The sequence below is a fragment of the Pyrus communis genome, chromosome 15, assembly GCF_041283825.1.
Source record: "Pyrus communis isolate YQ-2024b chromosome 15, ASM4128382v1, whole genome shotgun sequence".
Lineage (NCBI taxonomy): Eukaryota > Viridiplantae > Streptophyta > Magnoliopsida > Rosales > Rosaceae > Pyrus > Pyrus communis.
Window position 1 is genome coordinate 8,990,385 of NC_142579.1, and position 67,606 is coordinate 9,057,990.

General features: G+C 37.8%; 1 protein-coding gene and 2 pseudogenes across 1 annotated transcript in view; 1 reads left to right on the top strand and 2 right to left on the bottom strand.

The window, feature by feature from the left end:
* FLS1 (flavonol synthase 1) overlaps positions 1–1,242 on the bottom strand; it is a 6,842-nt gene extending 5,600 nt beyond the window's left edge. The window contains exon 1 of the mRNA XM_068454528.2: positions 433–1,242. Coding sequence (XP_068310629.2) covers positions 433–896 — 464 coding nt within the window. The 5' untranslated portion in view covers positions 897–1,242. The remainder of the gene's footprint in view (positions 1–432) is intronic.
* A 29,883-nt stretch (positions 1,243–31,125) lies between these two features.
* On the top strand, positions 31,126–57,891 carry LOC137726262 (flavonol synthase/flavanone 3-hydroxylase-like; annotated as a pseudogene).
* A 731-nt stretch (positions 57,892–58,622) lies between these two features.
* On the bottom strand, positions 58,623–59,463 carry LOC137726272 (uncharacterized; annotated as a pseudogene).
* Positions 59,464–67,606: the final 8,143 nt, after the last annotated feature.

The window sequence follows — 67,606 nt, forward strand, 5'->3', positions numbered from 1 at the left end:
TGTAATTTCTTACGCAAATTAAGTATTGTGTTGTATTATTTTACATATTACAAAGTAGAGAATGTAGATTATAATCATAATATTGTGGTGTAAATAGATCATTGTGTTAAAGAAAAACATATAGCTCACATGATGATGGTCACGAGGAGGCTGAAATGTCTCAGTGAGGCTTCTCAGTCCTATAAGGATGGACTATCGTGGCATATGCACCAACTAGTCCCTTTTTGAAAGAGAGAAGAAAAAAAAAAAAAAAATAGACGTGCAACATGTCACTTTATTTTTCTTTCTTTGTACTTACTCATATTTTTTTTTATGGGTAATTTCATCCTGCTCGTGGCCACATTCAAGCAAACTCACCAGCTCAAAGTTAGGAGAGGTTTGACAAGAGCTAGAATACCATATTACTGCTCAAAATAAAGTGAGTCGACTAACCTGTAAGAAGGAGGGTTTTTAGGCCAGAACTGGTAGTTAATGGCAGAAGGAGGCCAAACCCTATGAAATAAATGGTCCACCCACCCTTTCTTGCCTTCCAGTTCCTTCTGAAGCCGTGTCCCGTACCCTTCCACAGACTTGGAATCTGGAGGCTTAGCATAAAGCTCCTTTTCCTCTTGTGGAAGCTCAAAAAATGTCCTCCCCACCTCTTGCAACTTTTTTATGGCCTCATTGGGAATGTCATGGTTCACAATTTGGTACATGCCCCAGTCACGGCTTGCCTCGACAATTTGGTTGAGGATCTTTTCATCGTCCTGGATGCTAAAATCAATTGTAGGGCACTCCAGGGTTGTCCCATGTACGGTTGTGATTCCTGGTTGCTCATTCTCTGACCTAATGAACTCCGCCGGGATTTCGTCCTTGGATATTGAAGCAATGTTTTGCACTCTCTCATGCGCATGCATTTCGTATATGTCTTCTGGATATTTCGATGGATTGCCTGAGCAAAACAAATTTGAAAGATGCTGTGACGGTTTTTTTGCGGTGTTTTCTCGGGTCACAAAGTCATAAGCTTGCCATGAAGCACGTATTTATATTTGTGTGGCAACAAACCTTTCAAACAGAATTTCAGAAAGGTGGTAATGCATGACTGAAAATGTGGGAGGGGGGTGGACGTGGCTCATTGCTTTTCACTAGCTTAATTAGATAGTTTAACTACCCCCTCTCGCACGTTCAAATAAAAAATAAAAATAAAGCTATTTTTATAGCCCCTCTCTCTCCTACTATAACTCTCTTAAAAGGAAAGAAAATGAAATCTATCTTAATGAACATTCCTAATATAACCATAAACTCGAAACTACCCTAGATGTGTTTTTTTTTTTTTTTTTTTGTCTGTTAACTTTCAATGGCTATGGATGTAGGCACTGCCATAAAACCAATTGATACTATTAGGAGTAATCCAACTACAAGCCCATGCCAAGTTCCTTCTCTTCCCAATGTGAGTATAATACCCAACAAGCCCCCTCACTATGACAAATTTTCAAGTATAGTATGTTGACAACACAAATCGGATGACATGGAGCACGTGTGACCTTTGAGCTTCAAACATGGGACAACCTGCTTTGATATGATAAGAAAAGTTGAGGTTCCACCATAAAACCAATTGATAATATGAGAAGTACGCTAACTACTTATAAACCTCTACAAAAATCCCTTCTTTTTCCAATGTAAGATTAATACCCTCAACATTATAGAACCAATACCTTTTGGGGTGAACTTATAGAACCAATTTAAGTTCAAAGTTGAGTTTAACAATAGCGGCCAAAACTTCATGCCAACTTATAACAACTAAACCTAATCCATCACACGACTAACAACCCAAAAATTCATGTCCAAATCTCGTTAATGATCTAAAACAATAGCAACGAAATCTTACTTTCAATTTTTCAACAAATTCAAGCATGATAAGTCAGACATGTATAGGGTTGTTCTATGAAGGTATTTCCCATATAACTTTATCTGAGAGATATTTAATGTCGTTTGTTCTAAATTGTATTATTCACAAAATATGACACCACTAGAAATCTAATTGTAATAAAAATAAAATAAGCGAACATGTTATTGATAATAATAAAAGAACAATTAAAAGATTTTAGAACAGAATTATTATTTTTTCAGCGATACTATTTCCCTCTATTTGGATGACGATGAAGGAAGTAAGCTTGACATTCTGACAACAGCAAAAAGTGTCCCCAGTTTTCATGGGCCCAATTAGGCGGATTAAAAAAACGCGCGAATGGAAAAGCAATCACTAGCCAGGGTTGGGGACCTGGGGTTGATCTTGAAGCTAGCTCTGGTCACAACACAACCGGCGTACAAACTTTGATCTATGACAACTAGAACGAAAAGCCTTTAAAGCTTTGCCAAATTATATATATTGTTAATAATCTAAGGCATGTCAAAACCATGCATCAAAATTAGGGTTGAAAAAAAAATACCGAAAATCTCAAACTATACTGAAATCAAACCGAAAAAATATCGAATAAAAAATACCGAAAATTTTGGTACCAAAACTAAACCAATTCCGAATTGTTTGGTATGAGATTCGATGTGACACTTTGAAATAATTCGTTATCCCCAAACCAAACTTTACTAATATTATATATATATATATATATATATATATATTTGTATGTATGTATATGTATATGTGTGTGTGCGTGTGTTGGAATGTGTAATGACTACTATTATATTATTAAAATAATTAAAATATGGTGTGGTGTTGACAAAAATTGTATCAAGCACATGGGATGGATGGGTCTCTCAACAATCCATAAACCACCTAACCCTTTATCTCTCACTTATTTTCTAGAGTAATATTATTCATATTATGTTTTTATACCATATTTCTATACCACCTTAGGTGGCATCTGATGTGGATAGCCACATTATTTGAAAAATTTGCAAAACCTAAGGAAAGGAAGGAGAAAGACTTCTTGTATACCACAATTATCATTTAATTAACCATTTTTTTAATTATTAGTTTATTAAATAATGAACTAAATTAAAAAAACTGATTAATTCAAATGATGTGGTTGTCCACATCAAATGCCACATAAGGTGATATGAAAATGTAGTACAAAAATATGATATGAATATCATTACTCTATTTTCTATCTCATCTCTCTCGTATTCTCTCTCTCTCTCACCCTCTACAACCTAGAAACCACCCCTACTCACTCCAAAATCGAAACTACCTTTCCTTCCACTGAATCCAAAACCGAGTCGACACATCCCTTCTCACTCTCTCTCATTTCATTTTGCCTTTCTCATCTGCCTTCACTTAGCCTTAAACTCTCTCTTTTTCTCGGATTCAAAGCTCAGCAGCCACCCACCTTCTAACAATCTCACTCCAACGAACTGTCTCCACTCTGGCCGCCACCACACCTCACAGCTTCATCCCCACCTCCGATTCTCTCCAGTGATTCTCTGTGTGTATGGGATTTCGAATTAAGGTTAAGGTTTTGAATTGGGGGCTTGGGTCAGGAGGAGGACTTAGGTCTCTCTTTTCACTCTGTCTCTCTCTACCATAAATCTTCACTGATTCACTATCACTATGTCCTTGATTTCAATTTGGATTTTTAATGCAGGTTCGGATGATTTCAATTTCAATTTAGATGATTTGGATTCTGATACAGGTTTGGTTTCAGGAAATTCCGAAATACTGAAAATATTTCAAGAATCCCGAAATTTCGGTTCGAGAGCGGTCATGAGATTTTCGTCTTGAAAATTTTCGGTTCGGGATTTGATATGCCATTTTTGGTTCAGTATCCCATATCGAACCAGCCTTAATCAAAATAGAAGAATAAATCCACATCTGCTAAACTTGAATCGAACAAAATTATTGGATATATTGCTTGAAAAGATAAGATGGTTTACATTTTCCTTTAGAAAACAAAACTAAAATCAATAGATAGAATACTTAAAAAAAAAAAAAAAATGATCTTCGTTTCCAAACGGAAATAGAAGATAGAATAGTAGCAATTAGTACCTTTTCCAAAGGAGGACTGGTGAAAGACACGAGATTTAAGTATCAATGTTGAGAAGCCTTTTGCTGGCTATTCAGAAGTTTTTCCTTGAATGAATCATGCACGAATTGATGTAATTGACAGAGGGACCAGGATATGCACCGGAATCAAATTAAAGAGATTGAAAAATGTGTAACGATTTCTTAATACTCGTTTAAAAACTGATATGGCTTCTTAGTTAATTATGTCTCAACGTTATCAGTTAGTACTTACGTATTATTGTTTTAAAAGCTGAAATGGCTACTTAATTAAGAAGGTTAAAAATTTTAATACAATGTTGCTAGTATTAATCTAAAGCGATTTATGTCTTTTGTTAAATTAATATCTAGATAGTAATATTTTTTTTCATGCATGTATTATATGTGCTATATATCATTTTTGTCAAATTATGGTTATCTATTTTTTTTTTTTTAAAAGCAAAATATTCTACTTGGACGTGCAACTAGGTCACGTTTATCAACGGTTTCAAGAATAGAATTGATATTATTATTGAATGAAATCAACTAGGGTACATATCTTGGTAATACCTCTCTATTAACATTGAGGGTTCTTCAAACCAAACAAGTGAGTCACCACTAGATGAAGTCGACTTGACAAGGCGATGAGAAAATGTGAAATGATAATTAAATTGTTCCGGTATATTATGGGATAAACACAACTTCCATTTGAAAATGATATTGAGACTGCACTACTAGAAAACAGGCTAGACCACACCGTTCCCATTGGTTTCCATTGATTTCATTGCACGCCGTTTTCGGTGTCAAGACCTAGCAGTCTCCAATGCCACAATCGCCACCGTTTACAAGTTGGTGGTAGAAATTTTAAATTATTTAATAGAGTCAACTCCTAATTAATTTAATCTTGATGTGACTATGTCAGAAAAGATGCTCTTTGTCATCGGTGTCCAAAATCCAAATTACATTTTTTAAAATGGATGCCAACTTGAGCACCTAAATTCTGAGTTCAAATTTATAATTTATGTTTTTAGAGATTACAAATCTTGGATAATAATTTGAAACCTTGGTTAGTTTTAATTGTTTCCATCCAAGAAAATGAGTACTGCCACATAATTCATAATCAACACCGGCACCGCATAACAAAAACACAAAAAAAAAAAAAAAAATTGATTTCAGGACAAATTAAAATGGAAGATTAATACAATAAGTTCAGTAAAAGTAGAAATGGAAATTTATCTTAGTAATTTCATGTGATTTGAGAGAGAAAAAAAAAAATCCTTACAGAAAGTGTTTTGTTTCTACACTTTCTAGGCTTCTCCCAGTTTTTGTGAACCAATATCTTGTGGGACTTTGGACCTTTGGTTACTTCGCAAACTCTCTATACAAACAACAAAGAGAACAAGATTTAGTTGTTAAAAAAATTAGAGAGGGAGAGAACTAACTTAATGAATTAATTACCTGAGTTTGATTCACCATCATGCACATCTCATATAGACAACCAACCCCTTGTACAACTTCAACTTATCTACTGTCAACTTCTATGTAATCCAATAGAACAAAATTAAGATATAAGAAATCAGAAAAAGAGTCCACTCACCAAACCAATCTTCTAGTCTCAGACGCCCTAGTATGTTACACATCTACATGCACCAGCTTCCAAACTTCATCGCATGACACCAGCCTCCGAGCTGTGAACCTTCAGCACAAATAGAAATAGAAAGTTACACTACTTCATTTAACTATTTGCGCGACGAACAAAAGTTGGTCGTGCCAAGTGTCATACAGTTGCACAAAATTTATAGGAACGAATGTGTTCATCGCACAAAATACTTGGAGAAAAACATGGGACAACTAGTATTCGTCTCTCGAAACTTTGCATGACGAAAATTTACAATAGCGGGATGAAACCTTGTTAGTCGCTATAATATAATATTGCGAGATGAAGCTATTCGTTGCGCAAAAATAATTTTTTTTAAATTTCATTTTTTTATTTTGTAATAAAATTAAATTGCAATTAAAAAAATGTAATGAAGAGAAAAATAATTTTTTGACAAAAAAAAAAAAGAAGAGAAAAATAATTTATTTAAATAAATATAAATGTATGTACAAGGAAAATGTTTAAAAAGTAAAGGAGTACAAAACTAAGAAAATAATGCGGCATAATCAACATGGTCGTCATTCGGAGGCGGCTAGAAGGTCTCGAGGTTGGGGACGGGCTCAGAGGTTGAAGGGGGCAGAGTTGTGGGCATGCTTAGGTTGGAGGGGCTCGGATGTCGACGGCGGACGAAGATCCGGGAGACGAATGCCAAATTGACTGTGGGCCTATACAATCTATGACATTTGGCTCTTATACGAGGCCAGCTCAGTCCTAAGGTTGCCCACCTCTGTTGTCAAAGTTGTCACCTGACTCTTTGACTGCGAATATGAAGAGGCTCTAGGTTCCCGTCGTTGAGCATTCCTCATCCCTTACAATACGTCCCTAACCTCCATCCGAGATTCTGATCCAAGGTCTCTGTAACGACCTAAAACCCTGCATCCTCTGGGAGATTCACAGACTAGAGTGGAGTGTCAGGAGGAAGCTGGGAGGTGGACTCTTGAAGAACTAATTGCTTCTTCTCCATCATCGTCTCTTGTGTAAGATAACATGAAAATATTAATAATAACATTCAAATAATAATCATGATACTTGAATGCGTAAGATAGTAATTACAATTGAAGAATACTTACATGAAGTGACTCGGCCAACTCATCCTGAGGTCGAATATAAACGTCGCTAAAGACATCGTTGCCGGGAAATTTAAACCCCCCTGAATAGAACAAGATATGAAAATTGTTAGTACGAAAAAAAAAAATATTATTGACATATTGAAAATTTAATATGAAAAAATTTATTATTATCTGCCGCCGTGCCTCCATCCTATATGAGAAGGGCCTCAAACCGGAACGGTGAAGAAAAGTCTTCTTCTCCTGATTGCTCTTGTTGGCTTTCGCCTTCTTCTGTTATACAAAAGACAAACGTATTAGTTCTAATTTAAATGAAATATAAAAAAATCAATAAACATTAATAAGAAACGTATAATACTTTTAAACTTAATATAAAAAACGTACCACATAGCTGGGCTCCTGAAAATGACTGCAGAGCCATACCCAATTATCTTCTCGATCCTCAAACTCCTTTGGGTAACCCTCCTCAAGAGCGACCTGAGAATCATCAAATGTCTCAAAATATTGGTGCAGGTCGCTCTTCCACTGCTTGTACTGTTTAGCGAAAAGACTGTTGACATACTCCAACATATCGTCATTGATGTCGTCGAAATTGTAGTTTGTCTGCAATGTAACCACATACATTAAGTAATACAAATATATAAAATTTCAAGGAAAAACAATTAAAAGGTAGGATACTTACCGACAACTGTGTGCCCACCTTCATCCCCACCTTGTCCGACATCGCCTTCCAAGACTTCCATTGCATAGGGAAAAGGTCCAAACGACATGACCATTGTCGTGGGCCAATGCGCTATGTTGCTTCGTTGTTGGTGCAGCCCGATGCCGGTTGTTGTATCCGATCGTGATATGTCCGTCGGTCACCTGGGTAACCTTCGCCGTCTTCAACTGGCAACAAGGTCCCGGGTATTTTTCTTTGTTGCAAAAAAAAAAAAAAAAAAAATTCAAACAAACGTAACAAATAAAACTAAAATTCCAGCAAAACCTCCCCTAAAATTATAACAATTCCCAAACCCTGGACATTGTAATGAATAATATATGATATCCGACAACAATCACAACAGTTGAATAAGCCAAATTTGGACTAAACGCACAATTGCATTATGTAACAATTTTGATTGAAAGAAAGCCCGATCACTTAACCTTTATACTAGCACACTACCCTAATTAACAATGCATGTAAACAATCTAACAAATTCACGTGTCATATATAGTGTGACAAAAGAAACTTATCACACATACAGATAACGCATCATTTTTTTGTGGGATCTTAGTTGTTCTATTCTGAGATGTCATTTTGAACCTCAACTCATTACATACAGGGCATTTATCCAATGATTTATTCTCTTTGTAGAATAAAATACAATTATTTTTGCAAGCGTGAATTTTTCATAACCCAATCCAAGACCATTCAACACCTTTTGTCTTTCGGCAAACAATTGAAAACCCCCACAACCGAAACCTAATTCTTCAACCATAAACTACACGCCATAATAGAGTATTCCCAAACTGTCCAAATAATGGGGCAATCTAACTAATCCTCGAACGGGAAACTAAGTTTTACTAAAAATAAAAAACAAGTACGAAGTTAATTAACATCACAACACATATTTGTACGTCACGTACAAATTTAACAACATAATATAAATATATTTTCACAACACAATATAAACAAAACAAACTAAGTTCAACATAATTTAATTAATTTTATATTTTTTTTAAAATAAAACAAACAAAATACATTCTCAATCGTTCTCCACCAATTGCTAATCACACACAATATCCTTATAGACAACGAAATTAATGGCGTTAGTATGAATTTACATTAATACTTTTAACCTAATGACAAAAAACGTTTACCAGACACACCGAGATAGCTCAATCAACCTAGAAAAGCAGATTGAGAGAGTAATGATGATGAAATTGAGAGAAAATGGAAATGACAGATGCCGGATTGAGCAAAATCAGCAGGATTAGTGCAGAGGCACAATCTACAATTTTTTTTGCAATTTGTCTATGCACATAGTTGAATCCAGATTAAAAAGTTCACTTTTGGACGAATGATTTTGTGCGACGAACAAGATCTTCGTCGAGCAAATGTCCTTTATGTGACTAACATGGTTTTCGTTGCGCAAATGTTATTTGCACGACAAAAAAAGAAACATTCGTCGCGCAAGTTTACCATTTTTTTTAATTTTATTTCCTTTACTTTATAATTTATTCTTTTCAACAAATTGCGCAACGAAAACATGTCTCATCGGGCAATGCATATTTTAATTTTTTTTTTTTTTTTTTATGTTTTTCCGTTTTATTTGACACACACCGATCGAGATCAGGGCATGCTGGCCGTCACGTGGAAGTGACGTAACCATGTGCACAGTGCGGAAGCTAATAAAATAATAATAAAAATAGTACGAATAAATAAAAAGAACCATCTTTACACAAAGTAATAACAAACATGTGCAAGCGTAAGTGTAAACACAAAGTTCAGAGCACGACGACCTAATGCAGTCCGGGAGAAAACGACACACCAAAAGCACACCCGAAGGTGGTCCTACACTGGTGATAGTTTGTCAGATATGCCAGGGAAAAATCCTCAGGGAAGCCACCAAATGTGCTAGCCAATTAGAACCTGGAGGGGCGCAAAACAAAAAGTGTGAGTAGGCAAAAACAAAGCTTTTCAAAAACAATTTCATAAACAAGATTCTAACCCCTCGCCGTAAAACCTGTATACTTCCCAGAAAATATAATATACATATATATATAAATCATGGTCGGAAATATGCCAGGTCAAGTGTCTCTAAATAGAATGCAAGTGCTCAGGAATATCAAATCAATGCCATGTAATCTATCAACCGGAGTCACCTAACGTGACGTGTACGGCTGAATCTAGAGCTCAAATCTCCATCTCACTAGCTATACCTGCACACGAGTCGGAACCACCTAAAGTGGTTTGTACGACAGGACTGGGTGTAATATAAGTACGCTCAAGTGTTACGATCATGTGAAGGCTGGGCGAATAATCGCGGGTCACCTACGAGTCGGAACCACCTAAAGTGGTATGTACGACAGGACTGTCCACCTAACTTGGATCCAAGATGAGTGTGTGGTGCGGGAGGTAAACATCACATGAAGGACTGTGCCCAACTCTGGGCGGGAGCACTAACACCGGGGGTGCAGGTTATGAGCTCTCTATGCATCTCAAATCACTACTAAACGTAAACATAAATCATACCCACTTGGCACTTACCTGTGCGTCCGCCGCACCAAACATACACACATATATATATATATATATATATGCAACTAACAATGCATAAACAAACGGCAATATAATGCATGGCATATAAACGAATAAACGTTTCATATCACTTTCTGGGAAAAGTATAAGTATATAGGTATATATGGAAAACCAAAAGCTCACTCACTGGTATGTAGAAGGGTCGTAACCCCCTTGCCTCGAGTGACCACGCTTGTCCTCGGGATAGGTCTCACCTATATGCGAAACAACTATAAAAACGTTAATTTTAAAGCACATAACCAACCTTAAGAAATAACTTCTCATACAATGCTCAAATGGGGTGTATGGATACACCAATGTGATCTACTCAACCTCAAGAACATCCCCATATTTTTAGAAAAAAATTTCACCGTCGCACGTGCCTGGCACGCTGATGGCGTCAGTTAACGCCGTCATGAATATTTCGTTAACTTTAACGTATTCCGTTAACGCCGTTAGAAATATTCCGTCCAAACTGACCGAATATTCCGTCGTCTTCTCCGGCGAGGCTCCGGCACCGTCGCCAGCGCCGAAAAATCGGGAAAACTTCAAATCGTCCTATCTTCTTCGTTTTTCAACCAAATTTCGCAAACTTGGTACCAAATTGAAGCTTACAACAAGAGGAACAAGTTCATACCACTTTCAAGTGCTAAAATCCATAAAATCTCGCCAGGAAAACACCACCAACTCCGGCCAACCTCGAAACTCACGATCCCGACGTCCAAAACCTTCAAACGAACCACCCCGAGCCTCCTAAGGACCTCACCAAGTTTCCTACAAGCCTAAAATTCCCAAAAACATAAGAATTTACATGTACATGAACATTGACAAAAATCGGGTATCCCGAGTTCGACGTGAAAACGAAGGTATCCTTACCTGAAATGGGTATGGTTGAACTTCTACGGACCTCACGAGCATGAATATGTACTTTGTTTCTTCGATCTATGAAGATTACAAGAGTTTTGGGGTATGTCCGTACAAATGGGATAGAAAATGGGAAGGGAAATGGCACGGGACAGGGTGCAGGGACAGGGAAGGGTGAAGGAAAAGTGTAGGGAAATGCGTGTGGTCCACAACCAGCCACACCAAGCTCAAAACAACAACACAACCTAAAAATCACACTAGGGGCAAAATCCTCTTTTCACGCGTACGTTTTAAAAATTTTCGGAACGGGTTGTCACAACCTACGCACCTTATAAGAATTTCGTCCCGAAATTCAAAACAATCATACAACAAACCCCTAGTGATCAAAGAACAACCGAGGATACAAATCTCTCATCCGATCTTCAGTTTCCCAAGTAGCCTCCTCCACAGAATGATTCCTCCATAAAACTTTCACCAAGTTCACTGTCTTGTTCCTTAGAACCTTTTCCTTCCAATCTAGAATCGTCATTGGTTCCTCATCATAAGTTAAATCCGGATTGATTTCCAAAGGTTGATGAGGTATCACATGAGACGGATCAGCAACATAATGTTGAAGCTTGGACACGTGAAAAACGTTATGTACTCTAGCCAACTCCGGAGGCAACTCCAGTCTGTAAGCTACCTCACCAACTCGCTCAGTGACCGTATGGTCTGATACACTTGGGACTCAATTTACCTTTCTTTCCAAACCGTACAACGCCTCTCCATGGTGAAAGCTTCAGAAATACCCAATCGCCAACCTCATACACTTTGTCAGTAGCATGTCGATTTGCTAAACTCTTCTGCCTATCCTGGGCTGCCTTCAGATTAAACTTAATTACTTAAATATTTTGAGTAGTCTCCTCAACAATCTCCGAGCCCACCAAAACTCTTTCTTCGACCTCTAACCAACACAACGGTGTGCGACAAGATCTGCCATACAATGCCTCAAATGGTGCCATGTCGATACTCGAATGAAAGCTGTTGTTGTAGGCAAATTCCATTAAATCCAACCGCTTGTGCCAAACATCACCAAACTGTAACACCGAAGCTCGCAACATATCCTCCAAAGTCTGAATGGTTCTTTCTGACTGTCCGTCCGTCTGAGGATGATACGCCGTACTATAAAGTAGCCTTATACCCAAAGCTTCTTGAAACGCCACCCAAAATTTAGATGTAAATCTTGGATCACGATCTGAGACAATACTCACAGGGACACCATGGTACTTCACGATCTTTGAAATGAACAACTCCGCTAATCGGCCCAAAGAATACTTCTCCCACACTGGAATAAAATGTGCTGACTTAGTAAGCCGATCAACAATCACCCAAATGCCGTCAAAACCATTATGTGTACGCGGAAGCTTGTACACAAAATCCATAGTAATGTTTTCCCATTTCCACTCTGGAACGGGAAGTGACTGCAATAACCCAAACGGTTTCTTCCTTTCTGCCTTAACTTGCTAACAAACGGCACACCTACTCACATACTCAACTATCTCCCTTTTCATACCCGGCCAATAATAAAATGGTCGAATGGTATGATACATTTTAGTAGCTCATGAATGCATAGCATAAGCCAAGATATGTGCTTCATCGAGAATTGCTTTCTTTAATTCCAAATTATTAAGCACAAACATCCTACCCTCCTGCATTAACATGCCATCCGAATCATGAACTCTGAGGTCTTTTCTCCTCCCTCGATCTCAAGCTTGAATCAATTCTTGAGTTTCTCTATCAGTTACCTGAGCTTCAAGCACCCGATCAACTAAAATTGGTCTAACTTGAAAATTAGCAAGTAAAGCCACCTCTCGATCTTCCGCCTCTAACTTCACTCCCGTAGATCGTAAGTCTGCCAGGAGAGGAATACGACTAGCGTACAACGCATTAATACGGCCCTGAGACTTCATGCTAAATGCATTAGCCACAACGTTTGCACGACCAGGGTGATAATCAATCGTGCAGTCATAATTACTGAGCATCTCCATCCACCTCCGCTGACGAAGATTAAGATCTTTCTGCGTAAAAAGATACTGAAGACTCTTATGATCTATAAAGATCTTACATTTCTATCCATAAAGGTAGTGTCTCCACAACTTCAATGCAAAAATAATGGCGGCTAACTCCAAATCTTGTGTAGGGTAATTCAATTCATGAGGTTTCAGTTGTCACGAAGCATAAGCAATCACCCCACCATGCTGCATCAACACACATCCCAGACCATTCAAAGAAGCATCATTATAGACCTCAAAATCACCACTATTGTCCAGGAGTGCCAAAACAGGTGCATGAGTGAGACAATACTTCAACTGCTGGAAACTCTGCTCACACTTATCATCCCACTCAAATTTAACGTCTTTCCTCGTTAACCTTGTCAGTGGTAAAGCAATCACAGAAAAATCCTTAACAAACCGTCGATAATACCCTGCTAAACCAAGGAAGCTCCTCACCTCAGTGACGGTTCGCGGTTGTTCCCATTTCTCCACAGCTGCCACCTTTTGAGGATCCACCAGGATACCTTGAGCTAAAATGACGTGGCCTAAAAACGCGACTTGGTCTAACCAAAACTTAGCATACAATTGGTGATCCCTCAACCTTTTCAACACTAAAGTAAGATGTTGAACATGTTCCGCTTTAGATTTAGAATACACCAGAATGTCGTCGATGAAAACAATAAAAAACCTATCCACATACGGCTGGAACACCCGGTTCATCAAATCCATAAATGCAGCTGGTGCGTTCGTCAATCCGAATGGCATAACCAGAAACTCGTAATGACCATGACGAGTTCTGAATGCCGTCTTAGGAACGTCATCCCTACTAATCTTCACCTGATAATATCCAGACCTCAAGTCAATCTTGGAGAATACATAAGCACCTCGAAGTTGATCAAACAAATCATCAATACGCGGCAATGGATAACGGTTTTTAATCGTTACCCGATTCAATTGCCTATAATCAATACATAGCCTCAAAGTTCCGTCTTTCTTTCTCACAAACAACACTGGAGCTCCCCAAGGTGAAGTACTAGGCTGAATAAAACCCTTATCCACTAATTTTTGCAGCTGAACTTTCAATTCCCTTAACTCAGCGGGAGCCATACGATAAGGAGTCAAGGAATAGGATTAGTACTTGGAAGCAACTCAATGGTGAACTCCATGTCTCGGTCTGGCGGCAAACCAGGTAAATCCTCAGGGAAAACATCAGGAAAATGTCTGACTACCCTTACATCCTCTACTCTACTAGGAGCAGCCTCATCCAACACCACATGAGCTAAGTACCCCTGGCAACCTTTAGATAACAACCTTTTTGCCCGTACGGCCGAAATAACGTCATGTCTCACCCCACTCTGCTCACCCACAAAAGTAACCACAGGTAATCTAGGACGATGGAATGTAACTATTTTCCCGTAACAATCAATATTGGCACGATTGAAATGCAACCAATCTGTGCCCAGAATCACATCAAAGTCAACAATATCCAACGGGATAAGATCAGCTGGCATAACAACATCCTCCACTATCACTAGACATCCTGGGTACACATGATCTACAATACATCTCTCCCCTCTAGGCATAGCAAACTCTAAATCATACCCTAGAGGTGTGGGGCGAGGTTGCGTCACTTGAGCAAAAGTATGAGAAATCACAGAATGTGTAGCACCACAATCAATTAATACTCTAGCAAAATAACCAAGGATATTTAACGTACCCATGATCAAATCTGGATTGTTTTGAGCGTCCTGCAGCGAAATGTTATGAATACGCCCCTAGGTCTGCTGTCATCCACCTCGACCTCTGCTCGTCTGGCCAACATGACTCTGAGTGCCACGCCCCTGACTGGGCTGACTAGACTGCCTCGAAGACCCCGCACTACTCATATCAATCTCTCCCTGCTGAATCTGTCTTCCCTGAAACCACTGAGACCCACCTGCTCGGACTGGAGGATATGGCATATAAGCACTAGAATACTAGGGATAACCACCTTGAGAATATGGGTCCTGGGGATATTGATACTGTCCCGGGGCATGAGGAACAGCATCGCCCTGATAGTAATAGGCACCACCTCGACCTGTCTGCCCATAACTACTTGGGCCAAGAATCTGCTGAATCGGTACAGGTGGTGGAAAGAAAGTCTGCTGAGGCTTCTGCTGCTGACTCTGGGGACAATTTGCAGCACGATGTCCCATCTGCCCACAAGTAAAGCAACCACTGCTGCTTCGCCTACACTCACCAAAATGTCGATTATTGCACCTGCGGCAAACTGGGGCTCTACCTCTACTAGCATCACCCTGTCTTTGGCCTCTAGCACCACCAGCAAACCTACCACCACGTCCTTGACTAGTGGCGCTAAAACCACCGCTAGAAGAGCTAGAACTAGTGCCACCCCTCTTGAAGTTCTGTGTCCTACGAGGTTCGAGCGACGCCTGACCTTTACCCTTATCATCCTTCCTCTGATTACCGTCTTTCTCTTCTTCCTCGCTCTAGCTTGGCATATTTTCTGAATCCTCAATTCTCAGCAGAATCTCATAAAACTCCTGGTAGGTATCACAATGGGTAGTGGTCACCATCGAACACCACTTCTTCTTAGTGCCTAAACGGAAACGACGAAGCATCTTCGCTGGATTGCCAGCAACATCTGGATGATAGCGAGACAAATCTGTGAACCTCCGGTAGTACTCATTTGCTGTCAACTTCCCCTGTCTCAACTCAGTGAATTCCTGCTTCTTTCGGTCAATATACTCATGAGGCACAAACCTTCTCCTGAACAACTCTCGGAATACATCCCAATCAGTCTTCTCAATTGGAGTCAAACGACGAAGTTCCTTCTCCCACCAGGATGCAGAATCTTTACCCAAAAACCACGATGTCGTCTCTACCTACTTCTCGATAGGGAGATTCCCCTGATTATGCAAAACACGAAAAATCTTCTCAATATGCTCTAGCCACCGCTCCGCGCCCTTATAACCCTCGTTACCCTCGAACTTATCCAACTTCAAATTATACATAGTCTCCAGAGGAGTCCTCTAGGGAGGGCGGATCGTCGAATGAATAGTTGTAGCAATAGCTTCCCCCAGCTAAGCTATATCGGGGAAACTAGGCTCAGCAAAGCGACGTGGTTCCCGACGAGGTGGCATAATTTTGACAGAAGACACCAAAATCATTAGAATACTCACAAAAGTACAGGGCTGCCAAACCTAGGCTCTGATACCAAACTGACACACCCCGATAGAGATCAGGGCATACTGGCCGTCACATGGAAGTGACGTAACTATGTGCACAGTGCGGAAGCTAATAAAATAATAATAAAAATAGTACGAATAAATAAAAAGAACCATCTTTACACAAAGTAATAACAAACATGTGCAAGCGTAAGTGTAAACACAAAATTCAGAGCACGACGACCTAATGCAGTCCGGGAGAAAACGACACAACAAAAGCACACCCGAAGGTGGTCCTACACTGGTGATAGTCTGTCAGATATGCCGGGGAAAAATCCTTAGGGAAGCCACCAAACGTGCTAGCCAACTAGAACCTGGAGGGGCGCAAAACAAAAAGTGTGAGCGGGCAAAAACAAAGCTTTTCAAAAACCATTTCATAAACAAGATTTTAACCCCTCGTCGTAAAACCTGTATACTTCCTAGAAAATATAATATACATATATATAAATCATGTTCAGAAATATGCCATGTCAAATGTCTCTAAATAGAATGCAAGTGCTCAGGAATATCAAATCAATGCCATGTAATCTGTCAACCGGAGTCACCTAACGTGACGTGTACGGCTGAATCTAGAGCTCAAATCTCCATCTCACTAGCTATACCTTCACACGAGTCGGAACCACCTAAAGTGGTCTGTATGACAAGACTGTGCGTAATATAAGTACGCTCAAGTGCTACGATCATGTGAAGGCTGGGCGAATAATCGCGGGTCACCTACGAGTCGGAACCACCTAAAGTGGTCTGTACGGCAGGACTGTGTACCTAACTTGGATCCAAGATGAACGTGTGGTGCGAGAGGTGAACATCACATGAAAGACTGTGCCCAACTCTGGGCGGGTGCACTAACACCGGGGGTGCAGGTTATGAGCTCTCTATGCATCTCAAATCACTACTAAACGTAAACATAAATCATACTCACCTGACACTGACTTGTGTGTCCGCCGTACCAAACATACATATATATATATATATATATATGCAACTAACAATGCATAAACAAACGGCAATATAATGCATGACATATAAACGAATAAACGTTTCATATCACTTTCTGGGAAAAGTATAAGTATCTAGGTATATACGGAAAACCAAAAGCCCACTCACTGGTATGTAGAAGGGTCGTAACCCCCTTGCCTCGAGTGACCACGCTCGTCCTCGGGATAGGTCTCACCTATATGCGAAACAACTATAAAAACGTTAATTTTAAAGCACATAACCAACCTTAAGAAATAACTTCTCATACAATGCTCAAATGGGGTGTATGAATACACCAACGCGATCTACTCAACCTGAGGAACATCCCAATATTTTTAGAAAAAAATTTCATCGTCGTACGCGCCCCCACGCGCAGGCATGTGCCTGGCACGCTGACGGCGTCAGTTAACGCCGTCATGAATATTTCGTTAACTTTAACGGATTCCGTTAACGCAGTTAGGAATATTTCGTCCAAACTGACGGAATATTCCGTTGTCTTCTCCGGCGAGGCTCCGGCGCCGTCGCCCGTGCCGGAAAATCGGGAAAACTTCAAATCGTCCTATCTTCTTTGTTTTTCAACCAAATTTCACAAAATTGGTACCAAATTGAAGCTTACAACGAGAGGAACAAGTTCATACCACTTTCAAGTGCTAAAATCCACAAAATCGCGTCGGGAAAACACCACCAACTCCGGCCAACCTCGAAACTCACGATCCCGACGTCTAAAACCTTCAAACGAACCACCCCGAGCCTCCTAAGGACCTCACCAAGCTTCCTACAAGCTTGAAATTCCCAAAAACATAAGAATTTATGTGTGCATGAACAGTGAAAAAAATCAGGTATCCCAAGTTCGACGTGAAAACGAAGGTATCCTTACCTGAAATGGGTATGGTTGAACTTTTACGGACCTCACGAGCATGAATATGTACTTTGTTTCTTCGATCTGTGAAGATTACAAGGGTTTTGGGGTATGTCCGTACAAATGGGATAGAAAATGGGAAGGGAAATGGCACGGGACAGGGTGCAAGGACAGGGAAGGGTGAAGGACAAGTGTAGGGAAATGTGTGTCGCCCACAACCAGCCACACCAAGCTCAAAACAACCACACAACGTAAAAATCACACTAGGGGCAAAATCATCTTTTCACACGTACGTTTTAAAAATTTTCGGAACGGGCTGTCACATTATTTTTATGTAATGTACATTTTTATTTTATTATAAATAAAAAAGTCAAACCTAGTTAAACATTAAATTAATTAACAAAACTAATTTACTATACCAAATAGATATTATAATTAATGCAAATATTAATCATCTAAATAACATAAATTTATTAATTAAATTAAATATAAAGTCCACAAATTCTTTTTTTTTTTTTTTTTAAATAAAAGCAACCCTTCTCAACTTCAATCCTCCCTCGCCTACAACACATCAGACTTCCATTGCCAAAAACTCTACTTGAAAAGCCCATCTACATAAGTCTGTTGCTTCTCATCGGTTTCATCAACATCTTAATGAACCTACAGTAATGCCGATAACAATAAATTAATAATTACAAAAATATTACGTTTTAACAAAAATAATTGTTCATTATTTTACTACAAACTTATCGATAACTCCCTCAGCATAGACTTCTTCAACTCCTCAGGGACCTTTTTCCAAGACTCAAACTCGGTATAACAATCCTTCCGCACCAAATTCCCAATGTCATACCTAAATTCGTAGTACGCCTCAGCCATATTTTTGCCTTCAAAGTATGGCACTTGCTTCCATCGATGCTTCTCTAATCGCATGACGAGTTTCTTTTTCCTAGAACCTTCTCCAGAATCAATCATTCTTTCCAAACAATTTTTTTTTTTTTAAAAACTAGGGTTCTGAAACTGTGTTTATATAGCACAAGGATCCCTTTCTGCGACGAAGATATTCTTCGCGCAAATTGCATGTTCGTCATGCAAAACGCTACATAAATATGCAATAAATATTCATTCTCTGTCTTACGCGATCGAGTAGCGTCGCGCAATATATTATGCAACGAGTGGAATGATTATAATTATAAAGTTTACATAAGCATAGATGTAAACTTTATAATTACAAACAAATATTCAGTTAAATACTTTTTCTAAAAATATTTAATACTTTAAATATTTATTCTATGAATAATTAATGCATTAATCCATACAATTATTTTGAGCATAAGTACGAAGATTTAAAACACATACAAACCGAGAATAGGGTGTTTACATTAGGCCTCAATAAAAAAACAAACAGGGATTAAAACCTAATTAAGTCCAAATACATAACTTATAAAAATAAAAAAAAATATAAAAATAAAAAAAATAAAAACCTTAAATTTAAATATTATCATACAAAACATAAATTTAAAAGTACTATTTTGATGGTCCTGGTACATTCCGCAAGACTTCATACGCCACCGATTGTAGCCTCCCTCCAACGTATCCTTCACTAACTTCATCAACTGTTCGTTCGTATCATCATCAAGAGTATACTTATACTGTTACACATATATGCAAATAATTAATTCCAACATGTGATAAAAAATTTCACAAAATTACTTATTGATCCATCAACAATATATGTACTAATAATTCTTCCATCACCGCCTTCTTTGCATTTTCGGGCACATCTTTCCAAGAATGCCACTCAGCAGTAGGACAATTGCTCTGATCCTTGTTTTTATCCTCATGTGCGAACTGAAAATGCTGCCTCAAATCATTTGGGTCAGCGTCGGTCATGATCTGATCCTTGTTTTTATCCTCCATCTCACCACAAACAAAATTAGAATGGAAATGTGAAGAATAAGAACAACAGAAGCGCATATTTTTAGGAAGGTTAAGGCCTTTGCAAATAAGTACGGTATTGATTCCTCTGATTCACATGCAGTGAATGGTCAAAACTAATAGGAACTTGCGCAACGAATACTTGGTCGAGCAAATGTCCCATTTTCGTCACGCAAATGGTTCGCGCCAAAAAAAATTACCCCGCGTTTTCTTTCTGACTTTACGAGACAACAACAAATATTTGTAACGAAATTTTTTTTTTCCTATCCTGTCCATTTTGCGCGACGAAACATGGTTTCCGTTGCGCAAGTACGTCTTATGTTAATAATTTAGAAAAATATATATAATGGAGATTGTATCTCAACTAGTTCATCTCCTAGTCCTAACAACTCCTAATCCCCAACAAATCGGATCCAAAACGACAAGTTCTAATGTTTGATTAAGAGAAGGAACGGTGGTGGGGAAGAAAATGGGAAAGGGAAGTAGATGTAGAAAGTTGATGGGAATATGGAAAGTATGGGGTTGAAAGAAAGGAGCTTCAAGGTTGAGATTGAAAGCAAAATCGGATCTGAAAAAGAGGAATGGGAAAGAGCTCTCGGAAAGAGAGAGAGAGAGAGAGAAAGAGAAAAGCTCCCACAAAAGGAGAGAAGAGCTCTCACAAACGAAGAGAAAAACTCTCACCAACTCTTATGTAATCCAAAATAAAACAAAAAGGGGGGGGGGGGGGGGTGGGGAGTGAGAGTCTTGAGGAAAAACACAAGAAGAAGAGGAAAAAAAAGGAAGAGAGATATCGATGGTGAAAACAAAGTGAGAAAGAGGAAAGTAAGAGAGAGAGAGATAGTGTGTGTCGGAAAAAACAAAGGAGAAAAAGGAAAATGAAGAGAGAGAGTTAGTTGATTGGCTTTTGGCACAATATAATGACAATTAAAAAACTTAATAATTATTATTTTGACATTAAAAGAAGGAAAGTATTATTGTCACTCCAAAAATCTTATTCTACACTCCTCACAAGTGTATTTTTCTTTCTAAATATAGAAAGTTTGGAGTGTAGAATGAGAAATTTGGAGCGCCAATAACAATTCCCTAAAAGAAAGGAAAACTAATAAAAATGGTTTAAAAACTTTGAGTTTTAACGATAAGGACAAAATAAAAGGTAAAGTGAATAGTACCATGATTGACTTTTTATTGTAAAAATGTGGTTTTTCATTAAAGTAAATAGTACCGGGAGCTTTTCGTTAAAGTTCTCAAAATAATTATTATTTTGCATTAAAAAGCAAAATAATGAATACAAATTTGAAGAATGACACTATACATCGGTGTCGGAAAGCTTAAAGGACACCAAATATACACAACGGTACAATCCTGGTTTCAAAAGACATTGATAACGAATGGTGTCTCCAAAACAATGTCATGTTGCCTGTTTTCTAGTAGTGGTGTATATCTGCTAGAAAACAAATGATATGTAAAAGTAAGAATACACATACTTTTAAGTAAGATTTATACGCTTCAACTACCATGATGAAAAAAGAACTACCATGATGAAGACGGACAGAAAATTTCTATAATTTAAAAAGAGTTTTACCACTTAATACTATAGTCTAGTGGTATTCCTTTTCAGTCTTCACTTGTAAGTGAGAGGTCTTAGATTCGATTATCGCTACATGCAAATCTTAACAACATTATTCCTAGCTTATTGAGAGGTTTAGCCAACTCTCCTAACTTTTAATGTAGATAATATCGTTTACAAAAAAAAAAAAAAAAAAAAAAAAAAACAAAAAAAACAAAAAAAAAGGGACACTTTGGATGCGGTCCCTAACTATCAATGTTCTTTGACTAAAACCTTTGTGATTTTTAGTTTTTGATCGAAGTCCCTAACATTAATGTAATAATGTATTTATTTTATTTTTAAACTAAAAATGAAATTTGTAACTATTTATATTAATGAGATTTTAAATAAAACCCATAATTTATGGGATTAAAAATATTAAAGATAAATTATATTCTCCAATATATTATGTGTATACATGGGTACGTTCATAAAAACCTAACCAAAAAATTATTTTACCAATACATGGGTACATTTTTCAAAAACACAAAAAAAAAAAAAAAAAAGAAAAGATATTAGGCTTAATTGTGACATCCCACATCGCCCAGGGGAGTGATCTTTATATGTATATTCCCATCCCTACCTAGCACGAGGCCTTTTGGGAGCTCACTGGCTTCGGGTTCCATGGGAACTCCGAAGTTAAGCGAGTAGCGCGCGAGAGCATTCCCAGGATGGGTGACCCATCGGGAAGTTCTCGTGTGAGTTCCCAGAAACAAAACCGTGAGGGCGTGGTTGGGGCCCAAAGCGGACAATATCGTGCTACGATGGTGGAGCGGGCCCGGGAAGTGGTCCGCCCAGGGCCGGGATGTGACAATTTGGTATCAGTGCCTAACCCTGGCCGTGGTGTGCCGACGAGGACGTCGGGCCCCTAAGGGGGGTGGATTGTGACATCCCACATCGCCCAGGGGAGTGATCCTTATATGTATATTTCCATCCCTACCTAGCACGAGGCCTTTTGGGAGCTCACTGGCTTCGGGTTCCATGGGAACTCCGAAGTTAAGCGAGTAGCGCGCGAGAGCATTCCCAGGATAGGTGACCCATCGGGAAGTTCTCGTGTGAGTTCCCAGAAACAAAACCGTGAGGGCGTGTTTGGGGCCCAAAGCGGACAATATCGTGCTACGGTGGTGGAGCGAGCCCGGGAAGTGGTCCGCCCAGGGCCGGGATGTGACATTAATAATTATTAAGCATTTCATATAAAAAAAATAGAATATATATAAAAAAAAGGGATAATTTGATATAGATCCAATTTTGTGAGTCATTACTATAATTAGTCCACTGCATTGAAATAGGTCCAATAATTGATATTTCACGTAAGCTTATTTATAATTTGTACCATATTTATCCCTTAGACTTATAAATTGTAGTAAATATTCAAAATTTCTTAATTATATGATTATATGTGGTTTATCTAATCCCTTAATTGTAGGATTAGTTATAGCAATAAAATCTCAACCCCCAGTCTGTTTTATCCCTCCTTTTTTTTCCTTCTTCTAAACAATTCCCTTTGTTAGATCATGGAATCAATCATCCTCTTTCTTCTCTCATCTTTCATGGGTGATATTTTGTGTTCCTCCCTCCAAATTCCTTCATGACAATTTCAGTTTTTACATAGCTTTCATAATTTTTTTACATATTCGTTCGGCAATACAGTATCAATTGCAAGCAATAATACAGTATCATGCATTTATATTTGCTCTATTATATTTTTGTGCGTATCATAAGGGTAAACTGAAACTTAGTATTTGTTCCTTTTTTTTTGTTTAGTATTTGTTCCTTTAATGGAGGTATATTATATCATATTTCTATTCTAATGTTCTGCCATGAAGGTTCAGCATTTTTCTTCCTATACAATAGGTAGTTTATTTTTATTTTGTTGGTAGATAATATCTATTTTGTAGGTATAAAGCATTTTTCTTCCTATACAATAGGTAGTTTATTTTTGTTTTGCAGTAGATTACATATGTTTTGTTGGTATAAAGTATTTTTCTTCCTATACAATAGGTAGATACTAAATTATATCGGTTTTGTAGGTAAACATCATTAGGTGGTTACTAGATAATATTTTAGTTAGTATTTAAATATTCAAAATTAAAAACTGAATAAATGATACAAAAATTAAAGAATTTAAATATTTTTATCTAAAAGGGCAGAATTGGTATAAAAATATGTAATTGGATAACTAGACTTAGTTAAAAAACTACCTATGTTTTTGGACTTAGATTGAAAAGCCCCAAAAAACAAAGGGTACATTTTATATTTAAAAAATGGTACATTTTCATATAAAAAAAATAGTATATTTAAGAATGGGTACATATCATTTTTATATAAAAATTTAATGGGTACAAACTTATTCTAATTTTAATTTTTATATTTTGAAAATGTTTGAATTGAAATTAATTAGGAGTTTAATAAGAGTGTGAGTATTAAAACTCTAAATCAATTACTAATTTTTACTATAAAAATTATGTAACTTACATGTAATTCATTAATATATTAATGCTAAGGACTTTGATCAAGATCTAAAAACTAATAAGATCTTAGTCAATAAACATTAGAAACTAGGGACCGGATACTAAATTTTTCTAAAAGTATTATATGAAAAAAATAAAACACTTATCGAGAGTTCTTCTATTAGTTTGTGCTTCGCATTGCGGGGGATGTAGTTCCATTTGTGGATAGACATACGACAATTAGTAGGAATGAGTACACCTATCAAGGATTCAACAATGCCTGAACTTAAGGGGGTGCCAGACGCCCACGTAGTTTGTCATATTCAATCCTTACTCGTGGATTAGAATGAGTGTTATGCCTAGGCATCTATTTGAAAAAAAGAAAAAAAAAGTTGGACTTTTATAGATATACCTCCTATGTTTAGAACACAACAAATTATAATATAGCAAAAGTTATAATATTATAACAGCAATTTTTCGTCAACCCTTAAAAACGTTCCCCTCTTGGTACCCAAACCCGTCCCCCTCCGCCTCCCCACCTTACCCTTCCCCAAACTCGACCCCGTCCCCATCTCCCTTCCCACCCACCCACTCCTAGTTGTACCGAACCAAACCCAAACCCATCCCCCTCTCCTTCCCCGTTCTTACCGAGGAAAGTGAGAGTGAAGTTTGTAATGAATTGCGGAAATGGAGGGCTCTCAGTGATATAGAGGAAGCAGGGTTTACCCAACGGAGCTTCCATCAGATAAACACTTATATGTGTTTACACGTGTCTGTTTGTGTCTCCGTCGGGTAAATAAAAGCATTAAAAACCGGGAAGTGAAATGTTTTGGCATGAAAATAAACTTGATTGAGGGAAAAGATCAATAGCGTCGGGCAAATCAAATTTTGGAGGGACGTTTGATTTTCTGGAAAACAAAAGGGAGGAATTTTGAAGTTTTGCCCGATGGAAAAAATGGGGTTAGAGGACGGAAGAAGTAAAGTTCGTCCTATGGATTTCTGTTCCGTTGCCTAATTAAATTAATAATTTTAAGTAAAAAACTCAAATTTTGTATCCATTATTGTAATAGTTAATCAATAATCGATGTTTAAGATCAGGTACATTGAACGTGTGTTTCAACCCTCAAATAGCATATTTTGTAAAAACAACCGAAAGGAGTAATTTAGTCATTTGATCTTGACGCTAAGTTTGTAACAGTCCAACATTTTGAACTGATCTCTAGTCCATTTAAGTTTATTTGTCATGATTTTCGACGTATACGATCTCTTTCTTTGTTCAAACAAGTTTGGCAGTCGAATCACCGAAAACATGTTCGTGGAGTTTGACTCCCCACAATTCAATTGATTCAACCAACAATTAGTGTTGTCATCATTGACACTATTAGGTGTATTGTATCATTTTGTTCTAATCCCTATCGTAAGTATTTTTATTTCATGATCGGGTCCGTTTGTTTTTGGAATCATTGAATAATTTTGTCATGTTACCTAATGTCGAAATATATTTTTTGTCCAATTTTTGGCTTATACAATCTCATTGTTTATGTGAACAATATTGACGATTTGATTGTCACAATTAATTTTCGGAGACAAAAAATCAAATATGAATTTGGAAATGTTAAATAAGGCTGTGTACTTCAACGACGGAATCTCCGTCAGGCAAGTTATACGAATACGTACTCAAAAAATACCCTAAACCCTAATAGTAATGGGATTATTCCGGCGAATATTTTGCCGAGTAAAATCTTCTTAACAGACGAAACATGTTCCGCTGCATAAACATATTTTTTATCTAAATATTTACATTAAGTTTATTATAGAAATTAATGATAAACTCTTAATCACTGTCGATATACTCATGTGCTTCCTTTGTGTCCTTCTCAATGTCGCTTTCACTGCTTGAGTCATCATTGCTTTCTTCTACCAAGGAATTCTGCTACATGTACAATTTCTTGCTATGTTCATCGCAAACCCTAAACACATACTAGTGCACTCTCGAACTATCCGATTTTATTATACAAATCTAATCAACACAATTAACTTCATATAAACGGTTCTGAAATTTTAAGATATTTCACACCACAAATTCCTACACTCATGCTGGACAAATTAAATTCCCCTAATCTACATACACTAGTAGGAAAAACTATTTGCATAACAGATGTTTGGGCAACAAAGCAATATTTGTCGCTCAATAGTGTTTGCATGACGCACAAATTTGTTGTGTAATAGTGTTTGCATGATGGAAAAAAGATATTCATTGCGCAAAGTTAGTAAGAAAACTGCGGGTAATTTTTTTTTTGTGCGAAAAGATCGTGCGACAAAGTTTTGCCCCGGAAACTGTTTGTGACACAGGCTTCGTCACGCAAAGGCCGTGCTGATGTTTGCATGACAAAGGTTGCATCGCGCAAAGCTCCTAATCTTCCTATAAATATGCGCTTCTGCTCTCTTTAATTTTCGCAATTCATTTCAGAAATGCAAAGAAGCCAGAATTCTTTTCACTGAATTATTATTCCAATTTTTGTTTGATTTTTTGTACGCAATGGTAGACTCTGTTGGTCATTCTTCTACTAATAGTCGCTACCGAATCTGTAATGCACAATTAGTAGGATATGGTGAACAAGGTTAGAGGCAACGTCGTGGTATTGGTGTGCGACAAATGCGGAGTGAATTGGGAGTCTTGGAGAGACGTCCCGAGGACATAAAAACAGTCATGATCGATGCATTAGCAGTACGTGTAAATTATTAATTTGTTAAATAATAATTTAGTTCCTTAGATAAAATATAATAGTGATGTGTATAATTTATTTATTTTTGCATATCAATCTGATTGGGACATTGACAAAAGTAACGCAAATCTAATGAAGTGCATTGACGTTGTGTTCAAGTATCGTTTTCGAGAGTTGAAGTTTAATGTTCAACGTGACGCAGAGCGACACGAAGTGGCTGGACCAGAGGAAGATTAGAATAGTTTTTTTTATTAGTCTATTTATGGTTAATTAAATAATGACACTGAATTATTAATAATTTGGAAGAATAAATTTATATGGACTGTATTTATTTTGTTTTGTCTCGAGAATAGATTTTCAAAATACTATAATATTGACATTAGTATTTTGAGGAACTATTTTTGAGATGGAATAACATAAATAATTTCAATTGTTGCGCAAGATTTTACTCAACAAAACTTTTGTCACAGAAACCATTGATGGACGACATTTCGTTGCGCAAAACACTGTAAAAATGTCCGTTAGTGTTTAATTTTTGGGTTAGAGCATTTAGTGCATGGTAATCCACAAAACACTTGCACAACCAATGCTTTGTCGCACAAAGTCCAGTCAATTTTTGTTCCAGAGCATTCAGTGCATGTGAATAAAAGGAATCGGTACTGTATTTAGTGCAGAGGTTTGTGCGACAAAGGCTTCGTCGCGTAAATTGCCTAACATTCCTATAAATATGCGCTTCAACTCTCCTTATTCTTCACAATTCTCTTCATGCTCGAATGGAGGATAAAAATAAGGAGTATAGCATGCCCCCGGGGCCTAATATGTGGAGTTTGCATATGTGATTAATGCAGCAATGCGAGCTAATTGTCCTACTGCTGAGTGGCGGTCTTAGAAATATGTGCCCGAGAATGCAAAAAAGGCGGTGATGGATCAATTATTAGTAAGTGTGACAAAAGTAGAAAATATATAGTTTTGTTAAATTTTTTGTTATATATTGGAATTAATTATTTGCATATATGTGTAACAGTGTAACTATACTTTTGACGAAATGGACAAAGAGTTAATGAAGTTGATGGAGGAGGCGTTGAAAGGGGGTTATAAGCGATGGTGTTATGCCATCGAGCAGAATGGATGACCATTGAAACAATAGTTTTAAATTTATGTTTTTTAGGACAATATTTAATTTTAAGGTCTTTTTATTGGTTATGTATTGGACTTAATTAGGGTTTAATTCATGTTTTGTTGTTTAAATAATTGCATGGAATATTAATTCAATTTACTTAAGTTTTAAATTATTTTTAGAATAAATATTATAACTGAATATTTGTTTGTAATTATGAAGTTTACGTAAATATAGATACTAAAGATCTATGTTTACATAAACTTCATAATTAGAATCCATAAAGTTCGTTGCGCAAAATTTTTAGCGACAATAGTTTCGTCGCGCAAAGGGCGAAATAAACGCAGATAACCTTACTGCCGTATTTCGAATCTATATGTTTTGCACGACGAAGGTAAAACCTTGCGCGACAAAGCCTTTGTCGTGCAAAGGTCGTTCAGTTTTTAGGTTAGAGCATTCAGTACATGTGAATCAAATGAATCAAAACCGTATTTACTGCAGATGTTTGTGCGACAAAGCTTCGTCGCACAAAGCCTTTGACCTTCCTATAAATATGCACTTTTGCTCTCCTTCTTCTTCAGAATGTATTTTGGAGACGCTTTACAATTTTGCAGATTATAATCAATTTGTTTTTTGATTGTTGGTGGGATGGCCGACGGTGGTGCACGTTCGTCAAAGACAATAGATGGCAAAGGTTCCGAAAAAGGTTTATGTTTTAAATTTGCATTTTGTATAAAGTTTCTATTTAGCTTTAATATTATGAATATATATTTTGTTGATGTCCGACACACTTATGGTGGGAGCCGTTACCGTGACGAATTAATAGGGGTGGCGAAGTCAAATAAGCGCGATAGCTTTTGGTCCGGTGTTGGAGCATTAGTTCGTGTCGAATGTGTTGTGGATTGGGAGTCTTGGAGAGCCATCCCCGAGGAGCTGAAGATGCACATGATTGATGAGTTAGTTGTATGTGTTAAGTTATTAGTTAAATAATAATTATGTTTGTTAAATTTAATATAATAGGGAGATTTTAATTTATATTTTACGCATGACAGCCTAATTGGGACATTGCCAAAAGTAACCCAAACGTGATGAAGGCAATCAACAACATGTTCAAGTCTCATTTCCGGGAGTGAAAGTTTGATAATCAACGTGCGACAGAACTATAGCGAGAACCAGAACTACCAACGGAAGAGTAGAATAGTGTTTTTTATTCTAAATTTAGTGCTTATTTAATAATGAGATATGAATTAGAAGTATTTTATTTTGAACAGTTTACTTAAACATGTACTTAATGTTTTTTTAAATAAATTTAATGCATTTTAATAAATATTTATATTATTTAATTATGCACAAATGGTTTAATGAAATAAGTTTTTGATTTATTAAGTATTTATGTGGTTTGAAAAAAAATTGGAGACTGAATGGAAAAATTCAATTTTTTTTTAAAACAAATTATTATTATTTAAAAAAAAAAAAAAAAACTGGTAATGCGTGACGAACAATGGTCCGTCGCGCAAAGTGGTATAAAAGACACGACAAATAGTGGTTGGATGGCACCAAATGTGGAAGCAGCATGTTTTGCGTGACAGTGTTTTCATCTCGCATAGTCTTATAACAAACGCAGGAAATAGTGGTTGGATGGCACCAAAAGTGGTAGCAACATGTTTTGCTCGACGGTGCTTTTGTCACGCAAAGTCTTTTCACTTTACTGATTTTAACCATAATGCAGGATGGCAGAAGCTGCAAAACAATTGCAGCAGCTGTCTTCATGCTGGAATTTCCAACAACATTCAATGCGTTGTTGCCGTTAATCTTGGAGGTTATTTTCTTAACTAACTTATTTAATTTCCAATCATTTAAATTGTGTTGTATGTAGTGTATACTTGTTGTGAGTTTATGAATTTGTATGCAATCATTTTTGTTTGAATGTACAAAAAAATGATTTGCAATGTTCATATAAGCTTAGTTTCTCGTTTGAGAATTGGTTAGATTTTGCGAATGGATGCGAAAGTATGACAGTTGTCCAATTAATTCTTAAATTGTCCCAAAATTTTTGGACAGTTTGAGAATGCATAGTTACATATTGTAGTTTGCGGTTCACGCATTAGAGTTTGAACGTGGGAAGTTTGGTAGAATCTCTTTGCGTTCTTCGGGTGCATCATAATTTTTTGTATCTACGTTGTGCACTTGAAGAACTATAGGGATATGTTGTCGTAAGTTTCCCACATTCGAACTCTAATGCTTTGGAACCGTAAATTATAGCAGATAACTATGCATTCTCGAATGAGATAGGACCCATACCGAAGACATAAGGTGGCATGTCATAAATGAAGTTGTTGTAACCCTTGTAAATTTTTTATGTTTGCAGGTGATATGGACAAACAGTGGATACATAATCCTAACAGATGTGTTAATGATTATTTGGATGAAATAAATTAGTTCATTGATTTTGCAATTGCAAACAACTGGGGTTCAACTCAAATTCGATGTCCTTGTAGAAAGTGTAACAACTCAATGACTGAATATTTTGAAACTGTTCGATACCATTTAGTCAAAAATGGGATGATCGAGGCTTATACTACGTGGAATCATCATGGAGCACAAATACAACATGCTTCATTGTCACACAGTACCCGCGCAATGGAGACAGTTGAATATGTTGTGGACCTAAATGAACAAATTGTGGACATTATCAATGATGTTTTTCCAAATGCTAGTTCAAATATGAATGAGGAAGTAGAAGTCGATGTCCCCCCACCATGAACAGTGAAGCATTTGAAAAATATGAAAAAATATTAAAAAGTGCCAAGCAAGAGTTATACCCTGGTTGCGAAGGATTTTTAGTGCTCATGTCCATTGTTGAGTTGATGCATGGCAAAATAAAGTTTTGTATGTCGAACTAGTGTTTTGATTACTTTTTGGGGGTTTTCAAGATGATGCTTCCAAAGGATAATTACTTGCCTACAGATCATAAAAGTGCGAAGAAGGTGCTAAGTGGTCTTGGATTAGGATATGAAAAAATTCACGCGTGTAAAAATAATTGCATTTTACTTTACAAAAAGAATAAAGTGTTGGATAAATGCCCTGTATGTAATGAGTCGCAGTGTAAAATGACCTCTCAGAATAGAACAACGAAGACAGCTTTCTTCAACAGCACAAAGCTTCGGCCAAGACCCAGAGAATGATCCAAAGATGAAATTTTGGCTCAGATGAATCGTTTGGATTTTGCTTCGTGGGGCAAATATGTAAATAGGACAAGACCAGACACGCATCTGAACTAGACACACAAGACGAGGTTGTTCAAGCTCCCGTACTGGTCCAAATTAAAATTGAGACACAACATTGATGTAATGCATGTTGAGAAAAATGTGTTTGATACATTGATTGGAACTCTACTGGACATCACGGAAAAAACAAAGGACACAATAAAAGCTCAGATCAATCTGGAAAAAATGGGCATTAAGCCAAGTTTATGGATGACGAGGGACGGAGACATAGCTAGAAAGAATCTTGCATCATTTTCGGTGAAACCTGATAAGAGGAAAGAGTTTTTGGAGTTTCTATCTTCTATACAGATTCCGGATGGGTATGCTTCAAACATCGGCCGTTGCACAAACGTAGATGGAGGCAAATTTTCAGGCCTCAAGAGTCATGATTGTCATGTAATACTTCAATGCCTTCTCCTAGTGGGAATTTGACACCTCTTGCCTGAAGATGTGGTGAAGCCGATTATGGTCTTGGCAAGATATTTTTCTCAATTAATTGCAAGATCTTTGTGCAAGTTTGATGTTAAACAGTTATGCGACGATATTATTGAAGCTATGCAAGTTTGAACAAATATTTCCTCCAACTTTCTTCACAAGCATGATCTATGTCATGATTCACTTGTCAGATGTGGCACTTCTAGTCGGACTCGTCAACTATCAATGGATGTATATGATAGAAAGGTATACAATTGCCATAATTTCTTTAGTTCGTGATGTATTTACAATTTGACAAATTTCACACGTTATTTTGTTTATTAATGAAGATTACTGGGTGAATTAAAAAATAGTATACAGTACAGGGCAAAATACCATGCAATAGTTGAAAATTTTGAGTTCAATTATCTAATGGGGACATTTTTATTTTTTTAGTATAGGACATTAGAGTAATATGACAGGAACACAACACACTATCACTTTAATTTATAATTTTTTAGTACAGAACATTAAAGTAATACGACAAGAACACAACACACTTATCACTTTAATTTATAATTTTTTAGTACAGAACATTAAAGTAATACGACAAGAACACAACACACTATCACTTTCATTTTTTAATTTTTTGTGATTACTTAACATACCATTATCATCGACAGAAAAAAAATGCCAAACCATTATCATCGACAGAAAAAAAATGCCAAACACACTATCACTTTCATTTTTATTTTTTTAGTACAGGACATTAAAGTAATACAATAGGAACACAACACACTATCACTTTAATTTATAATTTTTTAGTATAGAACATTAAAGTAATACGACAAGAACACAACACACTATCACTTTTATTTTTTAATTTTTTGTGATTACTTAACATACCATTATCATCGACAGAAAAAAAATGCCAAATCATTATCAACGACAGGTGCACAGAGGCTTTTGCTTCCAAGCCTGGCTTTATGAAAAGGAAAATGATCATTTTCGGATCTCTTCCATCAAATCTTTCCTATTAATCAATCATTTTTAACGGTTAAAATTATTATAACTTTTAAAGAGATTTCTTATTTTTAGCTGTTGGATCAGATTTTAATGGTCCAAATTGATTGATAGAGAGGATTTGGTTGAAGGAATCTGAAAAGAATCCCTTTTCCTTTGAAAAAAAAATAATATTAGCAAAAATATGAAGATGTCATTTTCACTATACTAAAAAAATATCATCTTGTACTCCTTAGTACTGTTAAAGTGAAGATAAAAAAGTTAAACTAATTTTTAGAGTAGGCGGTGGATTCCTATGATGAGTAACAATTTAAAAGTAATTTTTTTCCTAAGGAAAAAAAAAAACAAATGAGTAAAATGAAAAAATATTCTTTTATTCTAATGGGCCACTCTTATTCCTTCGTTTATCACATAGATGTAACATTGCTAACACCTCTCCTTTTTACAATATTGGAGTGAATGCGAAAGTGATTAAACATTAACTATTTTCAATTTGATGGGGTACAGGGAAGCTAACGAGGAGTATGCTAAGCACAAGGTGGTGGACAAGTTGTTCTAGATGCTATCTTTAGGGTTGGGGCTTGAAGGACAGGAGTTAAAGAAGGCTGCGGGTGGTGATAACTTGGAGTACCTTCTCAAAATTAACTACTACCCACCATGTCCTCGCCCGGATTTTGCCCTTGGAGTGGTGGCTCATACCGACATGTCAACTGTCACCATTCTCGTCCCCAACGATGTTCAAGGCCTCCAAGCCTGCAGAGATGGCCAGTGGCACGACATTAAGTACATCCCTAATGACCTTGTCATTCACATTCGTTATCAGATGAAGGTACGTTTATATAAACTATTTAATAGGAACCCACGTAATTATAACATCCCTAATGCTCTTCAGTCCATCAACTAATCTCATGGTCTAGTGGTATTCTTTCATTTATAAGTGAGAAGTTTTAAACTCACGGTCTAGTGGTATTGCTAGCTTATTATGAGTCTAAGTTTATCATTTCCCCCTTAGTGTAAATAATATTGTTTGCTAAAAAAAAAAAAACAAACAAACAAGCAAACTCTTAACAAGTTTTAGACTTTTATAACGGTTGTTATTTACCCTTCAAAAATCTCAAATTATAAACTCTAAATTTATAAAAACCCAAATAAAATTTGTATTTTTACACAGCAATGCATATACATGAATTGTTGGAACCAAATCTACTCACCTCCGTGAGCGGTGGTGGGGCACAAATCCTTGTAAAACTGAGCAACCTGAAAAACAGTAAAACAACCGTGAGCAAGCCTTAGGCTAGGGGGAGGGGGTGTGCCGGCCAAAGGCTCTCTAATGGTCCAATTAGTGAATGATTTTAGACTCAAGCAGTGGGTAAGAGAATTCAAGTCTATAGATTGCGTTACCGTAGGTGAACCTTAGATAGGTGTATTTAAACTGTGGGAGATAGACTTTTTTAGGATGCAATCCTTGTTTTAAGCCAGGAGAATCCTAGAGGATATCTAGTAAGTAGATATTGCATTCTCTTAGACTCCTCCTAGTGTCCATATTTGGATTGTACGGACTCTAAATCGTAAGGACCCTAAGACTTACAGGATGTGATTGTGTCCATATCTGGATCAGGCCATGTGTCTTGCTGAACAAGTACGGTCATCCGGCGGAGTCGCAAAGACTCCGCCTAGTGTCTTGCAGTAAAGTGATGGTGGCACCCTTCTCCGTCTAATACAGCTCCACTTAGAGTTGGTGAGTCCATGACCGGACTTATGAGGTAACAGTATGCTGATCAACCTTACTTCGGCCCTGGAAAATCATGGTCCCATAATTTCCCCTAACTATCCGTTTGAGAGGAAACCCATTCCCCTTGACGATGGATTGTTACCAGAGACCATACCTTTTGGAGTAAGCTAGAATACGTACTGTTTAGTCTTCATGAATGTGAGGTGACCTCTAACACTGATGTGGCATCATTTTGAATTCAGACATGTACGTTCGTGTAACATGCCATAAAGTTCGTAATGATGAAATGTCACGTTTGTGCTTGTGCACGAGAAACAAGAAATGTTCTCTGATATTCTTTGTTTATCCCCTAGCTATCAGATCTATTGATCCCAAGACAAGTTGATCTGAATTCAATGGTTAGATGATTCCACCAAATGATGCCTATATATCCTCAAATCTTACTTTTCCACTCCACTACAAACTTTCCTTGTCAAAAAAAAAAAAAAAAAAAAAAAAAAAAAAAAAAAAAAAACTCCAACTTTTTATATGTACTTATTTCAAAATTTTTCCTTTCTTTTGAATCTTTTCTCATGTGTTTTTAAAGCAAGAAGTCCAAACCAATTAAGCTCTCCCCCTATAATCTTCATTTGACAAGAGTTCATAATCGAGAAGAAGGTGAGTCTTTCATTGAAGAGCACCTTGATATTTTGGACGACTGTAACGCCTGGTGAAAACCTAGTCATGATATCTACGCTGATCTGCACCATCGTTTGATCCTCGAGATTGACAAGTTGATCAAAGTAGGCTTTATTTGAGAGGTGTAATATCCTAAATGGATTTCCAACATCGTCATTTTTCCTTAAGAAATCTTGACAAATACGTGTTTGCGTAGATTTCTATGACCTCAACGATGCTTGCTTGAATGACGACTTTCCCTTGCTATTCATCAAAATCTTGGTGGACGCAACCACTGGCTATAAGGCGCTATCATTCATGGACAACTCCTCTAGGTACAATCAAATCCGCATGGCTCCCGAAGATGAGGAATTAATAGCCTTCTGCACTCCAGTAGGTATTTACTGTTACAAGGTAATGCCCTTTGGCTTGAAGAACGCCGGAGCTACATATCAATGCACAATGCAAAGGATCTTCAATGACATGTTGCACAAAAATGTAGCATGTTACATAGACGATGCAGTTGTCAAGACCAAGAAGAGATCCAATCACTTGAAGGATTTACGAATGGTGTTCGACAAACTACAACACTACAACCTCAAAATGAACCTGTTGAAGTATACATTTGCCATCACTTCTAGGAAGTTACTTGGCTTCATTGACAAACACCATGGCATTGAAGTAGACCAATCAAATATTAAAGCTATTCAAAGCATGTCTGAGCTAAAAAATCTACATGAGCTAAAATGTCTACAATGACGGCTAGCCTTCATTAAGTGCTTCATCTCTAACCTTGCTGGACGCTGTCAACCCTTCAGTCGACATGGGATGATACATGTCGAAAGACGCTTCATCCATATGGGATGATACATGCCGCAAGGCATTTGAAAACATAAAAAGATACCTGGCAAGCCTATCTGTCTTAGGAGCTCCTATGCCTGGAAAACCTCTCATCTTATACGTTGCTGCACAAAATGGTTCATTGGAGCACTCTTAGCACAAGAAAATGAAGACCAAAAGGAAAGAGCACTCCACTACCTAGGTAAAACCCTCACTAATGCCGAGCTCAACTACTCACCAATCGAGAAGATGTGCTTTGCCTTAGTCTTTGCTGTTCAAAAGCTTAAACATTACATGCATGCTTACACCATCCACCTAATTGCCAAAGCTGACCCGGTCAAATACATCATGTCCAAGCCAGTTTTGACAGGGCGACTAGCAAAATGGACGTTGCTTATTAATCAATACTAGATTATCTACGTTCCAGCTAAAGCTGTCAAGGGACAAGTGCTAGCAGACTTTTTTTTATCAATCATCCAATCCTAGCCGATTGGAAAATCTCAGACGATTTGCCTGAAGAAGAGGTGTTCCACGTCGACATCTTCCCGACATAGACAATGTTCTTCAACGGATCCGCACGAGCAGATGGAGCTGGGGCAGGAATAGTATTCATGTCACCACAAAGATAAATACTACCTTATTCTTTCCGACTAAGCGAGCTGTGCTCCAACAACGTTGCTGAGTACCAAGTGCTAATTATTGGACTCCAAATGACGATTAACATGGAAATCACAACGCTAGAAGTGTATAGCGACTCCAAGCTCATAATCAATCAACTCTTAACTGAATATGAAGTGAGGAAAGATGATCTTATCCCGTACTTCCGGCTAGCAACTCAACAACTACTAAAGTTTGAGGCTGTGACGCTAGAACATATGCCAAGAAAATCAAATCAAATAGCAGACACTCTCACTAACTTAGCCTCAAGTATGGCGCTAGGAGAAGAAGAAGTTGCAGACGTGCCAGTTTGCCAAAGATGGGTGATCCTGCTCATCACTGAAATGCTACTAGATGATACAAACGTCACCTCAGTACTTCCAGTTGACACTGAAGAGTGGAGATAGCCGTTGATTGACTACGTGGAGCATGAAAAGCTTCTAGACGATCCTAGACACCGCTCTGAAATACGTTGATGAGTGCCCTGCTTCCTCTACTACAAAGAAACACTCTACCGACGCTCTTTTGAAGGAGTACTTCTAAGATGCTTAGGTAAGGAATAGGCCAATCAAGCCATGGAAGAAGCACACTCAGGCGTATGCGGAGCACATCAATCTAGACTAAAGCTACACTTCTAGCTCAAAAGAATGGGCTATTATTGGCTAAGCATGGTAAAGGATTGCCTAGAGCACGCCAAAAGGTACCAAGCCTGCCAAATCCACGCTAATTGCATACATCAACCGCCCAAGCCATTACACCCTACGGTTGCTTTATGGCCATTTATGGATGGCAACGGCTCGGTTTGGGGACGGAAATGCCATGTCTAATAGCCATGTCTAATTGCTTTATGGCCATCTTCATAAAAAATTATATTCATCCAATTGGCGAACAATAATTTAGTGAATATTAATTTTGTCATTAAATAGCCATGTCTAATAATATTAAAATAAAAAACATAACAATAAATAAATTTTGTAGGGTATAAATATAAGAACATTGAATAAAACATTGATGATGTGATCTGTTGATATCTCCCATAAGCATTATGTTTGATGCATAATGAATATAGTATAGCGTTTGACGTATAAAGAATATAGTATAGGGTTCATTGAATACTATTATATTTTTTGAGTGAAATACTATTATATTATACATTATGCGGTGAATAATGAATATGGTAATGATGGTATAACTTCACTCAAATACAATATATATATATATATATATATATATATATATGTTACAAAAACTATTATATTATATATTATATATTATGCAGTTCGGATTTAGGGACGGATACGGATTGGTGACCTTTATAACCATATCCAAAACCATAACTGATTAAAGTTCACGGTTTTCCCCATATCCATAATATGACCAAATTTTCATATCCAAATCCGCTCCATTCGGGTGGTTATCCACAATTATTGGGTTTAACGGTTTGAATTGCCATCTCTATGGCCATTTAATGCATGGGGATTGGACGTTGTGGGACCAATCGCACCAAAATCATCTGTCGGAGAGGCCTACATCCTAGCCGCAATGGTTTACTTCTGCAAGTAAGCTGAAGTCGTACCTCTAAGGGAAGTCAAGAAGGAAACTGTCGTCCGCTTCATCAAGGAGCATATCATCTACCAATATAGTGTGCCTCGCTACATCATCACTGACAATGGAAAACAATTATCCAACCGACACGTGGATGACCTTTGCGACAAATACAAGTTCAAGCAGCACAAGTCTTCTATGTATCATGCTTCGACCAACGGTCATGCAGAAGCATTCAACAAAACGCTGTCAACAACATTTGGAATGCTACCAAATCCCCACATTAAAGAGGCTCGAAGCTCAACAACATTTGGAATGCTACCAAGCACAGCTATCCAAGGCATTCAACAATTAGGTCCACCCAAGGTCTTTCCAAACTAGAGATCTTGTCTTAGCATTACGAAGGCCCATCATCACAACTCACAAGACAAAAAGCAAGTTCACATCAAAGTGGGATGGACCTTACATAATATAAGAAGTCTACATCAATGGCGCCTACTCAATCGTGGCAGAAAACGACTTGAAGATTGGCCCCATCAACGGTAGATTCTTGAAGCGCTTCTACTTCTAAGCGACACAATGCTCCTTGCCTGCACAAGCCAAAACTGCAAATGACACAACGCTCATCACTTGCATGAGTCTAAATTGCAAACGACACCAATTGACACACAACGCTCCTTGTTTACACAAGCTTAAAAGGTGACACCCAACGCTCCTGGCCCTCAAGAGCATAAACTATGTAAGACAAAACACAAAAAAAAATAAAAAAATAAAAAAGAAATCACCATCATAAATCACCATTAAAATTGCCAACATCCATCACTCATTTGAACTACGTCATGACTTTATCCCTCTTGAACCAAGGGTACGTAGGCAACTTGAAACGTCAAAACTTCAAGTACAGTTACATCAACAACAAAACACAAACACTTTGAAGAATAAAGAGCAAATTCAAATATGAATACATTATTTCTTTAAAGAAAAAAAAAATTTGCTACAAAGCCTTATTACAAAAATAAGCAAAAGCAAAGAAGGCTTAAAGCATAAAAATGGAAGACATTCTTGAAAGCTATGTCTCTAAAACTATGGCGACGATTTTCAAGCAAACCTTCCAAAGTCTTCAAAGTCTTTACATTAGTAAAAGACAGGATTGGCACTTCCATAACCGCACCCTTCTCTTGCTCTAGGCGTAAAATCTCCTCTTGATGCTGGGAAAGTGTAGCTTCTTGCTCCGAGAGAACACCTTGAAGTCGAGACGCTTTGGTTTCCAACTGCTCTCGCTCACGTGCCAATGCTTCTAGCCATCCCTAGATAGAAGCCAAAGAAGTCCCTATGACTTGATAACCTTTTGTAGTAACTTGCTGAAAAGACCGAACTTAGGCAATTGATAAGTCTATTGCCGTAAGTTGTTGAGCTCTAATCTCTGGACTCAATTTTTGCAAGGAAATAGCATGCAAGGAAGAATACTCAGTTGATGTAGCCATAAGTACGGCAATCTTGACTCTCAAGAGTGAGGAATCAACGTTAAGATTGTCAATCGCATAAACAAGCTTTGACAAGACCTCTTCGAGCAAAGCAAGGTCCTCTAATGGGCACTTGAAAATCCTCTTCTCAATATGGCTTTTAAGATCCATGGCCATGCGAAGTTTGATGCGATGGATAAAATGCTCAGTGCCATTAAAGTTCGGTCTTCTCAGAAAGATCTCAGAGTTAGCTGGCAAAGGAGTTGGACACATGACAGGCTTCTGCGTCCCTTCACTTACACACGGCAAGGTTGGGCAATTTGGCAGATTCCAAGCAAGCTCTACATTGGGTGGGTCCTCAATCTCCTAATTTATAGGTGGACTGCTTCCAAACAACATCTCCGTAAAGTAATGAGCGCCCATATTCGCCAAGTCAAATTGAGGAAGACTACACACTTTCTTCTTCTTATGATGAAAATTGGCATGATTGTCGTCCAAAGCACCTTTACACGGTCGCTTGTTCAAAACTTGTTGACGCTGCTCCAGAACAAGTTCATCTTTGTGCGAATCAACTTCGTCACCCACCTTTTCAGAAGCATCCAATTGTTGAGAAGGCAAGCACGGACGTTGATGAGCTAAAACCCTAGGTCCATCTTGAAAATACGCTACACTCGCAAAATCAAGAGGTGCCAGCTACACAGAAACCGAAGAACGACCCTATCTTGGCGTATTATTGCGTGAATGAGAAGAATTGGTACCATTTACTGTACCCAAGTCATCACAGTCCATTTTTGACCACTGACCTACGTAGGCACGGGTCATTGGATTGCTCTTAAACTCATCTTTGGCAAGCAAAGTAATAGAAGCATTTGTACATGCACGGGTACAAGACTCCTAATGCATATGCACAACTTGCAAGGATTTCGGCTGCATATTTTCCTTCAGCTTGCCTAGCACATGTTAGACAAAACCAAATTACCTGCTGAAACGATAAGGGCTATATGGCTGAATGATGCATCAGTCTCCTTACCATAAAGAAAAATACCCAGAGCAAAGACTCGTAAGATAAGACAAGTCAGAGGAACAAAGCTACGAGTCATCTACAAGACCTTGCAGCCCCAAGCCAACTCTCACTAGGTGGTCCATCCTCAAGCCATCATAACTTCTAAACAGCGTTTGCGCTTGTGAATCATCAAGACTCTTCGCGGAAAAACGCCAGAATACTTCGTCATCAAAGGCCCTGGCTTAACTGAAGTTGGTAAGAATGCCTTGGCTTGTCTAAAGTCAATGAAGAAAAATGAATGCCAAAGTACTTACCCAACCAACCCTACATATAGTGGTAAGGAAGTACCGCGACATGATCTTTGATGCTTGCCGAGTTCGAAACAACACTCAGGCCATTGTAAATATTGGCTAAAACTGGAATAGCAAGGCCAAAAGATTCGCCTACAGCCATCTTGCTAGCAACTTTGAAGACTCCATAATGGATAAAGTTGACGTCGTATTTGGGGAAAACAAACTTACAAAGCCAATAAGCTAAGAAAACGGCTAGGTAAGATTCTCTCAAATGCTCTAACGCTATGCCAAGATCCTCAAATGCTCTCATCTTAGCAATGATACGGCATCTAGCTGGACCAATGGCACCTGACTAATCCAAGTCTTCCTTTAGCTTAGTTGTCTTGTTGCGGCCATTTTTCTTCGAATGCCTTTTGTACTTTATAGCATCCCAGTGCCAAAATCGGTTCCATGAAAAAATCTTCACGCTTGACTTACCCTTAGCCTTCTAGGAAAGCTTATGGTACGCCCAAAACAAATAGCGGCAACTCACAAGCAATCCTTGGTTGTTGCGATGAGAAAACTCCTCCACACTAGGACCAACCTCTTCATAAAATTTCCCCTGGATCAACAAACCTCTTATCTTGTAAAGATCCTAAAGTGAAATCGACATCTCCCCTTGAGCTGTGCGAAGTGTGTTGGTTACTGAACACGAATTCTTGAAGAACGCATGAATGACGGAAGGATGACAATTGTAGCTAAACAAATATGCGTACACAGTGTGATAAAGGCCCACGTTGGTAAGCATATCTTTGGATAAGCTCAAGACATCTTTAGGCCACTCTCATTAAAACTCAACATAGGTGGCTTCTCCAGTAGTTGACAAGGCGCCACTTCAAGTCATAGCTCCGCTACGGATACGATCACCAAGAATCCTTGATGTACACACATTTTTCTTCGGAGTTGGTTGACCAAAATCCGTAACCTCCTAAGACACTTCAGAAGACCACGACTTGATGTGCATCAGGTTATCTTTAGTAGGAAGAACAAGCGCCTTAGGGCCAGTTAACATAATGCAAAGCTTCAATGTAGTTCCTCTGTCTTGCGGATTGCCTTCCTTCGCAAGAATAGTGATGGTATTGTTCTTAAAGTACTTGAAAGATACCATGGTTGCAACGAAAACAAATAAGGCAACATAAGCATAGGGGCACGGCAAGAAAAAAATGTTTTTTTATTTCGCCAAAACAAAAGTCATGCAAGACGAACCATGTGAACGTTGAAGGATAATGATAATGAAGTCACGATGATAAAAGAAAATTAGCCACAAGCTTGATCAATCACAGCAAAGACGACAATTACAAGATGTTCTTTCACAGCACACTATAGTGGCAAAGAAAACCAAAACGCTACGTAATCGCACCACGCAACCCTGCAATGATTATGCAAGCAGTTTCTTGCACTACACGACGAAGAAGGCAACTACAAGTTGGTCCTTTGAAGTGTGCTATAGTAGCAAAGAAAACCAAAATGCTACGCAATTGCACTATGCAACCCGCAGCGATTACGCAAGCAATTTCTTGCACTGTACGACAACGTCACTACCGAGGAAAGTTGTGACCAAAAAGCACTACACAACGTAAAAATGTTGTAGTCTTTTGTACAAACCCACATAGTTAAAGTGACGCACTGCAACAAGTTCCAAGCAGTGGTAAGAAGCACGACAACGTCACCACCAAGGAAAGTTGTGACCAAAAGGCACTACACAGCATAAACTTGCTGCAGTCTTTTGCAGAACCCCACATACTAAAAGTGACGCATTGCAACAAGCTCCAAGCTGCAAAAAGGGCACGGCAGTAGCAAACCCACGACAAAAGCTTCAAGGTAGCCCATGACAAGCAATTGTGTGTGAAAAAAATGCACACCCAATTGTCCTATAAATAGGGATATATTGCTTCCTAATGCTATGAGGGAAATATTTACCCAAATAGAAAAGGGAAAGTCAAAACAAGGAAGCACATTCCCACCAAAATAAGGAATCAATTTCCAAGCAAAAAAGAAAAAAAAAGGGCAAGTTTCAGCCAATCTGCACAGGCAGGACATTTTTGGTAATAATTTAACTTTCCGGAAAAGTTTTGATGCAGGGCTAATTGCATAAGGAAGCTAAGTGGCTGAGGATCATTGTGTCCAAATTTCATAATTTTCCCTAAAGCCAAACTTTCTAGTTTTCAAAATCATTCCCGCAGAAGTTGCTTTCCCATCCAGATTACGCAGCTATAGGACAATGCAAAGTTGAAGGCCTTCCCGATTTTTTCTAGTGGCATGTGGTATATGCCTGAAAATATAAGGGATAAAGCTATGTTTCTCCTATTTTTACAGAATTTTTCTAAAGAGAAATCAACCTCAAACTAGGCGTGCAAGTTAGATGACATGTTTCCCAAAACAAAACAAAAACGGAAAGGAGAAATACCTCTTTGCCATGGGGAATCAAAAGGGGTAAGAAAAATGCTCCTCCTTGCTGTAAGAAATCAAAAAAAGGAAAGGAAAAAAAAAATCCTTTCTTGCCATGGAAATCAAAATAAGAAACACAAAAAAAAAAAAAAAAAAAAAAGGGGAAGAAAAATTTTCCCCTTGCCGTGGGGATCAAAAAAGAAAGGAAGAAAAATTGTCCTCCTTGCCACAGGGAAGAAAAGAAAAAAGGGAAAGTGAAAAATGCACATCCTACACACCCAAGGATAAGCATTACATATTTCCAAAACCTTGAAGGAAATCACAAAAGCTTTCCAACACTTTGAAGGAAGTCACATTCGTTACCAAAATTGAAGGGGATTCTTATTGAAGGAAGAAAAACATTTTTTCCTGCAACCACAGAAAAAAAATTCAAAATGTGCCGCATGTATTTTGTCACAATTATGCAAAGTCAATACACACATGAAGTAGGTGCCGATTTATCCATTTTCAAAAATTTCTTTCAAGATCAAGCCTCTACGGCCCTTGAAGAAACAATGTCATTTCGTTCAGGAAATACGCCTCAACGGCCCTTGACAAAATTCATCACCTCTATTTAAGACCAACCCTCAACGGCCCTTCAAGAAATGTTTCGTTCAAGAAATACACCTCAACGGCCCTTGACGAAATTCATTATTGCAATTCAAGAAATATGCCTCTACGGCCCTTGAAGAAGCAAGCTAATTCAAGATCAAGTCCACCCTTGAGTTAGAACATTCACATGGCAGGACTTCAAAACACATTTTCTAAATGTGACAAGCACATTCCTACAACGCGCCTTGAAGTGGGTGTTGGAAATATGCCCTAAAGCCAATCATATGATGATACTTTACGGACATTTCACATGTTAAACTAATCTAGTTTAATATAAAGGGCAAAGATTATTGTTTAAAGTTGTCCTGTATAAATGTTATATGCTTAAACGATAAGTCCAAGAAATATGTAATTGGGAGAATCTGATCTAAAGAACTTAGATTCATGAGACCATTCTCTTTCGTATACATATCCTAAATGTTCCTGATTATAGGATTGCCAATTGAGTGTTGACAGTCCGTTAAGATCAGTACGTGCTATGTCTTCTCTTAGAGAGAGTGATTAGTCTCAAGTCATTGTGTATCTGACACCAAGATAAACATGCAGGTGCTCAACAAAGAATGAGTCCATTGAACGTGATCAACAAGGAGTTCTCATACTCATGTCACATGAAAACTCATGGTTGGGATAATGCAAAGTAATCTTTTGACCTGAGGCATCATAATTATCTTATGGTTAGGTCCTTGATATTTGACTATGTCAAAGTCACTCTGCCAAAGTGTGTCCACGACATACTTGGGGTTAAGCCACTTAGCCATGGAGGCAAGTTAATGCACAACAAGGGATCTCTAACCTTCAAACCGTTTGATGGAGAATTCTCTATGATATGATTAAGAATCTCTGGCCAGAGTATGAATGAGATTTAGGAAGTCGTTCCAAATCATGTTCAAGGTAATCTTATAAATAAGAGAATCACATTGGATAGTACACATGAATAAACTATCAAACCAAACAATGTGGTCAAGAGTATTGTATTAGAGAAAGATCGTATTGCATTGTAATCCTAAATTGAATAGGTTCTCCACCTTTTCTGATTAGCTTGGGTAGCCATCACATACTACTAGGTGTCACTTATGGTTTATGGAAGCCCTAAAGGTGTATAATCACTAAAGGGAGAATTGAAAGTAAAATCGTTTGATGTGTATAACACAATTGAAATAAGTTTCAAGAGAGATAGTGGGAGTTTAAGGGACCATGGCTATTGTAGTCAATGGAGAAGTCAAATGAAGAAGGCGAAATAACTCCAAGGGAACAAACTTTCTTTAAGAAAGGATGGACTTTGGAAGGGGTATTTACAAGAAATGTCTTGCAAGTATCAAGAACACACCTTTCAAAGGTGTTGTAAATTGTTCTTGAATAGTTCAAAATAGTTGGTTCTTCTACTTGAATGCTTGATTCCGTATTTGTAACTATGTTTTACAATCATTGTAAAAGTGTGGCTAATAAGAAGTAGAAGATTAATGAGAGAAGAGAAAGTACTTCACATTTGGAACGTAAATAAAATATAGATCTCTGCGAAAGCAGATAATACTTACTTCCTCATATGAACTACCAAAGAAATTGGAAAAACAAAGATTGTCTTTACATTCCAAATTGAATAAGGAACTTAATTCCGACACAATAATTTTAAGAGATGGATGAATGTTTTGTTTGACAAAATATTGTTCTTTATTAATGAATGATTGGATTATTGTAATCTGATTGATTGTCTTTATAATAGAGATGATGTGGTAGTGTTAACTATTTAGAATATAATGATGCTTAAAACCCAAAAGGTTGCAAGGTAGTGACTAATCCCACTGAGTTGTGACACCTCTAAAACATAAATTACAAGTTGGTCGTAGATGGATGCTTTGGATCATTAGATCCGGATCCAATGCCTTCTTGTTAAAATTGTATAAAGGCAAAATGTTCGAATCGTTATTTTTTTGTACAGAAGAAAGAATCACAAAGTTGTTGAGGTTAATTCTCTTAGATGTTAGTGGCACCTGTCCACAACATAATACTACTCATGTTGTATGAATTCGCAGAATATCACTCTCGGTTGGACTATCGTTTATTTTGAATAAACACAAGTCCGAATATTTTGCAAAAGGTTTCAAACAATTCAAGAATGTAAGTTGATGAGTAAGACGTCTAAAGTATTTACCTCCTTAGATTTTATCCAAGGAAAAATAACACTTTAGAAGAGTTTCCTTGAAAGATATCAAGGAAAGTAGCATCATAAGATAATGGATTTCTCCATTGGGAGAAGAACAAACTCGAATAAGATGTAGTTCGTAGGATGTTATCAATTACCCATATATAGGATATATACTTCTACGACAATATGATTGTCAATTAGAAGGTCTTCCAAACTTTTCATGACTCCATATGATGTAGTTGGAAAGAAAGACAAGTCTTAATCGTGTTAAGATTTGGGGTTGTGTGCTAATAAGCAATATTTGTTTGAGAACAATCTTGTGGGATATCCTTAAATTAACCTTTGGACATCACTTCTATAAACCTACTAACAAAGTTATTTGTTGGGTAGTTCATTGTAATCCTACAATAGGATTTACCTAAGATAGAGCAAATGAACAAAAAATAGAACTCAAAGAATGGGTTCTTTGAGAGACAGGATGATTATCAACAAATATAAAAATCTAGTTCCTACACCACTAGCTCCAAGGTAGTCGAGAATGATCTATAAACCGTCTCAGTTGAATGGTTTGAACTTTATGACTATGTCATAGAGTTACGCCTCTTAATTCAAAAGAAATAAGAATGAAAATCCTTATGACTACATTAAGTGTATATACGACATATACTGAAGGAAATGGTATAGTACCATTTGACCCGAAATAGTGAAACCTTCATAACTAATTGGTAGCTTAAGGTGACTACAATCAACGAGATTGGTTGACTTGGAAGAAACCATCTTTGATGTGGTCTTGGTTTCTGTTAATTTGAAGATTGCTAGCTACAACTAAATGGTGATTCAATGTTTGGACATAATATGGATTTACGAAACCATTATCAAGATAATCATGATAATATATGTCTAAGACTAGGAATCACAAAACGTGTAAGTTGTAGAGATCCATCCATCATGAATCTTAGCAAGCTAGTGGAAGCTATAAGAGTCTTATGAGAGAAAGATTAAATCGTTTAATTTCTCATAAAGATGTAAATGAACCTTTTGTTTACTAGGTTTACAAAAGATTAGTGGGAGTTAATCATATTCCTAAATTTGAACATATTTATGATATATTAATTTTGGAAATGAAAGGAATTCTTCTTCGTTAAAGTTATGACTTTAAACATTCTATAATGATGGAATGTATATGGGAGACATAGTATACATGGGATGGAAATCTATAATGATAGATTTCAAGATATAATTGGATTATCTCAATCCCTATTGATAGACAATAGATGTAGGAAGTTTTTCGAATGATAAACTTCAAAGGAAAGGACAATTCCAATCAGACTAGGAAATTGCTCTTTTAAAAGGGAATGTCCCTTTTGTCTCCCAAAGAAACATAATGCGTAAATAGAATCCTTTATGCATACGTAGAAAGGTGATTTACGTATTTCATATTGTATGAAAAATGTTGTTATGAGTTGTACCAAGATCGATACAAGACGATATCAGTGCAAGCCCAGGATCAGAACCATAGCAACTGTCAAGTGAGTCATTAAGTATTTAAGAAATACTAAAGGATATATTCCTCAAGAATGAGGAAGAATTAGAGTAATGCAATGGAAGCATAAATGTATTAGATTATGAATCTAATATCGTATCCATCGTTGGATGTCTCTTCATTCTGAATGAGGAGATAATTAGATATCTCTTTATTATGACTAAAGAGATATTTGGGTGGAAATGTTATAAATAATGACTTTAGTGTGTTCCATCATGCATGCAAAATATATCGCCATATAAAAGCTTACAACAATGTTGTTTGGATGGGAAAGTTCATCTATGAACTCTCCATTCAGTTCCAACCAGAAAGTATCTCTAGTGTACCCACACTACGACACTAATGGGGCGATAGCTCAAGCCAGGGAATCAAGGTCTCATCTAGATCCGAACTCAAATAAGAGATTGAACCACATGATTGAGAATCATGTATAATGGTGATGTCGTTATTCTTAAGGTTGTTTCTAAGGATAACATATAGATATCCATTATCTAGGCCTATTACTCAGCCATTTTTGAAATGAATTCAGAAAAGGTATCATCACTGATGATTAAGCTAATTGGCTCTAGTACAAGTGGGAGATTGTTGGAAATCTACCCTAAAGCCAATCATATGATGATACTTTACGGACATTTCACATGTTAAACTAATCTAGTTTAATATAAAGGGCAAAGATTATTGTTTAAAGTCGTCTCATATAAATGTTATATGCTTAAACGATAAGTCTAAGGAATATGTAATTGGGAGAATGTGATCTAAAGAAGTTAGATTCATGAAACCATCTTCTTTCGTATACATATCCTAAACGTTCATGATCATAGGATTGCCAATTGGGCATTGAAAGTCCGTTAATATCAGTACGTGCTATGTCTTCTGTTAGAGAGAGTGAACTAATGTAATGGGATAATATCAATAGAAATGAAGCTAGGGATTCGGTTTCACCATTGCTCAACTAAGTCCATGTTTGTCAAGTTAGTTTGTACTCATTCATCTACCTATTTCTTGAGTTTGTTTCACTTGGATATGATCAACCATATGATGTGTGGATTTGATCAAATGTCTCTAATCATGAACCTAATTGTGATGTGCAACTTTGGTTCATAATCAAGATTATGTAATGTACAAGAAACTTTCATAAACCAAAGGGAATAACTCGGCAGGATGTGTGCTAAACACTCCCTTCATTCATTCACATATCTACCAAGATTATGCATGATGTGTGTTCTAATCTTGGCTACACAACTTAGTGATTAAGTCAAATGATGATCAAACATTAAAATCAACACACTAAATCACCATTAAATCAGAGAATGAAACAAGAAATAGATGGACAAACTGAGCATTCTAACTTAATTACATGGCAAACTTTGCAAGGTTACATCGAATCCCTAGAGGAGGATTAGTTACACTTCATGTTTACAAAGATTTGACATAAAAATAAATAACATGAGTGAACATGGAATTAAGAAGAATAAACCCTTGAAGCAAAACTGATTTTGAAGTCCTTGAGGAGTGGCCTTCGGGGTTGGTTCTCCAAATATGATGCAACTGAATTAGATCCGCTTGGTATGTTTTCTGCAAAGGGGAGAGCAAATGGGTAGTGAATGGACAGAGAATAGGGTGAAATGGAGCGGCTATGGGTGAATAAAAATGGAATGAATGCCAAGAACAGTTTCTGTGAATGGTAGAAAATGTGGACCGTTTCTGTGAAAGGGAGAGGATGTGGAGTGTTTCTGTGATGGAATGGAGAATGTCGACTACTCTCATGGAGAGGGAGAATGAGTGAGGATAATGGACGGAAGTGGAGCAAGAATGGTGTGTGTAATGGAATCCAATCCGAGAGAGTGAGTGAGTGAGTCTTTCTTAGTTAATTTCTGAATGTGGCTAATGATGGAAAACAATCAGAATGCATGTGCAAGCTGATAAGATTCCATGTGAAAGGAATGCTGAGAAGGGGATGAATGTGCACGGTATGGGCATGAAGGAGTAGGAAATGCATGAAAATGGTTGGATGAGTGGATTTCTGGCGTGATACCTGCAAAGCATGGACATGATCTGCAGCTAGGTGGTTTATTTAATCCAAGCTACATGTGCAATGTCTGCCACAAGGGAGTGGACAATCTGAAACTGGTTAGAATAATCTGAAATTGGGTATGGGAGTGCACGGGATGAACATGAAGGAATTGGAAATGCAAAGGTGATTTGTTTCGGTGGTGGAAGTGCATAAGGGAGCTGGAAATGGCATGGAATGTTTAATTGAGATGCATGTGGATTTCTGCAAAGATGAAATAGAGAAAGGTGATGGAATGCACAGTTAGGTTGTGAACATGCATGTGAATGCATGTTTTGATGTTTTAGAAGTGCATAATCTGACTTGGAACCACATGGGATTTTCATGACATGATTGTGTTTCTTGGTGGAAATATGGCTGAATGTTTTAGTTAATGGGAATGGGTGTTCTTGGTGCAAAATGGAGTTGGACAAGGCAAGGGATTACACGGCACAAGTTATGTGGAATAACAAAGTGTCCGCATGTTTTTGCATTGCTTAGAACCACCCAATGTGACTCCAATGCACCACTTTCCTAATCACATCTTCTCTTGAATTCCCTCCGCCATATTAGTCTTAGATTCCTCATATTTGGACTTCAAATTAATTCCCAAGAACTCTCTCCACGTTTGGAATAATGCTCAGCTATCAAAAGGAATGGTTTTTACTTCATTTGCCTTCCCTTTGATCCAAATACACACTTGACTGCACACTAACACCAAATAATGTAAAATGCAACTAGTTTAATCCAAAAACAATACAAAAACGCCAAATAAGAAAGATATACATGCATGCAAAATATGACTTATCAGGCATTGAAAGTCCGTTAATATCAGTACGTGCTATGTCTTCTGTTAGAGAGAGTGACTGGCCTCGAGTCATTGGTGTGATTGGCACCAAGACAAGCATATAGGTGCTCAATAGATAATGAGTCTACTGAACGTGATCAACAAGGAGTTCTCATACTCATGTCACATGAAAACTCATGGTTGGGATAATGCAAAGTAGTCATTTGACCTGAGTCATCATAGTAGTCTTATGGTTAGGTCCTTGATCTTTAACTATGTCAAAGTCACTCCGTCAAAGAGTGTCCACAACATAGTTAGGGTTAAGCCACTTAGCCATGGAGGCAAGTGAATGCACAACAATGGATCTCTAACCTTCAAATCGTTTGAGGGAGAATTATGTATGATATGATTAAGAATCTCTGGCCAGAGTATGAATGAGATTTAGGAAGTCGTTCCAAATCATGTTGAAGGTAATCATATAAGTAAGAGAATCACATTGGATAGTAGACATGAATAAACTATCAAACCAAACAATGTGGTCAAGAGTATTGTATTAGAGAAAGACCGTGTTGCATTGTAATCCCAAACTAAATAGGTTCTCCACCTCTTCTGATTAGCTTGGGTAGCCATGACATACCACTAGGATTAATTAATATGTTAATTAATCAAACGCCCATTGGGCTTAGAACCGTCAAGCCCATTAACTTAAGTTGTATGACAACTTAATGACTAAAGACTCAAAAGGGCCTAAACAGCCCAAAGCCTTTAGAAGGCCAGCCATATCATGAATGAAAATTTTTGGTTCTTTTTGTCACTTAAGTGAAGTGACTATATAAAGGACTTTATAGCCAAAATTCATTAGGGTTCTTTCTTGGGGAAATTGGAGAGAACAAAAGCTCTCTTTTTGTCTCTAGGAGGCCGGCCCCCTTGGAGGGGATTTACTAGTGTCAATGCTCCTCCAAGGTTGCTCATCTCTTCTTCAAGTCCCTCCTTGGTGTGGAAACTTAGATGTTCCCTTTCTTGGGAACTTGGAGAATCCATTCAACCATCATCCTCCAACAAATCCATAGAGCTAAGAAGTAAGGAATAAAGGCTCTCTCTTTTGGGTGATTAGCCTTTGCTTATGCAAAGAGGTGCTTCAAAGGTGTAAAAGTTTCTCGACTCTTTTCTTTAAGATTTGAGTTAAGTCTTGGTTCACCACAACTTCTAAGCCTTGAATTTCATGGGTAAAGTTTTGTTTTTAAGTGCATACAAGCATGATTCCACCTTTAATTATTAATTGCATGCATAGATGTTGTTCAAATAAACTAGTTTTCACAAATTATTTCTTCATTGGGGGCAATTGTAGACATGTGAATTTCGTTGCATACAAAAGGTGCATCACAAAACTCCACGTGGCATATGACTCGTCACAAATGGACAAGTCGTTAATGACCTGTGGCATAAATCAAGTAAAGGAAGTATAAAATCTTCCCAAAAAAGGGCACAAGGGAGAAACACCCTTTAAATTCAGGGAAAAGGTCTAGATTGGTCCTAAAACCCAGAAAGAAAGTTAAGGCATCTTCATAAAACAAGCAAAAATTGAAGATTGCTCACAAAATAGGCAACAAGGCCTCATAATTTTGGCCAAGGGAGTAAAGTGGCTGAAATTAACACAAAACATGCCTAAGGTCTAGATTGGTCCTAAAACCAGAAAGAAAGTTAAGGCATCTTCATAAAACAAGCAAAAATTGAATATTGCTCACAAAATAGGCAACAAGGCCTCATAATTTCGGCCAAAGGAGTAAAGTGGCTGAAATTAACACAAAACATGCCTAAATTCTCCCATGGACGAATCAAGACACAAATAAAGGCCAAATCCACCTAAAGGCAAGCATTGAGAAACCTATAAATACAAGGTTTTCCTACAAGCATAGGGGTCGGAAAATTCTTGCATTAAGAAGAACATCTGCTAAATCTTTGAAGATTAATACACTACCAAAGTTCTCTTCGAAGAACATTCAATCAAAGCTGAAGCTTTCTCTAGACCAAAGCCAAAGCACTCATCTTGAAGAATCAATAAGCACTCGTGCCAATTCCTTCAAGACTTTGTTGCAAGCTCATAAACTTGCAACGATGTTTAATTCAAGATCAAGTCGCCAAGACCCTTGAATCAACAAAATCCTACATCAACATCATCTTTGCCACATCTTTGAAGCAAAGGCCATCTATTGTTTTCAAGCTTAAAACTTGAAGCAATCGTTCAATCGTTCACCCGAGATCAAGTCATCGCGACCCTTGAATCAACAATCAACCATCTACATCAAATTTGAAGACTAAATCAGAGGAAAATTGTAAACAGAGATTGTAACCCTACAATCAATACAAATCTACTTTGTACACGTGTTCTCATTTCATTCGATACAGAATTTTCGTGTTTACAGATGACCATTATTATTTTGCGGCTATATCTAGTATGGCTTGGGAGACATACATTCAAAACATCCCCTATCATGACAAGGATTGGTTCAAAGACATACTAATTGTTAACGGAGCCTAGGAAGGAGATATTAGCGGACTATAGATCCAGCTTCGTCTTCTGACCGTTTATCGCAATTGGAAATTGTTGTTCTCCATTAAGAACTTGGACAACCATGGGAAAGATATAGACACATTTCATTATTCAAGATTCCCTATAAAAAAGCTAGAGTGGGTTAATGCTCGTAGTGCTCATAAAAGGACTCGTTCCTTTAAATTAGCATGGACCTTGTCACTTGTCCTAAATAAGTGGAAGCATCCTAACAGTTCTTCTTCTCACTCATTGGTTGCGACTCCTGAGCCCCAACTACTGATTAGGAACATCCACTCTAAAGGTCTTGGAGAAGAGGAAGAGACCCCTATTCAAAGAAATAGGTGGGTTACTATTTTGGTGCCACCAACTTTTACTGTATTTGCCTTTCTATCTATAGCAAATGAGGCATCTGCTTCACCTCCTATCCATTTATCTGTGGTGTTGCCCCGATCGTCAAAGTCAGAACCTACTGTCTTTCTTTGGTTCTTCCAGTAAGTTTTATATTCATGCCATACGAAATCGATCTGCCTTCCATTTCCTCGATGTCAACCTTCGTCCATCCCTTGTAAGTGCTTATATATGAACCTTCCTGCTAGTATGGCCCTCCGTCGATTTCCCCATCATGGTCCAAGGGAATAGCTCGTCTTTCCTTTGTGATCCAGCTTTTAGTTGATCGAGTTGTTCTGCCTTTTGATGTCAATGGTCTTTAAAACACATATTATGCTCGGGCGCTACTTAAGGTCGCGATTACCACTACCAATTTCAAGGTAGCTTACACTTCTCTTAAAGGTGTCCTGATGTGGTGCTACGGGAGTTAATGAGGTACCTGAATTTCTCTCCTTTATTTCTTTTTGTTGATATATGCCCCTTGTATTAGGTTAATGTGTGGACGGAGGTCGCCCTATTCTAACAAGTAAAACGGATCCAAAACCTTAAATGGATTACAGATAGAGACAGAACAACGATTGTTATCCCAATCATAAGAACTTAAAGAATGTGTATACCAGGCAACAAGTGTTGAATACCACTCATGATGAAGAGATAATTCGGTAGATTGATCTAGCTACTGTTAAGGAGGTAAAGGCCAAGGATTACAAGGAAAATTTTTAGAAGGTTAGAGACGAGCTGAGGTAAAAGAGGCAAGCCAAGGCAGAGGCGGACTAGGCTCTTATTGTCTTGAAAGGAGAGTCGGAGCGTGTGTTAGCTTCAAAATAAAATGTTTGGGCTAAAAAGCAAGAAGCTCATAAAAAAAAGAGGTCGAACATCTATGCCAAGAGGTCGATCACAACGATAACAAGCCCATCGTGAACCTTTAGTAGCTTACTAACAGGTATTCCTATTAGATGTATGCATTCCAAAAAAATCATAACAGGTTACTTGAAGAGGAGTTCGACATCAGACTCCTTACCGATTACGCCTAGAAAGATCACCCTAAGGGTTTAAGCGTCTTCAAAATCTATGAGGAGATCAAACACATAGACTTTCCTCATCCGCAACATTTGTTGGATGAGATGTCAGATTTAGAGGCGAAGCAAAAGGAATGTGATCTTGAAGGTAATCCGGCACCTAATGCCTCTGGTGAATCCTCTACTCCATTCAATGGAAAAGATGTCCCGAAAAAGGATTAATTTGCACTTGCTTCTGAGTAGGAAGGGAGAATGTCCCTTTCGCAAACTTTTTGTCGTAATACTAAGCTTTTTCTTTCATTTCTTTCTCTACTTGGGGAGAAAATCTTAATCCAATAAATTTCTCTAAAGTAAACGAACTTTATTTGAGAAATAAGTGGCGGAGCGGATACAAGTATAGGTTTGGGACATAGCTCATCAACTCCTCTTGGAAACATTGATTCAGGGAACATTGCCTCCCAAGATTTGTATTCATAAAGTATTCTCATCGTGATATCTGGAATACCACATTATTCTGGTATTAGGAATTCGACGACATTAAACCCATGAGAAAACTCTTGCTTCTACACTTATTGAAATACATTCATCAGATATAAAAGGTCCAAATCGTGCCTAATAGCATCGTAGAAGCAGAGGTCGATTACCTCAAAACTTGCAACGTGGTGCCAGAATGAGTTTTCCCTGGTCCATATTGCGTGTTTATTTCTAGTGAATCTTCCACAAAAGTTCTTTGGATACATGGTCATCAACATGTGAGTCGAAAATGCTTTTTGAATCCTTTTGTTAGACCCTATGCATGAGCGTTTCTGATCAGGCTACTTTAGTTGGCTTAACCAAAGAATTTTCACTTACTGGAGCTCCATTGGAATAAAATTCCTCTTGGGGATTGCCTAATCTAAATGCCCCCTTCAAATCTACTAACACTTGGTGTTGCAGAGCTTACTTGACTTAGTAAGTTAGTCTGGGATAGAAGTAGTCGTACTTGGGGTCGAATTTCAGAGCCACCCTCAAATAAGTTCCAAATCGCCCTTTCGACTATTCCCTTGAATGTGTAGGGCCCGGGTTTGGAATGTTATAACCCACAACTTTGCTGGTTGCATAAACATTTCGGAGACCGGATGGTGCATTAAACTTCTAGGTTAAGGTGCAATGTTCCCGTGCCCGTAGTCTACCAGTTGTTACCACACTTATTCATGTTTGAGTCTAACAAGCTGCTAGCCATTCTAGATGGATTGGGCTAAAGAAAGCTCCTCTGACAGTGTAACTTTGAATGTTTTTAGACTTGTATTCATGTGAAGTTTTCAAAGTTTGGGCCCTATTTTTGAACGAGTAGGGTACTCCCTGCATCATCGAAAAAATAAAGAAACGAATATGTATTTAAGACAAACAAATGTTCTTTATTCATGATCAAAGTAAAATTGATTGACAAAAGGGGTGTGATTGAATCCGAGAAGGATTGCCTACATATTTCTGAGATGGAAAATCAAATCACTGATGTAGTTCTAAAGAAAATATGATGTATGTAAAAGTTTACATCAGGGATCACTTTTGACGATAAGCCTATGGTGGGGCGTTTGGAGATAATTTCTCCATGGACTTATCTTTGCACAAACAGTGGTGTTGCGATTGGGTTCGAAGAGGACTGCCTATATATCTCGGGAAGGGAATCAAATTACATTTTTTTCGTATGAGATTTACTTTGTTTTAGGTCACTTAGAAAGACCTGTAAAGGTTTTGATTTTCTTTCTTCAACAAGGGTTTCATCCGTCGGCACAAGTCCTTCAGTTTCTCTGTCATTGAACCTTTTTTTGGTTGGCATCAATTTGGAGTAGTGAGATGGGTCTTTAAAGGGGATTTTTCCCATGGCATGTAACCATTCTCGGCCAAGGATAACGTTGTATAGAGGCAAATTATCCATCACATGGAAAGTCATCAGATGTTCAGATGGTTTTGCTTGAACCATGAAATGTATTGTCCCTATAGTGTTAAGCGGGTTTCCATTAAGCGTTTGGACATTGGACCTTCATAAGTTGATTTCATCTAGGAAGCTAATCATTATAGCTGCCTCCTGAAGAGGATGTTGACTTCCGACCCGTTATCGATTAGAACTCTGCCAACCATTGTGTCTTTGATTTGCAGCTTGATGGTGAGAGTGCCATTGGATGGTGGGTAAACAATTTATCGCTTGGTTGAGGGATCTTTCATCCAATGTTTTCCCCAGGTCATTTTCCTTCCCTTCTGCGCTTTCTTGAAATATTATTATCTTCTCCTTATGTGATTAATGCCTGGATGGACTTCATGCCTAGGTATTAGGGAGGCAGTGGTCCTGGAATTTCCCGTAGTCTTATCAATTACACTGTTGGGAGGGCTTCCTAGATCAACTATTGTGAATTTGTCATTCCTATAGGAGCGCAAACAGTAGAATTTTCAAATTGGATAAAGGTACCTTTTACAGTTTTCATTTTTTCATTCAGCCTAGTGAGCTTCACTGTTTCTCCGACTTGCAGGTTCCTCTTAACTACTTTTACTGATGTGTGTACCTTCAGGACGTTGTCCCAAACCTGGTCGATGAAAGAGGTTTCTTCTCTATTCGGGTATATGGTTTGATCAAACAGCGATCTTCTGGACGTGGTATCCATAGAGCAAAGTGGTCTGGTTGAGAGGCATATAGATTTTCTTTTAATGAAAGCACCAATTGTTGAAACCAAATCTATGCACCTCTGTGAGCGGCGGTTGGGCACAAATTTGAGTAAACCTAAGCAACCTACAAAAGGCTTTTTGATAGTCAAGTTAATGAATAATATTAGAGTCAAGCAGTAGGCAAGAGAATTCAAGAGAGAGACATTTTTATGATAGAATCCTCGTTCTAAGCCAGGAGAATCCTAGAGGATATTAGTGAGTAGATATTGCATCTTCTTAGGAGTTGTGATTACTTGCGGAGCATGCCTATCCCTAGATTGTATGGACTCTAAGACTTATAGGATTTGATTGTGTCCATATCCAGATCACATCACGTGTCTTGCAAAACAAGTATGGTCGTCTGGTGGAGTCGCTAGGACTCCGCCTAGGGTCCCATAGTAGAGTGATGGTGGCACCCTTCTCCCTCTGATACAGCTCCATCCGGAGTTGGTAGTCCATGATCGAACTCTTGAAATAACAGTATTCGATTCAACCTTACTTTGACCCTGAAAAATCATGGTCCCACATGAGCAGACAAACATATTTAGGTGGTACTGTAAATGAATCATTCCATCGTGTATTACGGTGCTCCTACAGAAAATGGTCCCAAATTTCTGTCACTTCCATGCATTTATCAGCAATAGACCAAACCCCAAACCTCATTTTTTTTTAAAGTCACCTAGAATTAAGCTAAATAAGTCAATTAATTAAGTACCTAATTGAATAATTAATTAATGGTGGTGATATATATAATGAGCAATGGAAAGTACAAGGGTATCCAGCACAGAACCACCGTAAACAAGGACAAGACAAGAATGTCATGGCTAGTATCATTAGAGCCGCAAGCAGGCCACGCTGTAGGTCCTAATTTACAGCTTGTGAACGCCGACAATCCACCAAAGTACACGACCAAGAAATATGGCTAGTATGTTTACTGTAAGTTCAACAAGCATCCCCTTTTAAACTTTAGTTTTAATGAAAAATGACAAATAAAAGTGTAGTAAATAGTATCAGAAAAAGGTAAAAATGTAATTTTTCGTTAAAAGTGAACAGTCTCAGGAGTATTTTGTTAAAACTCCCATAAATAAATACTATGAAGTGGGTGGTTTTTGTTTATTTTTCTTTAATTTCCTTATTTTGTGTTGGTGAAATTGTGGGTGGTGAGTACCATATTTGTATGAAATAATAATTTGAACTCAAGGTGATGAGAAAAATTGTACTCGATTGTATATGATTATGGAAGTTGAGATTTGTTGTCGGATTCGACATTCTTCTTATCCCTCTCTAACTCACAACAAGTCTATGATCAAATTCTCATTTGGTGTCCAAGATTAAATTTGAATGAATAACCCACTATATTTATTGTATGTTGAACGAACAAATGAAAATTTTGTATCCAATTTAAAGTAAAAGATGAATTACTCATTCAGAAAACTTGTACATTCGAACAGGGCCGTCTATGACATTTCAAGGGCCCTGTGCCAAATTTATAAAAGGAGCCTTTCTTAAGACAATCTTGAAAAGAAAAATTGAACAAAGTATTGATGCTAAAAAGCAATATCGAAACAAACTTTAAAACTCAAACTAATCATCAGTTTCTAAATATCATTAAATGTAAAGAAAGGTACAAAAATAACCATATTATTAAATAATCAACAATTTGTTCAATCTTAAGAAACCAAATAAACAAAACTTAGAAAAGTCTAGCATTGAAATTTCACTTAAAGATACTTCTTCGTGCTTTCTTTGCTGCAAAATCATCAATTAAACCTTCATAATCAATTTTGTAATAAAAACCACTTTCAATCGATATCAAAGCAAGTCCATTTAACCTTTCTTGCAACATAGTTGATCGTAAGTAGGATTTTAATAACTTTAACTTTGAGAAACTTCTTTCCGCAGATGCAACGGTAACAAGTACAGTTAACAAAATTCTGTACGCAATGCTTGCAGTCGGGAAACAAACGCATCCTCTTCAAATAGTTCAATATGTCAATGGATGTCTTCATTTCTTTCGGCAAATGCTCTTGTAAAAGCTTCAACTTTACAAATAATGCATCCCCATCAACATCAAAGAACTCACCTTTCTTAAGAAAGTTTTGAAGACGGTCACAACAATCTTTCAATTTATCATTGTCCATCGAATTCAAACTTTCTGAAGTGAACAAAATCCCAAATATATTATCATATGCTTGATATTCTTCAAACGTTCTCTTCAATGAACCAATAGCTTGATCTATTATATATAAGAAGTAATGAACCCTAAAAGATTCATCAGCTGATTGTTCAGTTGATTGGGATGATTCATAATCATTCTCATCAAAGTGTCTTTTTCTACGAACTTGACGTTTTTCCGGAAACACAGAATCAATTTTCATTTCAATAGCAAGTTTTTTAGCATTAATCATGGCCTCTGTAAACCCAGTTTCTCTATACTTTTCAAAATAAGCAATCAATCCTTGCATTTGTTCTATAGCAACATCAATATGCATGTTCTTAGATTGCAAGTCTTTGCTAACCTCATTAACAGTAGCCAATACTTCGTACCAAATAGTCATGCCCAATAAAAACTCAAAATTCCCAATTTCATATGTTGCTAAAGATTTAGCTGCACTTCTTGTTACCAAGTCATTGTCACTATCTACTAGTTGGAGTAAAGCTTTTTTTATTTGTACAGGTTGGGAGGCTTTCCCATCGTGTGTGATGCGAGATTTATACGCACACAAACTAAACCCTATTTGTGACAATTGTAGTAATGATGTAAGTAGGGATCGTTCTAACCGGGGATTAACTAGGGATGCTAAATACTTGACTCAAATAAATAAAACTAACTTTTAAAACACTAAGACAAACTAAAAGACTCAAAACAAGTTTAAAAGACTCCAAATACTCAAAAACATAAAATAAGACAAATCAAATGATTAAGACTTAACAAAATAAGGGGGGGGTGATTGTGGTTGGACGAGATTAAATTAAACAGACAGATTATAATTTAAAACATATAGTAAAGATGAATGTGATGAAAATATGGATGATGGAATAGCTAAGGGGTTCTTCTCCACACATGTTACACTTGCATACAAAATTGATTCTCAGTTGGTCTTTCGATAAATTATGAAACTCAATGCTCCAAGTTAATTAGGTCCGCTTAAATTAACTTTCAGATTTCCCTAGATTCGTTGGATTGAATGGAATACGCATTACAACCAAATTATTCTTAATCAAAGTCCCTAACTATGGAATACGCATGATAGAGACATTCAACAAAGATCATTAAGTTCAACGGAAATCATAAACATCGACGAGGCATTCGTTACTATGGAATACGCATGAAACTTATGCCAAGAATTCGTTTAACACGATTGTTTATAAGCAACCTCCACTACTTGTGAATATAAGTTCATAACGATTAGGTGAAATTCACTTATATTCTAGCGTCATATTTATGCATGAAAATTAAGCGCGCATTCTTAATAAACATTCATAAATAAGTTATCAATCAAACGGTTAAACAAATTGAATCCACAACTTATGAAATTCCAACGAAAGTTAATCAATTCATATTGCAAATATAAACATAGTTTCGAATCACCCCCTAGCTAAAGGGGGTTTGGTTCCTCATAACTTTGAAATCAAAGAAACACCTAAACATTCCAACAACTCAAACTTGAATTGTATGAACGTTTAGGCACTCTTATCTTCCATTCCTCATACGTACAAAACAAAGAGAATTAAATTATAACTTTGAAATCAAAGAAACACCCAAACATTCCAACAACTCAAACTTGAATTGGATGAACGTTTAGGCACTCTTCTCTTCCTCTTCGTTGTGGCACAAGGTCTAAGGAGATGTTAAGGGCTTTAGATGTATGTGGAATGGAGTAGGGAGTGGTTGGAGATGGAAGAATGGATTGATGGGGAAGGGGGACTCACGGCTAAAGAAGGTGGAGAGTGAATGTGGTGTGTTGTGTATGAAAAAAATGAGATGATATGAATGATGGGAATGCAAGGGCTTTTATAGGAGAATGAAGGTATAAATGGCTGTTTGTTTAAGCATGCAAGTGGCTGATTAATGATGGACAAACAGCTAGGGAAGCATGTGAAAGCTGGAATTGCATGTGAAGGTGTGTGTGTGTGCTGGAAATGCAAAGAATGCCCACGGCAAGGATGTTTTCTTGTTGAAAATCTGGATGCATGATGAAGATTTAATAAATAATGCATGTAGGTGGCTGCAATGATTAAGAGAAGTTGCTGAAAATCTAAGGGAAAGCTGGAAAGGCATGTGAAGATGCTGGAAATGCAAAGAATGCCCACGGCAAGGATGTTTTGGTGTTGTGTAAATGCATGTGAATGCATGACATTTGAAGTGATTGTTGTTGAAAATGAATGTGAAGGCATGTGAGTGGCATCTAGGAATGATTAAAGGGGTGTTGCTAGGTTGGAAATGCATGTGAATGCATAGAGGAAATCTGAAAATGGTCATAAGGAATGCGCGGCAAAGGAAGTGTGAGTTGGTGTGTGAATGCATGTGTTGAATGTGAAGGGAATATCATTTGCACGGCAAAGAGGGATTTGTGGTGAAATGGATGAATGATTAAGAGTGCATGTGGGTGATTTGAATGAATGCAAAGTGAATGAATAATGAAATGGGAAAGCATGACCAAGGTGGAAATGCATGTGAAATGTTGGAAAGGGATTGGGAATGCACGGCTTTGGGGAAAGAATGAGTGGATGTGCAAATGTGTTTTAATTAATGAAAGTGTTTGGAGAATGAATGCAATGATGAAGAGTGAATAAAGAATGCATGTAGGGTTAGCTAGGTTGGCTTTGTTTGGGTGCATGTGTGTTAATGGTGGTTTTGCATGTGAATTGATGGATTGTTTTTTATGGAATGGATGGTTCTTTGCATGGCTATAAGGGAGAGAATAAGAGAGAATGGGCTAGGCCCTTTGTTTTATGTCCAAAGTGAATACAAGGCCTTCAAATTCGTCCATCCTCTTGGCTCCATGGATAAGCTATCCAATCCATGCCCAAAAATGCTCCAAATGGCCTCAAAATGCACTTTCTTGTTCCCTAGGCCCTTAGAACCTGAAAACACACAAAAGAAGCATAAAGGACTAAAATAACGAGAGAAACATAACGTAAATGCACGAGAACAAGCCATTTAAGTCGCATGAATATGCTCCTATCAAACTCCCCCACACTTATCTTTTGCTAGTCCTCGAGCAAAACAGAAAAACAAAACAAAACCTAAACCTTCCAACAATCGTCTTAGGGATTTCCAATGCACATGACATGTTAAAAATCGTCATTCCCACAGATTTTAGTCATCTTCACACTTAATTACATTCTTAATCACAGTCACCACATACTATTTCACAATTAAGTATTTAAAACCATGTTTTGAATGTAGTAACATGCCTTAGAGAATTTGCTCAATTCCTTACAAGATATGCACTCAGTTTTCACTCAGATTTTCTGACTACACACCCTAAACTAGTTATATGTGAGAAGATTGATGTAAACATAAAAACGAACACTCACATATATGTATTTCAAAGGAAGCAATTTCTGGAGTTAATAAGCATGTTTAGATATGATCTCATGAATGGAATGCTACTACTTAGACGCGAGAACCAGTGACACCATAAGCTCATACCAAGTTCAAACTCCACAATTGAAATACATAACACTCAAGATTGAAGTCAAGGGTTGTAACGGGGCTAAAGGTGTTTGGCTAACAAAGAAAGGTGAAGGATAAACAAACATTCTTAAAGCAATAGTGAGCAAAGTATTTGAATTAGGCACTTAGAATTCCCTTTAGAACGCAAAAATCAACTTTGAACACCCAAGGGAAAGTCACACAAAACTTAGGGCCATATTCAACTTTTTGGACCCTTTCTTCAACCATCAACGCTCGTGAGTTCATTCTTACTTATTTTCAATCCTTTTTTTTTTTTTTTCTTTTTCTTTTCTTCTTCTTTTTCTTTTGAATCTCGAAACATACATATAAACGTAAGAACAAACTTTTACTTCCCCACACTCATTTTCTTGCATAATGTAACTCAAAAGGAATTCATTTAAGTCATGCTCACTATACTTTAAGAACAAGGGTATAGGAAAGTCCTACTCTAGGCTAGGTAAGGGGTGATGTGGTTAGCAAAGAAAATAGGCTAAACGAGGCTCAACGGGGTTAAAACTAATATATACAAAATATGGGAAGTAAGGTTATTTGGCTATGGTGGCAACTACACAACTTCATCTTGATATATGTGATGCAATTCAATGTCATGCTTTGAATGAAACGGATATAAGTTCTAGCATTTAGTTCTATCATGATACAATTGCATTCTAAGTAGCAACCAAGCAAGGAATAATGAGATCATGCAACAACTTTTAGAAAACAAAGAATCACAGAAAATAACTCTCCAAAGAACGTAATGGCTCGAGTCTCACAGGGTTGTAGCATTTGTTTGAGTTCCTTCCTTCAAGCATGTTACAAAAACGAATTTTTCTTTTATGATTGCATGTGAAGTCATACATTATAACCATAACCAAGCATATACCAAGAGTAAATCAAACTTTTCTCTATGTTTATAACTCTTTTTAACCGTCATGCAATTACAAACCAAATCCTCATCATAACGTTGGAAGGTTCCCTAAGACACAAACACACAAAAACGACTCAAAACACTCTTTTTAAGCTTTTCAAAACATTTTTTTCAAATTTTTATGTGATTTTCGGAGTTATAAAAACAAACATACTAAAACACTCTAAAACAACTTAAAAACATCTTAAAACAGTAAGGAACAACATTTGAAGTTATGGGTGATAAAATCCCACGTATTTGCATCAAATATACTTAGTTACCCCCCCACACTTAAATCAAACATTGTCCTCAATGTTTTAAGCATAGATTCACACAAAACATAAGTAAACACACAAAAAGCAATTCAACATACTAAACATGGCAGAATGTAATTAACAAAGAGAAGAGTTTAGAGACGCAAATCTGGTTGTGGAATGTAAATTCCATCTTCTCCTTGTTGATTGCAATGAGGCTTGATGTTGTTGATTCCACAGGGGTTCCTCTCATCGTTGATTTTCCTTTGTGCTACTCTTGAAATGGGCAGCAGGATTCCCTTTAGTGTCTCCCCCGAAGGTCTGAGCTTCCTCATTTGGTCTGTTTCTTTGTTCAATCTTTCCAATTCGTATCGAAAAGGGTTGAAGGATAACTCAGCCTAAGTTTGTCTCCACATGCTTCAATGTATCATTTTCACTTGCCTTACTCGCTCCCCTTTGCAGAAGTGGTCCCTTCTCTGGAAGTGTATCACCCGTTGAAGATGACTACTCGAGAGCAATGCTAGGTAAGCAATCAGGAACAGATTCCAGGCAGTTAGCTCCAGATCGGAAGACTGACTCCAAGTGCCGGCTGATTGCTTCTTTCACTTTGCCATGCGAGTAAGAACAAGGACAAAGAAAAGGACAGGGAAAGAGCATGATATGAGATACTTTTGCTTTACACCTTGATGATATGAGATACCTTTGCTTTTGAAGAAACGGCGAATGAAGCAGCACATGTATTTGTTGTGGTTGTCTCCACATGCTTCGATCGACCGTTTCCTTCTGCTTCATTTGTACTCCAGGTTTCTGGTATCTTCTTTGGGGGAGAAAAAATTGAGTATTTCAAGAGGCTTTGTTGGGAGTGCGCCCTCAGAGGTGAGAGAGAGTTGGGCATTTTCTTCAGGTTTGCCTTGCCATAAAAGACGAAGGTCGACATATATAGAGATAATATCAAGTGGTGGTACTGTTCTTTTACCCTTGTCGACAAATGTCTCTTCGATATCAGAATGACGCCTCTTCGATTTCTGAGCAGGCGCCCCTTCGATTTCTGAGCGACGCGTAGTAGTGCGGATGCGGCTCCTTTTGACAAAGCTGCACGCGTTTTCTGAAAAGCAGAGAAAGCGTCGCCGAACTTTGCGCTTGTCGACTAAAGATGTGTAGTTGCGGTGATGGCCTCCACGTGTTGTCTGAAAAGCCGAGAAAGCGTTGCCTAAATTACGCCGGAAATTCCGGCTTTTTGAATCGGTGGACGCGTCGCCTTGGCTTTTTTATTGAGCTATCGATCACCACAACAAACACACTCTGAAGATTTCCCATTCTTGAAAATCGACTCCGGCCCTTTGAAATTTAACTCCATCCCTTCTCTTTGAACACTTTTGAAAAATGGCAAACTCATCGAACCTTAGCTTGGAATTGAGCCTTAGCAGTGATACGGGCGCGCCGCGTCAAGGTAACGTATGGCGCCCTTCTTTCTTTTCTTCTAACGGTCCTCTCACAGGTGAAGACTCCGTGATGCAGGATGCCACAACAGCTACAATAGTAGCTAGGAACCTCCTCACTCCGAAAGATAGTAGGCTGCTGTCAGGACGGTCCGATGAGTTGGCCGTTCAAGAGTCCCTCGCACTTAGTGTTCAGTGTGCGAGTTCTGTGTCCAACATGGGCCAACGCCTGCTTGCCCGCTCCCGTCAGGTGGAATCATTGATGGCAGAGGTGGAAAGTCTTAAGCAAGAGATCCAACAGCTTAAGTACGAGAATAGAAGTTTGCATGTGCTTGCAAATAACTATTCGTCGGGCATGAAGAGGAAGCTTGATGAACTGCAAGAGTCTGAAGGTCGGATTCAAAGTGACCGTCAAAGGTTTTCGTCTTTCCTCCAGAGGCACCTTTTTCCTGGATCATCGAGCGCTTGGCCAAGTATTGAGGCCTGGAATGCTCTAGCTCCGATGCCTCCCGCTTCTCTGCCTTCCGCTCCGATGCCTTCCGCTTCGATGCCTTCCGCTCCGACGCCTTCTGCTCCGACGCCTCGTAGTGGGGCTTCACGTAAACATCCTTTGTGAAGGCTCCATCTTTCTCCATGTTTAGTATCTTTTTTCTTTTTTTTTTTTTTTTTTTTTTTTTTTTTTTTTTTTGTAATCAAATCGGAGATCAATGGACAACTTTATTTTATTCAGTGTATTGGGTTGCCTCCCAAGTAGCGCTTGCTTTAACGTCTTCCAGCCGGACGGTACCTCCGTTTAAGCTTGACTAGGTTCCACGGCATGGAGGGGTACCTCCTCCACGACATGCTCCTCAAACATCTCGTAATAGGGCTTCAATCGATGCCCATTCACTTTGAATTCTTGCTGCGTCCTTGAACTTTTGATTTGCACTGCACCATGAGGGAAAACATTAGTGACAATAAAAGGACCAACCCATTTGGAACGCAACTTACCCGGAAACAACCGAAGACGAGAATTGAACAACAACACTTTCTGCCCAATAGAGAACGTCTTGGCACGAATCATCTTGTCGTGAAATGCCTTTGTTTTCTCCTTGTAAATCCGGGCATTCTCATATGCTTCATTTCGGATTTCATCAAGCTCACACAATTGAAGCTTCCTATGTAAACCTGCGGCATCAAGGTCCATATTGAATGTTTTGACGGCCCAATGTGCACGATGCTCTAGTTCGACGGGAAGATGGCATGGCTTCCCATAGATGAGCCGAAAAGGTGACATCCCAATGGGGGTTTTGTAGGCAGTGCGATACGCCCACAATGCATCGTTTAAGCGCAAACTCCAATCCTTCCTTGTAGGCCCCACGGTCTTCTCAAGAATCTGCTTGATTTCCCTATTCGAAACCTCAGCTTGCCCGCTCGTTTGAGGATGATAAGGTGTGGCCACCTTATGTGTGACATTGTATTTCTTGAGCAATGCCTCGATGGTTCGATTACAAAAATGGGAACCTCCATCACTGATTAGCACTCGTGGCATTCCAAACCTTGCAAAAATGTTAGTTTTCACAAAATCTGCAACCACTCGAGAATCATTAGTTCGGGTGGCTTTTGCTTCCACCCATTTCGACACATAGTCCACAGCAAGCAATATATAAATAAACCCATGTGACGAAGGAAAGGGACCCATAAAATCAATACCCCAAACATCAAAGATTTCAACACTAAAAATGGGGGTTTGCGGCATTTGCTGTTTAGGACCAATATTGCCCGTTCTTTGGCATCTATCACAAGACATGCAAAATGTTCTAGCATCCCTAAAGATGGTAGGCCAATAGAAACCACATTCTAACACCTTAAGTGCTGTTCTTTGAGTGCCAAAGTGTCCCCCACAAGCATAAGTGTGACAAAAGGTTAGAATAGTATTAAACTCAGAATCGTGCACACACCTACGTATAACTTGGTCAGGGCAATATTTCCATAAATACGGGTCATCCCACACATAAAACCGTGCCTCTTTCTTCAATTTATCACATTGGTGTTTAAGTAATTCACTAGGAACATGTTTAGACACCAAATAATTCACCAAATCAGCATACCATGGTTCACTTACCTTGACGGACATCAGTTGCTCATCTGGGAACGTCTCTATGATAGGCACGGCATCCTCCTCATGCATCATACGGCTCAAGTGGTCAGCCACCACGTTTTCACTTCCTTTCTTGTCCCGGATTTCGATATCGAACTCTTGGAGAAGAAGCATCCAACGAATGAGTCGTGGTTTGGCCTCCTTCTTGGTGAACAAATACTTCAATGCTGCATGGTCAGTATAAATAATAACTTTAGTACCAAGCAAATAAGAACGAAATTTATCTAAAGCAAATACAACAGCAAGAAGTTCTTTTTCAGTGGTAGAATAATTCAATT